This window comes from Leucopleurus acutus (assembly GCF_964270905.1).
Source record: "Leucopleurus acutus genome assembly, chromosome: 3".
In the NCBI taxonomy this organism is placed as follows: domain Eukaryota; kingdom Metazoa; phylum Chordata; class Mammalia; order Artiodactyla; family Delphinidae; genus Leucopleurus; species Leucopleurus acutus.
In genome coordinates, this window is record NC_139145.1 from 108,860,250 (window position 1) to 108,932,338 (window position 72,089).

Below are 72,089 nucleotides of genomic sequence, written 5' to 3' on the forward strand. Positions count from 1 at the left end.
ATTGTACATGCTATGGTCTGACTGTTTGTGTCCCTCATGTGAATTTCAATTCACATGTTGAAATCCTAACCCCCAAAGGTGATAAGGTGATGATGGTATTAGTAGGTGGAGTCTTTGGGAGGTTTGTAAGTTATGAGGGTGGAGCCCTCATAAATGAGATTTGTCCCCGCATTATAGCAGACTGAATGGTCTAAGACACATTTCAGTATGGCTGTGTAATGATTAAATTAATAATGTTTTATATATATATATATATATATGTATATATGTGTGTGTGTGTGTGTGTGTGTGTGTGTGTGTATATATATATATATATATATATATATATATATATCACCCTTAAAACAGCCTTGACCTGTAGGTATCATTCAGTAAAAGCATTGGCATTGCCCATTCTTGCAGAAAGAATACATGGCATTTAAATTTGTGCTAATAATGTAGAAGTACATACAAATGTAATAGTATGGAAAAGTGGGATCTCAAAATGCTACCTACTGGGTGGATGAATTTCTTCAATTTCTTACCTCAGATTTTGGGAAAGAGTAATTACTTTAGAAACAGCTTTTTTTTCTGTCTAAATGCTGCTAAATTTATTACCCACTGTTTGGAAAAAAATGTTTTAGTTCAGATATCAAAGGAGATCTGTAAGATGTTCTCTGCTTTCAAGCCTGGCTCACTAAGATTGGAATGTAGCAACAGTTGGAACTCACAGTTCAATGTGTTTGACAATGGCTTGACATCTAAGTGCACAATTTTTGCTTTAGAAAACTTATATTGGCATAGTAAGCTAAAAAAAAAATGTCTCCTCAGAGCAAGCATACTTGCTTGATAAAAATCTTAATAGATACTATCTACGTTTATACCTATGTTTTGATGAAATTAAATAATGTGTATAATATATAATATCTACACCTGTTTATATGTATATGAAATAGAAAAAGGAAGAGAAGAAAACATCTAAGGGAAACAATTAAAGTTTAAACAAATCAAATAGTTTTATGAAGTCATAATTTATGCTACACAAAACTTTGAAATAAACTTTATTCTAATGTTAAGCTAATATACTATATTTAAATAACCATTTTAACAATAATGCTAGAGTTGGTTTATTAAAGATTGAATTATCTGAACATTTTAGTTATGGCAGTCAGAGTTTTCCATCTTATAGCACTTTCTAGATGATATCTATGTTTAATATTTGTAAAATATAGGTATATAAATGTATACATAAAAGACAGCAAGTAGTTTACAATGGGGTTCAGGAGTCATTATCCTAAGGTCTAAATCTAAATTCTGGTACACAGCTTACTAGCTGTATCACACTTTGGGCATGTTGCTGACCTCTGCAGCCTTTATTCAGATAATTAATTTAAATATATAAGTAACATACTTAAGAGTACCTTATACAGTATAACAATGTGGGTATCTTTCTAAACTCATTAAGTAGGAAAAGGGATTAATACACGTAAGCAACTGCAGGTAACACCTGAGAATTTGACCTATGCATAATATATTCAAATTGACACAAAATATTGGTGAAGATCTCTGAGACCAGCATTAGGTAAAGCCCCGATGAATCAACTACAGCTGTCTTATGAGGAATTCAGAAAGTGTCCTGAGATTAACCTTTCATTAAGATTTATTTCTGAAGAGTATAAAGTTCCAGTTTCTTCCATGTAACCAGCAGCTCTTTGTTTACTAGATTCTGATTATATAATTCATTATAATTTCTGCTCTTTTCTGTTACTTTCCTTCACCTTAATATACAAAATTAACACAAATCAAATCAGTGGACATAAAAATCTAATTTTACTTATATAATATTTGACTGCTGCCATTAATAATTTCCACTGGATCTGCTATAAGTTTATAACATTAAGATAATTATTCTAACTGCGTGAGCAACTTTGTTAGATGATGTCTCTTCTTCTTGCAATTATATGGAAAAGCTCTGTCAGATAATCAAAACAATTAAAATGGTTGATGTAATTCTTGCAGAATAGAAATTAGTCTTTGGAATTTTAAACAAGGATTAATTTATGTTTCAGGATAATTTCAAAAAGGAGTTTTTTATATGACTATGCACAGAGACCAAAAAAAAAAAAAAAAAAACAGAAAGAAAGGCTGTTTTTCTCTGTCTCATCATCAAAGATATAAAGTATCCTAGTTTTCATACACAAAGATGAAACTAGTGACCCATAAGTAAAGTATAAGATTTGAATAATTTTTTTCTGAAGTAGTCGTTTTACAGATGTAATCTCACACTTTAGTTGCTATTTCAGTTAATGATACACAGCAGTGGTGACTTACTGAGGTGAGAAGTCAATTTAAGTGCCCACAGGCACTTAAATGGAACTGAGCTAACTATAAGATCTGTAGCTATAACCTCATTAGTATCCTGCCCTGATCAATTAAATTATCTAAATTCAGGAAACACGTAATTATCAGCATCATCATGTTAACAAAAACAATATTTACTGAATGTTTCCAATGTTCTCTGAGACAGTACACATGTACAAAAAAAAAAAAGTTTAAGCATTTGTCAATCACTCCTACAATTACTTTGTCTGTAAGATGTCTCTAACTCCTTTATCTTAATGTTTTCTTATTTTAGTGTTATTTAGACATGTATAATGGGAAATTGAGTTCTATTTACCTTATAAAAAAGATTTTGTTCTCAATAAATCCATGTACTTTACCACAGATATTCTGTCTTTTCTAACTCTAATCTTTTGGCCAATCCACTGCTATTTTGGTTTTAATAAACACCCATTCAAGTTTTAGTGTAAATGAAAAAAAGATGGTAAAAATACAGGAAACTTTTAGTATTTTAAGTTCAGCAAGATCTCATAGAACCCAAGAGCCTAAAGAGTAGTAGAGCTTGCTGTTCTGGAAGAGCAAAGTCGGAAACACAAGGTGATCTTCTCGCTGACTCAGGAGTCCATCTTTACTACTCTTTTCTAGCATTTCCACTACCTTCTGTGACTGTTTGTTGTCTCTGGTTTTTTTTGTTTGTTTGTTTGTTTTTTTGCGGTACGCGGGCCTCTCACTGTTGTGGCCTCTCCCATTGCGGAACACAGGCTCAGCGGCCATGGCTCACGGGCCCAGCCGCTCCGCGGCATGTGGGATCTTCCCGGACCGGGGCATGAACATATGTCCCCTGCATCGGCAGGCGGACTCTCAACCACTGCACCAACAGGGAAGCCCAAACCAGAGTGTTTTTAAATCAGAGTGTGAAGACTTCATTCTGTTCAAATTTAAAAGTTTCAGCTGAGCTCATAGGTGCCCTGGGGCTTTGCCTTTCTTGTGGTCAGGGAAAAGTTCCCCCAGCCCAAAGCTATGGACTGAATTGCAGAAACCTGAGAGTGGTACTAGCCAAATTTCAGAAGTAGTCTTTTTGACCATGTTAAAAATTTTGACCTTCATCCCAAAATCAGAGGATGGATTTATTTTTCATGCAAAATCATCTTTGTGCTTTGAAAAGGTAATTCTAACTGCAGGGTTGAGAGTGGATTGAGGACAATAGATAGTACATTGAGACCAATAAAGAAGCTATTGCCGAACCTCAGGCAAGTGTTAGTGATCAAATGAGACAGAGTAGCAAAAGCAGAAAGAGAGAAAAATGGGAAAATCTGAAAGATATTTAGAGTCAAGGTCATCCAGGACAAATGGTGGATTGGAATTTGGGATAGGGGCACAGGAGAGGGCAGTGAAGGAGAGGGATGTCTTAGATGTCTGGTTTAGGAGAATAGATGGTACTGTTCTCAGACAGAGATGCTAGAAAAACCATTCTCAGACACAAAGATACCTGAAGAAGAGTTAGGCACTGTAGCTTAAACTTTATTTAAAACTCCTAGAAAGTATCACTTAGCATAGCTCTAGATCCTGGGAAATTACATTATGACTCAAAATTCATTAAGAAGCTTTGAGTTAAATAAGTACTTTAATCACCATATATGTATGAGGAACTAGACTTCGAAAATATGAAGATTGCTATAAAGGGATGTGGTAGGCTGAATAATGGCCCCCCAAAGATAGCTATATCATAATGCCTGAAACCTGTGACCCTTACTTTTACTGACAAATAGACACTTTGCAGATGTGATAAATTAAGTATCTTCAGATGGGGAGATTATCCTGGATTAGCCTAGTAGACCTAAATACAATCACATGTCCTGGATTAGCTATCCTGGATTAGCCTAGTAGACCTAAATACAATCACATGTCCTGGATTAGCTATCCTGGATTAACCTAGTAGACCTAAATATAATCACATGTCCTGGATTAGGCTATCCTGGATTAGCCTAGTAGACCTAAATACAATCACATGTCTGTTTATAAGAGAGAGGCAGAGAAAGATTTGACAGATGGAAGAGAAGGCAATGTGACAACAGAGGCTGAAATTTGAGAGATGGGACCACAAGCCAAGGAATGTGGTAGCCACCAGAAGCTAGTTGAGGTAAGGGAGGGATTCTCCCCTAAAGCTTCCAGTAGTACTGCCCTACTGACACCTTGATTTTGGCCCAGTGATGCTGACTTTCGACTTCAGAATGGCGACATAACAAATTCCCCTTGTTTTAAGCCACCATTTGTGGTAATTTGTTATAGCAGCCATAGGAAACTGATAAAAGGGGCTTTCTGGAAATTGCTTTTATACTTAAAATATATACTTTTGACATTAATATCTTCTGATAGAGCATTTAAAATGTTTTATTCAAGCTAGGATATTCTGTATCACTGAAGGATATCTGCAGTTATTGTGTACTATATAGCCAAGAAAAAAGGAAAATTGGTGTCTGCTTTTCAGATAGAATTTAGTCTCAGAAAATTGCAGCTATGTATTTGAAGAATTTACAGGCCTAACTGCAATATTAGTATGATGTTGAAATTCAGATAGTGTATTTCTAGGTAAAATGAATTGAATGAATATTTTTAATGTTTTTCTAATTAATGCAAGTGTTATTGAAATTTACTTTCATAATATAACACATACTCAGTTTTGGAAACCACTTGAATAACTAATTGCACTCTTCTGTTAGCATTACCAGCATAGACCCAGCTCCAGAACACCAAACACAGAAACATTGCTCTTAGAACTATAATTCAAAACTTCTGCTTTACTGTTTTGCATTTAAGTAGAGCAGTATTAGAAACATGTTTTCAATTATTTTTGGACTCATCACCTAGAGAGAGTCAAATAAATTATGAATATAAAGTAGCATAAAATGGTGGCTAGAATCCTCTAGGTAACTTAGTTTGTAGGTAACAAGTGAATCAAAAAGACTGTAATAAATTTTCAGGTATAGATAAACAATAGACAAAAATGAAAAATATATTCATATGCAGATGAGTGAAGATAAGCAAATAGCTATTCTTGCTAAACTAATCTGTATGTTTATAGACACATTTTTTTAAGGGAATTATGTCAGCATGAATTCTGTATAAGAAGCAACTAATCACAGAGAACAATTTCAGAAGACATGTTGTTCCATAGGGTAAGTCCCAAGAGATGTTTATAACCTGATAAATGTTTTTAAACTAATGGAAGCATTGATGCAAATTAAATCAAATGTAAAATTTGAGCAGGGATTTCTTACCTTGTATAGTCAATCATTTTTTCCTAGGTTAATAATTAAGTAGAGATCATATTTCTTTCTTAATATTACATTAGTGATTGTATTTCACTCTTATTGTACCCCAAAGATATTAGAAATGGCTCTGTAGGTATGCACAAAGTGAAACATTTAATGCTGTTTAACAGTCACAGACATATGTAAAACTAATATTTCATGAAATTGCTTCCCATAATTCTGAGATGGAGTAATGCTCTGTGTTATCAGATATCCATGTGTTTAAAACTTTGGCTACTTGGTTCCAAAGTGACAGTCTCCTCATTCAAAATATGTGTCTTTTCAGGAGGAAATTTGAGATAAATGAATTGAGAATTGTGTATACATAATATACATATTGGAACTTAGGGTATTTCCTAATTCTTTCTTCGTCTTTTCTTGTTGTGTTTTACTAGATTTTTGTTAGTTTACAATTTGTTCATTACTTTTTCAATTAATTTCAGTAAATAATCCTCAAATGATGCATCTAAAATGGGTGCAGAAAAAGAGAAAGAACTGTTGAAGAAATGAAAATTATAAGTAAGTAAATTTCAACAATTTGAGAATCTTAAAGAAGGGTGTTTGGGAATTATGTGTATTATTCTCACAACCTTTTTGTGATTCTGAACTTATGTCAAAATAAAAATTTAAAGGTAAAAAGTCCCTTTGTTTAAAGAGATTAGCAACCTCTTCCAACCTTTCTGCATATTGTTACTTCTGCCACCACCACTACCAAAACTTCAGCACATGCTTAACCACTCTGACTTTTTGTTTTCTCCCTTTTGGAGAAAACCTATGAACTTTCCTTACTGCCCTGACAGCTCAGCTATACAATATCAGCATGTTTTTAATATTTTTTTTTCATTTTAACACCTTTATTGGAGTATAATTGCTTTACAATGGTATGTTAGTTTCAGCTTCACAACAAAATGAATCAGTTATATATATACATATGTTCCCATATCTCTTCCAGCTTGCATCTGCCTCCCTCCTACCCTCCCTATCCCACCCCTCCAGGCGGTCACAAAGCACCGAGCTGATCTCCCTGTGCTATGCGGCTGCTTCCCACTAGCTATCTACCTTACATTTGGTAGTGTATATATGTCCATGCCTCCCTCTCGCTTTGTCACAGCATATCCTTCCCCCTCCCCATATCCTCAAGTCCATTCTCTAGTAGGTCTGTGTCTTTATTCCCGTCTTACCCCTAGGTTCTTCATGACCTATTTTGTCTGATATGAGAATTGCTACTCCAGCTTTCTTTTGGTTTCCATTTGCATGAAATAACTTTTTCCATCCCCTTACTTTCGGTCTGTATGTGTCTCTAGGTCTGAAGTGGGTCTCTTGTAGACAGCAAATATATGCATCTTGTTTTTGTATCCATTCAGCCAATCTGTGTCTTTTGGTGGGAGCATTTAGTCATTTACATTTACGGTATTATTTAAGGTAATTATCGATATGTGTGTTCCCATTCCCATTTTCTTAATTGTTTTGGGTTCGTTATTGTAGGTCTTTTCCTTCTTTTGTGTTTCTTGCCTAGAGAAGTTCCTTTAGCAGTTGTTGTAGAGCTGGTTTGGTGGTGCTGAACTCTCTCAGCTTTTGCTTGTCTGTAAAGGTTTTAATTTCTCCATCAAATCTGAATGAGATCCTTGCTGGGTAGAGTAATCTTGGTTGCAGGTTTTTCTCCTTCAACACTTTCAATATGTCCTGCCACTCCCTTCTGGCTTGCAGAGTTTCTGCTGAAAGATCAGCTGTTAACCTTATGGGGATTCCCTTGTGTGTTATTTGTTGTTTTTCCCTTGCTGCTTTTAATATGCTTTCTTTGTATTTAATTTTTGACAGTTTGATTAATATGTGTCTTGGCGTGTTTCTCCTTGGATTTATCCTGTATGGGACTCTCTGTGCTTCCTGGACTTGATTAACTATTTCCTTTCCCATATTAGGGAAGTTTTCAACTATAATCTCTTCAAATATTTTCTCAGTCCCTTTCTTTTTCTCTTCTTCTTCTGGAACCCCAATAATTCGAATGTTGGTGCGTTTAATGTTGTCCCAGAGGTCTGAGACTGTCCTCAGTTCTTTTCATTCTTTTTTCTTTATTCTGCTCTGCAGTAGTTATTTCCACTATTTTATCTTCCAGGTCACTTATCCGTTCTTCTGCCTCAGTTATTCTACTATTGAGCCCATCTAGAGTATTTTTCATTTCATTTATTGTGTTGTTCATCATTGTTTGTTTCATCTTTAGTTCTTCTAGGTCCTTGTTAACTGTTTCTTGCATTTTGTCTATTGTATTTCAAAGATTTTGGATCATCTTTACTATCATTATTCTGAATTCTTTTTCAGGTAGACTGCCTATTTCCTCTTCATTTGTTAGGTCTGGTGGGTTTTTATCTTGCTCCCTCATCTGCTGTGTGTTTTTCTATCTTCTCATTTTGCTTATCTTACTGTGTTTGGGGTCTTCTTTTTGCAGGCTGAACGTTTGTAGTTCCTGTTGTTTTTTGTGTCTGTCTCCAGTGGCTAACGTTGGTTCAGTGGGTTGTGTAGGCTTCCTGGTGGAGGGGACTAGTGCCTGTGTTCTGATGGATAAGCCTGGATCTTGTCTTTCCGTTGGGCAGGTCCACGTCTGGTGGTGTGTTTTGGGGTGTCTGTGGACTTATTATGATTTTGGGCAGCCTCTCTGCTAATGGGTGGGGTTGTGTTCCTGTCTTGCTAGTTGTTTGGCCTAGGATGTCCAGCACTGTAGCTTGCTGGTCGTTGAGTGAAGCTGGGTGCTGGTGTTGAGATGGAGATCTCTGGGAGATTTTTGCCGTTTGATATTATGTGCAGCTGGGAGGCCTCTTGTGGACCAGTGTCCTGAATTTGGCTCTCCCACCTCAGAGGCACAGCACTAACTCCTGGCTGCAGCACCAAGAGCCTTTCATCCACACAGCTCCTTAATTTGAGATGATTCGTTGTCTATTCATGTATTCCACAGATGCAGGGTACATCGAGTTGATTGTGGAGCTTTAATCCACTGCTCCTGAGGCTTCTGGGAGAGATTTCCCTTTCTCTTGTTTGTTCTCACAGCTCCCAGGGGCTCAGCTTTGGATTGGACCCCGTCTCTGCGTGTAGGTCGCCGGAGGGCATCTGTTTTTCGCTCAGACAGGACGGGGTTAAAGGAACCGCTGATTCAGGGGCTCTGACTCACTCAGGCCGGGGGGAGGGAGGGTCACGGAGTGCGGGGTGGGCCTGCGGCGGCAGAGGCCGTCGTGACGTTGCCAGCCTGAGGCACCGTGCGTTCTCCCGGGGGAGTTTTCCCTGTATCCCAGGACCCTGGCAGTGGTGGGCTGCACAGGCTCCCTGGAAGCGGGGTGTGAATAGTGACCTGTGTTTGCCCACAGGCTTCTTGGTGGCAGTAGCAGCGGCCTTAGCGTCTCATGTCTGTCTCTGGGGTCCGCACTTTTAGCCGCGGCTCGTGCCCGTCTCTGGAGCTCCCTTAAGCAGCGTTCTTAATCCCCTCTCCTTGTGCACCAGGAAACAAAGAGGGAAGAAAAAGTCTCTTGCCTCTTCGGCAGGTCCAGACTTTTCCCCGGACTTCCTCCCGGGTAGCCGTGGTGCACTAACCCCCTGCAGGCTGTGTTCACGCCGCCAACCCCAGTCCTCTCCCGGCGGGTGAGCAGACAAGCCTCTCGGCTGGTGAGTGCCAGTCGGCCCCGATCCTCTGCGCTGGAATCTCTCCGCTTTGCCCTCCGCACCCCTGTTGCTGTGCTCTCCTCCGTGGCTCCGAAGCTCCCCCACTCCGCCACCCGCAGTCTCCGCCCGTGAAGGGGCTTCCTAGTGTGTGGACACTTTTCCTCCTTCACAGCTCCCTCCTGCTGGTGCAGGACCCATCCCTATCCTTTTGTCTCTGTTTATTTTTTTTCTTTTGCCCCAACCAGGTACGTGGGGGGTTCCTTGCCTTTTGGGAGGTCTGAGGTCTTCTGCCAGCATTCAGTAGGTGCTCCGTAGGAGTTGTTCCACGCGTAGATGTATTTCTGGTGTATCTGTGGGGCTGTTTTTAATATTTTATGGAGAATGTCTTACGGTGTTGTAGCTAGAGTGTTTTCAGCTTATCTCAATTCCTGTAGTACCAAAAGTGGAGGGCATCTTATGTTTTTTAATGGATGTATTATCCTCTCAAAGTAACTTCCAAGATACTTATTTTATTCACTTGAGTGATTTGGTCTTTCCTTCAGTGAGTATATTATTTGTTGGTAAGTTCTTCTGTTTCAAATGTTTGGTTCCCATATATCATGCTGTTTCACTTATTTTTCACTTTAAATCATTGGTAATTCTAAGTTTTCTCTTCATATTTTCAATTAGGGGATACTTTGAATAGCACTGGCAATGGCAGAGTTATCTGGGTCACGGACATTAAACAGTATTTTTCTGTGTTATATCTCCAGTGAATCAGTGCCTAGTACATAGCAGGTACTATGTAAAGAATAAATAAATGAGAGAGTAAATAAAATGAATACATAAAATTAATAGAATGAATAAATAAAATATGAATGTAGACTCTAGAATCATCAACAGTAATCCTTATGCAAACATAAAATGCAATAATTAAAACTTTTCTATCTTGTTTAGTATATAAAACTGGGAATGTAAGATTCTTGAGACAGAATTCACAATGAAGAGTCAGTCCTGGTAAATTTGGAATATCAAATAATGAAGAAAATCATTGGATGAGAGGTTTTACAATTAAAATATTAGATATAAAAACAATAAGACAGAGCAGTTCATGAAGACAAATAGGATACATTATAGCTCAGAATTGTCTTTCTTGAGAATTTTTGGTTGTCACCTTTATGGAAACCTAGTTGATTTGAAATGATATTTGCATGACAATTAGTTCAATGTATGAGTAAAGCATGGGGTCAAAATTTTTTACCATTATATTTATTACCTACCTAAATAATTGTTCTGTCCATGGTACCTCTACAATGAATTTCTCAGTTACTCAGTTTGAGTTTGTTTCTTTTCCTTGCAATCAGTGAAGTCTTCATCAAGATAGAACTCTTCTTTGCTCAGAGAAAGGAGACTCCTTTCATCAATCAGTAATGCCCTTGGAAGTTAAGTTCACGGGGCTTTGTGCATATACTGGCCCTCTCCAATTTGGTAGATACCAAAATTTGAGGTGAAAAAGGACAGAATACCAAAATATTACCTTTTCTTGAAAATCCCCTCATTAAAAAAGAAAAATTATATATGTTTATTTGTTTCCTCATGAAATTTGTATCCAAATACTTCTTGTTACATTTTATTATCTTTCATTTACTTTTTTGGCCCCACCACTGCATTATCAGCAACTCAAAGACCATAGGGCCGTTCAGTTAAATTTGAATCTATAGTATGCAGTACAGTCCTTGGTATATTGTAAGAAATCAAGCATAATTTGATAATGAATGAAATTATTTGGTGATGCAGAATTAAAATGAGCCACATTTGTTCAATAAAAATTAAGTGTCTCCTCTTTGTAATGCATATTGTCAGGTGCTAGAGGTGGTGTTCTGATCAACACAATCTTATAGGCAACATTTTAGTAAAGGAGACAGATATATATCTAAGTGCACCACTTATTATTTAATTACAATTATAAGAAAGTTCTATGAACAAGAATTAAAGGTGCCATGAGAAAGTAAACAAAATAATATGTAGTTGTGCAGGTCACTGCATCTTTGAAGAAGCAATCTCTCAGATCTGACACATGGTAGGAATTACCTAAAAATGTATGGAGAAGAACCTTTGGACATAAGGAACAGCATTTGCTAAAGCCCTAGGACAGGAAGCATTTCAGCATGTCCTGGAAATGAAGGATGATTTGTATGGTGGAGAGCGGGTAAGAGAATGGCACAGAAGGAAACGTGAGTCAGTTAGATTAGCTTTTGTGGAGCTGACTTAAAGAAATGGACTGATTGTAAAAAGATTTAGGAGATAAAAATCAAATGGCTGCAGTAAATAAATTGGAAGCAGACAAAGGTAGATGTGAGGTGATCAGTTCAGAAGTCAATGCAATGGTCCAGGCAAGAAAAATGATAATTTGATCTCAAGTTATGCCAAATAGGTGGAAAGAAGTAGATGGATTTAAGAAATATTTAGAGGTAAAATGACCTTTAGAGAAAATTGGTTTTTAGGGTCATAAAACAAACAGAGGGGAAAGGAAAGGAACTAGGTCTGTCCAAAGGAAAAACAGATTTCAGAAATACACTAGATATAGTTCATTTTACATGGTCAACCTAACAATAATTTCCAGTGGATTTAAAGATAAATAATTGCCACTCTTATCCATCTTTATATGACTGACTTCCACATCTTTATTGGAAAAAAAAAAGAATGTGGAAGCCACCAATTCAATTGAGATTCCTTATGAATGTTAAGTACCATTGTGCTGTTTTTTCAAGCTCTTTTAAGGTAGATAAAATCTTAATGTGACCGTTATCATGTATGTTCCTGGTTCATCAGATGAAAATCAACCCTGTTTCCTTGTCCTGGGTATACAGAAAGACTACAGTTTGCAGCCTTTGTTCTTCTTGCTCAGGGCCATGTCATTCAGGACTGGCTGGTGGAACGTGGGTAAAATTATGCACCTCTCATAAAACATCCTAAGCCAACCTCTACACACTCTTTTCATTTATCTGTTGGCCAGTTGATGCAGAAGATACCTGGGACTTACGTAAGGATGAGAGACCCACAAAATTAAGTAGGCTGGGTCCCTGTTTAACTACAGAATAGGATTTTTCAGTAGAGCCTCCAAACTCACATGGGACTGTGATAAATAAATCACATTAACTTGAGCCACTGAAACTTTGGGAGTGTCTAATATAGACACTGATGAACATAATATACAATGCTACCTTTTTTGTTTTATTTATTTAACAACAACAACAAATATATATGCCAAGGAATTCTACTAAGCACTTTGTGAATATTAAATCATTAACCTTATGAAATAAGTAATATTATTTCCATTATACAAGAGAGGAAACAAAATACAAGTTCACACAGCTAGTAAGTAGCAGAGCCAATAATCACGTTCGTCACTCTGACTCTGACTACAGAGTTTCTGCTGTTAGTTTCACACTGTACTACCTGAATTTAAATGAGTGTTCTTTTAAAAAAATACTCATTTATGGGAGCTACACTTTGTGGTTTTCCATACCCTTGAGTATTTTAGGAGTTTCATATCAAGGCTAATTTATTGAGAGACCAGAAAATCCATTTGGCCTAAGTCTCATATTCAAGAAGAACCTCAAATGTAATGTGGTTACATTTAAGTCATTGTATTTTGTATGTTTATGTTTAACTACATGTTAGTTAAATATAAAATATTAAAATTTTTGTAACTTTGTTTTCACACTTCATTTTCTTTCAAATTACCAGGGACCATTAATAATTGGAAGTGGTCCAGGCAGGCTCTTAGTCTCTAAGGGCCCTGTTTGGCACACTCACTGATAAGTATCTAAAAAAGATTAATTTTATATTCTCTGGAGTTCTAAGTGAACTCAGCACAAGGTCTCATTGAGTATGGAAAAGGTCGCAGAACCTTAAGAGTTATGGGAACATTCCATGGCACCACCAGGTAAGCCTCCAATGCAGCTGCAGTAGGCAAAGATAAATGGCACAAAGGGGCTGAAAAAAGGTAATCCCTTGTCTTGAAATAAACTTCAAAAACTTTTAATTTTCATCTAATTCTGGGAGAAAAAACATGGTTCAGTCTTTTCTATATTCCATAAGAAATTATTATGCCACATCTAATTAGAAGTTATGTTATTGGCAAGGGAATTGTTTGACTAAGGCACCTGTGCCACCTCTGACTCACTTTGAAAAGAGTCATGGGATCTGTAACGCTTACTTGGCTCTACTGAAAAAAAAGGAAAGCTCTGTAGCTAATGAAATGTCAAAAATGTAACATCTCTAAGGGTTTGGCTCATCCCTTCAGAGTGCACCAGAGAGTCAGCACCAGGCTTAAACTTAAGTCCCTACACAAGCTGAGAGCTTTGAGTTGTGAAGAATATTTGGGTTTCTGTCTCTATTTTTCTGTAAGTCATTGTTTCCTGCTTTCCTAAACTAAAATTATTTCTCCCTTTAAGGAATAATTGCATTCATGGGACTTAAGATTTAAGTGGCATGATTCATATATATTGTGCTGTCATTTTACCTATTTACGTATGTAATATGCATATGTGACTTTTATCAGATAGCTAATATGGTCCTTAGTGGCACTAGTGAAATTGTATGTGCTTGTGTTTATTTTTGCCTGTCATAATTTATTAACTTTAATTATCTAAATCCCTCTTCCATACACAGAACTAATTCAATTTAAACTCTGTTTATGGTTTTATTGGTCTTCTAAAGAGATCTAATCAGGGAGAATAATCAATTGAGTAAGCATCTTTTGAAAAGATGTCTTGAGTTGTGTAGGGGAAGAAAAAATATTTCCTCTACCCGTCTTAGGTTTCAGCTGGGGATCTGTAACAAAAGACAGATTAACAAAAGAAAAGCATTCAATTTTATTTCTTATAAGTTTTATGAGGCCTGGGAGTCTCCCAAAGGATTGGCAAAACCTAAGTGCTATATATGAAGCTGAACAAAGAGAAGCAATTGTGGAAAAGTAGAATATATGTAGAGATGAAAGGAAGATAAAAGTCATTTTAATAATGTATGTACAGAATTCCCTCAGCCTGGACTCCCTGTCTCTGGTAATAAGAATATTTCTTTCCTTCTGGTACAGGGAGGACATATTTCACATGGGAGTTTTATTTCCTGCTCTCAAGAAGAAAAAGGGGGGTCAGAGTGCTTTTCTTTTACCTGCTGCTTTTCAAGTGCCTTTAAATCAAAATAATTTTCATGCCAGAGTGATGTATTTTGGGGTGACATATTCTGCCACCCTTCAGTGGAATAATAAAAGAGATCAAGGAATTGAAGTTGGATGGTCAAGATTTTAGTTCCAGATCATTTTTACTAATATTTGAATGAAATTTTTGAGACTCAATTTCCCCATGTGTTAAACCAAGATAAGAATTACTAGTGAAAGTATTATAATAATGTAAATAAAGTAATAACTTTTGTGGAAACACTTAAAACACTAAAGTTTAATGCAAATGTTAGACTTTTTATTTTTAAAATAAATAATGAAAAGGATAATGTAGACAATCATGGTAAAATGAAAGTCATTATTATTATGAAGCATGTCCCATTTTGGCATTTTTGTAACAAAGCATATTAATTGTATGTGCTCTCACTAAGTAACTATTGAAGGTACATAACAATACAGTTAGGATTTTCAGTGTCTTTTCTAAAATTTCACTCATTAGTCTTTACTAATCTAAGGAAAACATTATAAGTATAAATGAAGATTGAAGAAAATATGCATGATACTTTAATTTTAAACATTAGAAATTTTAAATAAGAAAGGAAAACAATTTTGTTGAACATTATTTTATTATATGTATCATCCACTTAGAAATGTAAATTCATTATTGAACAAGACAACTTTATATTGGGTGTTAATATTTGGCTCAAAAAACATCTATTAAATAATGAATTTATTTGTTATATATTTCTTTATAACAGAAAAACTTTACTGAATTCCTTTGGTATTCATTATATTTGTATTTTTTCCAAACAGTTTTAGCTCAGTATTCCACACTAATTATCTATTGCAATTCGGATGGAGCATACCTCAAACTAGCATAAAACTCAATGTTTTGGAAAAGGTGACCAAAGTATTTTTCTTTTGAAAAAAAATAATTTTTCAAAAGATAAACACTCTGCTATCTATATATGGCCAAGTTTTTTTTTAAGGAAAAATATAACCTCAAGTAAAGTTAACAGAAGAAAAGAGGCCACAATAGTATAATTTAAGTTATTAAGATAGTTAAAAATTTTGAGATTACGCAAACTGCCAAATAACGGCATAAGGGCCTACTACTTTTATATTTTCCTATCCCACTGAGTAATCCAATATGTGTTTTAAAATTTCTATGTCTATGATTTTTTGACACATTTGAAATGTTATTTATGGTATAGTTTAAAAATTGGCATGCATTGTTTATGTTTATTTTGGCTTTCACACTTTTGAATGAGATTTACTGTATTCTTTCCAAAAGAATGCTTTTTAATTTCCTAATGAAAAAGAAATATAATTATTACAAACTTTATTTTTCCAAAAGTTATAACTCATATAATACTACTGAATAACATACTATTTTCATGTAGACAAAATTGATCCTGAAAATACATGCTGCCTTCAGAGTTTCTAAAAAATAGGCATAGAATATTAGTCTGAAAAGATTAACTTTTTAGTGATCAAATATATTTATTTGCTTTTTCTTCTATAAGTACCTTTGGAATTTAGACTCATACATTCAAGTATTAAGCTGTTTTTTTTTTTTTTCCACAGACCTATGGATCATAGTTAACTTTTGAGTGAGTTACATGTAACAATGACTGTGGAGTCAAATAATAATTGGGGAAAATTCTCCAGCAGTTCATAAAATTATATCTGTGTCTTACTTGCAAGCACTGAGGGGTGGCAGGTTAAATAGGTTAAGATCTTTCTAGAGTGGCATCAAAAGTTGTTTAAATTGCAATTACAGTTTATAGTGCAGCTGTTAAAATCCACCAAACCAAACTTCCAAAATGACATTTTCCATTTATCTAAGGAAATTTGCCAAATGTTTAATTTATAGGCATCTCACCTGGGCCCTTTTCCAAACATACACCTTTGAATGAATTATCTCATCTTTAGCTTTTACACACAAAACTGAATGTCTGTAGGTGACCTGTAATGTCAGTGAAGTTAAATCTGCTTCATATTGGTGGTGCTTTCAGACATGTAACTTGCATTTAAATAAGATAAAATAGTTACTAACTCTCCTGAAAAGAGATTTCTTAAAGGATTTCTTTTTTAATGTCTGTTACAGATAAATATTATGAATTCAGTTTCTGAAATCTATGTGTAACATTGGAGGAAAACATGGAAATGGCAACATCAGTGCACTTATCTGACCCTTGTAAATGTCAAGTGACAAATGAAGAAAATACATTAGGGTGTACTTGATAATTTTTGTTTAGCCATATGTATATTAATTATATTTTCAACCTCCTAGAACATTATGTACTTAATTTTTTCATTGAATCAAATAGTTACAATATTAGCCAAACAGGAGAATACTATTTGAAAATCGATTTTGCTATGTATGGCCTGTCTTGCTATCAGAATGGACTAGCTCTAAATTTCAGCAAGCAAATCAGACAAGGGTAAAAAATGTAGGTAACTGAATTAGTCACTTTTCTTCTGTCGGTCAGGAAAAGGTGATAAATACCTGGAAGAATTCCAAGGCTTCCCCTAAGTAAAATGGCCTTCTCTGTATCATCCTAAATGTTCAAACAGAGCTCTATTCTCTTACTAGCTGAACTGCCAGAATATTTGAATGATAAAACCTTAAGTATAGAATCTAAAAATAAATAGAACTATCCCAGACTGTAAATCCAAGCTTTTGTAGAACATAACATATAAATGAGAACATTGAGCATTGTGTAGTTTGTAGTCATTAAAAATGAAGATTCAGAGGATCTCAAGTTAAATATAGACCCCACCACATAGAAGCTGTGAGACCTTGGAAAAACTAATGTATTGAGGCCTGAGTTTCCTCATCTAAAAAATGAGAATGATAATTGTACCTGCCTGTTAAAGTGTTTGGTAGGATAATACCAAATATTGAAGAACATGTGCTCAGCACAGAGCCTGGCAAATTGCAAGTACTCTGTAAATGATACCCATTATTATAGGTAAATTAGAATTAATATAATCAACGAATATTTCATTAGGTCCAAGGTCAAGTGTCTAAAGGTCTAGAAGTTGTTGTCCTTGGAAGAAAATAAGAGAAATACATATGGGATATAAGTAAATACGGGGAAGGAAATAGAGAATCATGGTAGAAACTAGACAAGCCAATTGTACTACCTCTAGTGAATTAATTTGCTAGTGTGGGAGATGGGACTCACCCCAGGTCTCTCTGCTCCTGACCTGACCTATACTCTTTACAGCTATGCTATATAGCCTCTCATTAACAAAATTTCAGACATGTATTTGGATATACTGTTGTTGCAGAAATAAGAACATGTATCATTAGACTGAAAAGGAAGTCTCATCTGAGCAACTGAGAAGGAGAAGTTGGGAAAAACCATTTCAGTGGGTCACTCTCTGAGGCAATGAAGCCTTAGTCGTTGAAAGCCTGTTTGAACTTTGCATAACATGAACTTGATTTGTATCCCAGCTCTAAAACCATTCTTCTTGTGTAACATTGTTCTGGGACTTTCACCTCTCTAAATGTTGGTTATCTTTTTTAAAAAAATGAAAATAGTAAGGTAGCTTTTAGTACAGAATAAAATAATTTCTTTAAAACATTCAGCACAGGGCTTCCCTGGTGGCGCAGTGGTTGAGAGTCCACCTGCCGATGCAGGGGACATGGGTTCGTGCCCCAGTCTGGGAAGATCCCACAAGCTGCGGAGCGGCTGGGCCCATGAGCCATGGCCGCTGAGCCTGCGCGTCTGTGCTCTGCAACAGGAGAGGCCACAACAGTGAAAGGCCTGCGTACCGCAAAAACAAAAACAAAAACAAAAAAGAAACATTCAGCACAGATTCTAATAAACAATGATGCGGGTATATCATTGTTATTGTTATGTTGTTTAAATAACAAAGGTAGCCCATGACCTGAAAGATGAAACACACATTGTTAAAGATGAAGAACAAAATTAATACCTTTGTGAGCATAGATGTAATTTCCAGAGACAAATTAAGCTTTGGATATAAAATTAGCAACCAAAGGTCCTGAGTCCTGGGGTCAGATAGGCCAGGATTTCAATTCTAGTCTGCCACTTAAGTACTCTGTGAGCTTGTCCAAGTTAATTACTCTCTTTAAGCTTCAATTTCTACATCTATAAATGATATTGGTAATAGCAATGTAGAGTTATCTGATTCAGTATTGATTTAGATTATATTATAATTGATAACAATCCAGTCTACATGTCCTTCACAGATGTTCAAGTTTAATTCCTTTAGTTTATAAAAACAGATTTATTCCCTATTAGATTATAAAAATGCCAAGTAGTAGTAATTGCTAACTAAAAGTATGTTTCTATGGTAAGCACTTAATATATGTTAGCTATTCTAAAAGCTATACATTGAGAAAGTTGTGCTTCTACTAATTTGATATATGAAGACTTAAAATAATTCTGTTATGGAAGTTGTTTTCATGCCAATCAAATAGCTAATAAGTTTATTATTCGTTTTTTTGTTGTTTTATTTTAGTCAGTGCAAAGAAAATAAAATCTTGCTTATTTGACTTTTTAAAATCTCAGACCACATTATCTTTTACAAAAGGAAATATATAGAGTACAACTTCAAATACTAGGAGGATTTTAGTACTATATATAGAGGAAAAATACCAAAATTATTATACACTGGAGCACTCTGGTAATATTCCTTCCAGCTTTAGTCAAGACATTGTTTGGTGCTAGAGTACTAAAGGTGATTTATTATAGATATCAATTTTATTTTTGGATATGGCCTTTATTGAAATTTTCTCTAGTATTTCTCCCTTTAGAGAAATTCACAGTCCTCTCAAGAAAGCTGTAAGGAAATTGCTATTTGTCATGTAAAATACTTACATTATTTCATTCTGTTGTCTGTGAAAAAGCTCTGTATACAACCTGAGATTTAACTCTGAATTTTTACAGCAGTAGAAGCCTTAGAAGTGAAATAGAAATGAAAATATAGTATTTCCAATTATAATAGAAAAAAATAAAGATCCAAGCCCAAAACACAGAGGCCTTTTATAGCCACATGCAAATGGACGGGAAAAGAGAAAGAATATATTCAGCCCCCAAACAGAAGGTAAGGATAAGGAAGTATTATGGCTTTCAACTCTCATTTGTGTTGCTTCTACCTCAAAGCATCATCACATACCATAAGTTCATGTTCTGCAATCGTAATGATGCAGTTTCAAATATAATGGTAAAGGAAAGTGAGCCATATGAAAAAGCAGCAGGGAATTGTTGTGCCAAAATCTAACTTCTTTTAGAAGAAGGATTTAATAGGAATCTCACTGTGCATGAAAACAAGTTATGCAGATGTAGGTACATTGACATTTCAGTCATTTCAGCTCTTTGTAGCTTGGGCATGGATATCTCACATGTGAATTGAGTTTTTAGAGCTTCTTGCCTAGCCACATGTTGGGATATGATTAAACTGAGTCCAAGTACTGAATCAGGCAAACAAAGACTCAAATGCATTTAGACAAGTTTTTACTTATTTCGTCATGTATGTGGTCTAAATATAGGCAGGAAGACTATTATACATGTACCTTTGGCATTGTATTATAAAGTATTTTAAAAGGAGAAACTCAGAGGAAAAGAAAACGGTGTTCACCTTTTTCATTTTTGCTGGGATATGAGTTAAGCTTGGCTCTCACATCACTTTAATTCAGAACAAACTAGAATGTGTTCTAGGACATTTTTAAATCAACTTTACTGAGATACAATAAATTGCAAGTAAGTTTTTCATTAATGGATATTTGATTTGTTTCTAACTTTGAGCTATTTTGTTTACAGCAGCTATGTTCATTCATGAACTTATCTTTGCATTAACAGAAGTTTTTATTATCTTTGGTAAATACTTAAGTGAATGGCTAAAGTTAGGTATATGTTTAAGATTTTAAGGTGCTGCTAAGTAAACTTTTTAAATTATTATACCATTTTACATTGTCATCACCAGGGTATGAGATTTACAGTTGCTCCAAATCCTCATCAACACTTTGTACTGTCAGACTCTTCACTTTCCTCCATTATCATGGGTGTGTAATGGTACCTCATTGTGCTTTTAATCTGCATTTCTCTGATATCTAGTGATATCTAACATTTTATCAGGGGCTTATTGGACAACTATATATATATATAAGAATATATATATATATATATTCTTTTGTGAAGTATCTTAAATATTTTGCCCATTTTCAAATGTGGTTGATTGTTTTCTTACTGTTGAGCTACAAGAAGACTTTCTATATTCTAGAAGCAAGTCCTTTGTCAGATTTAGCATTTCAGATATTTTCTCCAGTTCTGTGGCTTGCCTTTTCATTTTCATAATTGTCATTCAAAGAGTAAACATTGTTAATTTGAACAATGTCCAATTTCTCAAACTCTGGGGTCATTTTAAAATAGTTGAAAATCATTTTCCTTAAAGCTGTCTAAATCAGTATATAGGTATTCTGGTTTCTCATTCAAATGTGAGTTTATCCCGCTCTCTTCTTCCAGCCATTTTCCACCTTGTTAGCCATCCTTTACCTTACTGAGCCAAGAGAACACAGGCCTCTGTCAGCTGCCAACACTCAAAGGACTCATGAATTCACATACCTCCCATGAAAGCAATAAAGGAAGAGAAAGTAAACATCATATTCCATTTCTTTAGGCTCTTTTCCCATTTGATCAGGCCCCCAAATTTTTGAGTTTGTACAAATAAGCAGAACCAGGATCAGTTTTAAGCAGAACAGGGAGAGGATGTTAAAACCATACTAAGTGTGTTGATCTGAAGCCAGTAAAACTAAGTAAATGCAAAAAAAGCAAGCAAGAATAAATAGCATAATATAGTACAATAAAGAGAAAGAGTATCAAATGTCCACATTTAGGGGGAGGAAAATTTTGCATGGTTTCCCATAACATATCTCAATCTGGAAAGGTATAAATATACATGATAAATTGGATCATGAATTGCATTTATAAAATATAACAAGTAACAAGAAAGTCCAAGTGGACTAACAAATTCACTGTAAAAAATAATGGAATAATTGTCATACTGGTGATAATATTCTAACTTGATGCAATTAAATGAACTACACAAAAAGTATTGGCAGCTACAAATAAAAACTTTAATTTTTTGCAAAATGAAAAAGAAGAAAATTAAAAGAAACAACTGTCATCAAATATTTTAACCTCAAATATGAGGTTAACATCTATAATGACATAGGTGTATTTGCATAAGTATGACCTGACAAAACATACCATAAACATATAATGTAATTAAATACGCAGTAATAATCAAGGAAATTAAAACAAAGCAGTCTTAGAATATAGCTCTTCTTTAAAATAATATATTAAAAATTATGTAGTATACAATGTTTATGAGATGAAGCCAGCATATTTAAACACAGGAGGTATTGTAAATATTTGTAGCTATTTTTGAGAATAGTCTGGCAGTATGTATGAAGGAAAATCATATTTCTATTTTTTGATATTGAAATTGATTTGAAATAATTTACCTAAAGAGCAAAAGGAACTAAAGCTTTTAAAAATACACATGTATAATAATTAAACAATCTCTAATGATAAATATCTAAAAACCTAGCAAAAAAAATGAAACAATGGGGGAAGGCCATTAGCTGGAGCCTGCGGTACGCTGCTTCAGTGAGGGGCTCAACCGCGGTCAACCGGCTTGTTGCTTTCCTGGTTGTCACTCCCCCGGGCCGGCCCGACAAAACACGCCAGTAGCGCGACACCAATTCTTCTCGGGCTCGTAGACGCTGCCCTGAAAAGCATCACCCTTTATACCAGAAAGCTGGCGGGCACTATGGGGAAAAACAAAACAAGAAGTGGAGGAGGTGCTAGAAGAAGAATATGTGGTGGAAAAAGTTCTCGACTGTTGGGTGGTAAAAGGCAAAGTGGAGTACCTCCTAAAGTGGACGGGGTTCTCAGATGAGGACGACACATGGGAGCCAGAAGAAAACCTGGACTGCCCCGACCTCATTGCCGAATTGCTGCAGTCAGAAAACAACACACGAGACATAAATCAGAGGGAGGCAAGCGCAAAGCTGATCCTGATTTGGAAGATAAGGGGGAGGAGAGCAAACCAAAGAAGAAGAAAGAAGAGTCAGAAAAGCCACTAGGCTTTGCCCAGGGTTTGGAACCGGAGGAGATTATTGGAGCTACAGACTCCAGTGGAGAACTTGTGTTCCTGATGAAATGGAAAACCTGATGAGGCTGACCTGGTCCCTGCCAAGGAAGCCAATGTCAAGTGCCCACAGGTTGTCATAACCTTCTATGAGGAAAGGCTGACGTGGCATTCCTACCCCTCAGAGGATGATGACAAAACAGATGACAAGAATTAACTCCCCTGAGTACCAATCTCTGTCACATCTGAATGTGGGCTTCAAGTGGGGAAAGAAGGAGTTCTACTTGTCTTGACACCATAAAGGTGGCTTGAAAAGATGTCCATTGACATCTTCTGTGCCCTACAGCAGCCCAAGTGCTTTAAAGCTGTTCCTTGCTGTATAGTTTGCACACCCATCCTAGTGGAGGGGAAGGAGGGTCAGTGTTTCAAGGCAACCCATTCTGAATTTTGCTGAGAAAAGCAAAGGGCCTTCTATGAAGGACAAAACTTGCAGAATGGGATGTGGGAGAGCAAAAAATACTGTAGATCTTCAAAGAGTATCTCCACAGCCCACAGCCTTCTTCCCAATAGTGTTAACTCTGCATTTTTACAGCGTAGCATGTATGTAGTGGTTGGCTATTATTGGTGTATTATTTGGGGTGGGAGGGATGGAGTGGGAAAGAAGGGAGATGGGTTAGGATCAATTTTGTTAAAATTTGGGGCCTGATGGCAGAAATGGTGAAACAAAGGAAAGAACAACTAATGATTCGGTTCTGTGTTCAGAATATTTTATCCTTTCAAAGAATGTCATTGGCAACCTAAATGAGAACTGTGAGAGACTGTTTAAAAGTTGTGAATGCCTGAAACTTAGAAGCCAAGGTGTTCCCTGACTGAGCTTAATGCTGTTTCTGAAAAAGGACCAAGCCAGTTAAGAAGTTACCAAAGCTGCTATTTGGGGGATGGAAACTGGTTGAGGAGGAACAGTTTTATTGGAGTGTATACACAGGCAGATCATCCTGTCTTAGAGGTGCTAATTATTGAAATTGACAAGAAGACCCTTTCTTTTCCAATTATGAAGTTATAAATATGAGCTTCTCCACCCAAGCCACTGGCTGAAGTATTTGAGGAAGGGCAGATGGTGGTATAGGAGATGAGAGAGTAGGGAAAGACAAGGGTCAGTGCTCTTCAGGTGGAAAACTCTTGGAGCCTCTGTGTTTTGAACTTTGAAACCATTGGTGGCAGGGTTCAGTCACTGACAGTACAAGTTCACTGAATCACTTCAAGAGTTGAATGATTTCAGAAGCCCTGGTCTCAGGAGAAGATTAAATTTTCATACTGGGGCAGTGGTTCACTTTAAAACAAAACAAATTTTTTTAATCCTAAGAATTAACTAAAACCCAAAACACTGTCTTGAATCATCAGATCCATCATTTCTTGACATCGTCTAGACCTGCATCTAGAACTCCACTGTAAAATCTTTTTAGGCATGTGTTAGATTTCTGTGAAAACTTTTGTTTAAATGTTAAACTTCATACCAACAGTGTCAGTTTTTGTCTTAATAAAACTGTAGATTTATTTTTAAAAAATGAAACAATGACTATAGTAATGTTATGGCTATTTAAATTTTGAAATGCCAATCTAATAAAAATATTATGTAAGCCTTTCAAATAATAACCATTAAGACTGTATCAGTGGAAAATAACTAATATTACAGAAATTTACTATTTATAAAATGATTTCATTTACTGCATATGACCCTCAAGCAACCATATAGTCAATGACAATATAGTTTAGTATAATAGTCAAGGGTAATATAGTATAGTAGATAAGAGCTTGACCCTCAAAATAGGCAGTATTCAAACCCCAACTTACAAACTTTGTAAACTTGGTCACATTATTCATCCTCTCTGGGATTACTGGCTTTCTAATCTGTAATGAGGATAATAATTAGACCTACCCTGTGGATTTCCTTAAAAGATTTAGATAAAGCATTAATGATATTATAAGAAACTTTTATTATTCCATTGTTCCAATAATAAAACTGGCCTTTGGAAAAACATGTATTATCTAATATAATTTATTAAGTAAGTGTTTGCATCAGAATTTGAATACAGGCATCCAGATAACACAACTGTCACAAGTATGATATGTTATTCTCATCTGTCCATAGTTATATATTTTGCTACCTCAGCAAAAGAATGTAATCTCCTGAAAAAAATTGAGTCAAATGCATGTTTTATTTCTTCCAACTTCTCCAGCCCTCAACAGTCTATATTAATGGTGTTCCTTAGGTGAGGAATTCCCTTCACACCAGTTCTAACAAGATGATTGAGACAGTTTAAAGTGTCCCAGTGTGAACTTCTTCAACTTACTTCATTTCTGCCTAAAAATCTCTTTGTTTATTCACCTTCCTTCATTATTTCTTGTAAGAATAAATCTGTCACCATTTTATTGGTAATTTATTTCTATGATTCAAAACTGAGAACATTATCATTCCTCCAGTCATCTGATAGGCTGTTCCAATTATATGCCTTGTGATATAATTAGGATGGGGGATATAAAATTTCAACTACATAAAATATAGATGCATGCAGAAAAAAAAAGCTGCAATGTAATAAATAGAAATCAAGTGATTGCTATTTTAGGGTTATGGAATAATATGCCAACTTTTAATATCAATCTTCTTTTTAATGTTATACTACTTCAAAAGAAAAAAAATTAAAGAAGCACGGGAGAAGAAAAAAAGGCTGGTAAGGGACTCATAATAAATCATTCCTCCTAAATCCCTATGTACAACATTGTACTACAAAACATATTTTTTGGCCCGATGAAAATCATAGAGTTTGATATACAATTTACTTTAATTTTATCCTGGTATGTGCCCTATAAGTTTTGTCCACCTTTTTTTCCCCACATAATTTTCTAAATTAGTGGACATTTTTATACATAAAAGTTTGTAGAATGTTCTAAATGTATAGTTTCTTTTTATCACTATTGCAAAATTGCTACAGTACAATATAAAAGTAATTGTTGCAGGATAATTTCAAATGATTAACTTCTCTATTAGTCCAAAAATGAATTTTGTAATAATCATCACATTTCCTTACTTATTTTAAGGTAGTTCTAATGGTCAGTTTTATGTGTCAACTTGGTTAGGCTATAATCCCCAGTTAATCAACCTAGGTATCACACTAATCTAGATATCACAGCTAATCTAGATATTGCTGTGAAGGCATTTTGTAGATGTAATTAACATCTACAATTAGTTGACTTTAAGAAATTATCCTTGATAAACTGGGTGGGCCTGATCCAATCAGCTGAAAGGCCTTAAGAGCAGAACTGAGGTTTCCCCAAGGAAGAAGAAATCCCACCTGTGAACTATATCAGTGTCAGTGTCAGACATTTTTCAGTCTTACCTTTCTGACAGCCTGCTATAAAGATTTCAGACTTGCCTAGCTAAAGCCCCCCTACATATGTATCCACCTGATTATTAAAATCCTTTGATGAGCATTTATATAGGATACAAATACTTTCACCTTCTTTGCCCATCCAGACAGGTCTATCCACATATCTCTTTCCAGATCACCTCGTCACCAGTTTTCCAATGATGTTCCTTCCAAGTCCCTGACTATCCAGCCAAATCATTGGCCATAGCTCATGGATCAATATAGACTTATGGTTCTGGCTGTCCCCTTATAGGCAAAATGAACAACCAAGTACACTACTCAAAGTTCAGCCCACTGGAAGGATTTCCCATCACTGTTGTCTTCAGTGATGATCCAGATGAGGGCTATAGGACTGCAGCTGTCCACTTTCAGATGGTGTCTTCATATTAACCGGATCTAAATTTTGTTTTCTTCAGTCAACTTGTTGTAAAGAACTTATAAGACCATGGGTACTAGCTGGACAGACAAGATAATATAGCAAAATAGGGGCCATAGGCATTTGAACCACTATCTCATGTAACTTACATGTGCCTTCATGGTCTGCTTGAGTCCAATGTTATAAATATACTTCCATTTGATAATGGACAACTGATGGGCACACTCAGTTTAATAACTTAGCACATCAGACAACATCCAGTTTGTGATGGAAAGTTCACATTGCATGGTAACTTGGTGGCCCAGAGTTAAGCATCCAGCATCTACTGAAGCCCAATAGCAATCCAAGAACTGTTTCTCAAAAAAGAATAGGTATTGACAGAGGATGGCAGGGCTTTCCTCCAAAATCCTAAGGGTCTGAACTATGATTCATTTATAGAGGCCAGCCAGAGGCACCAAACAACATCTTATTTGCCACTGACACTTCAAGCATCACTGAATCTTCTGGATCATATGGCGTCAAGTGGTAGAATATCTGGAAACAGCATCCTGGACCTGTTGCAGAAACTTCTCTTATTCCAGGTCCCACTGAAAACTACCAGCTTTTTGGGTCACTCAAGAAATGGGCCAGTGAAGCATACCCAAATAAGAAATATGTTGTCTCCAAATTCAAAAGGGTCCATGAGGTATCATACCCCTCTTTTTATTTGTAGGATAAACACAGCCACTTATCCTTCACTTTCAAAAGAATATATTGACATGCCTCACACCACAGGACATCTAGAAATTTCACTGAGGTGGAAAGCCACTGAATTTTTGTCAAATTTGTTTCTAAATGTCTGACATGGAATTATCTTACCAACATGTTTGGAGTAGCTACTTCTTATCTTTCCAGCCTCTTTCACCACCTTCTCCTGTGATTGTCCAATGGGCTTATGAGCAAAGTGGCCATGGTAACAGAGATAGAGGAAATGCATGGGTGGGCTCAGTGACATTGAGTTTCACTCACCAAGCCAACCTGGCAACAGTCACTGCTAAGTGACCTGTCTGCCAGCAGCAGAGACCAGCACTGAGTTCCAAAAATGGCACCATTCCTGGGGTAATCAACCAGTTACCTAGTGGTTGGTTGATTACATTGGGTCACTTTCAGCAGGATGGGACAGTGCTTTGTTCTTACTGGAATAAACACTCTGCACACAGATTTGCCTTCCCTGCATACAGTACTTCTGTCAAAACTACTGTCCATGGACCTACAGAAAGCCTCATCCACCATCATGTTATTCTACAAAGCTTTGCAGTAATCAAGAAACTCACTTCACAGCAAATGAAGTGTGGCAATGGACAAAATGGTGTCCACATGGGCAGCCATACTTCATTTAAAGCAAAATATAGTCAAAGAAGGAGTTGATGGTGGAGGATAGTTTACTGCTCATTGACTAATAATTCCGGAGTTATTAGCAGGAGAATTTGGGAGGAAGGGAACTATAGTAACTCAGGACAGAGGAACAGAGTTACATACATTGTGAAGAACAGAGTGTGAGAAAACATGAATGATCCTAGAGGCTTGCTTATTGAGTGGAGAGGAAGAAATCAGGAATGAAAAGTAGGATATATTTAGTTTTGATAGTGTATTGAAGAGAGACCCTTAATTCTAATGGAATTTACCTGTTTTTGCAATGGTTCACACCCTTGACTGCAGCCTAAAATCTACCAATACTGAATAGAAGCCCTATCCCCAAACTTATTTAATTATTCAAGTATTTGCTTCAGCAAAAGATGTGATATAATTTAAACCCCCCCCCATGTGGTTCTAATGCACAGTTAGTGTTGACTACTAGTCATTAACTACTGAGACAGTATCTTGAAATGAGTCCCAATGATAACAGATTGGGATTTATGTTTCTCCTGGTCATCTGGTCAGTAGCCATCTGGTATAGGAAGAGTATAGAATGGAAAGCAGTACAGGAAGTTAAGCACAATCCCTGTGTTTCTTCACCTAAGGGAAGAATGAAGATTCTGTAATTCTAAGCAAGTTCAGTACATGTGTAAGATAAATAGGCAAAGAAACTGTTTATAATTGAGTTTTCTCACTTGAATGTCCCCAGGGTTGGTGTGTTCAACAACCTTGCAATAACTGTAGGCTTGTGCTCCCTTCTGAGACCTAATCATTTGTGTGGTAGGTCTTTGGTGGAAGTTGCATCAGGGAAAGAAGCTGAGTCTTAATAGAATTAGCCTGATGAGATTTTTAGTGTTCTCTTCAGGTTTTGAGATCACCAAATTAAATTAGAACATAATCTAGATCACATTAGAGAACATATATTTGGGAATGGAAAAAATAATTGCAAGATATTAGGATTCAAGGGAGTGCTTAGTGATATTTATGATAGCACTAAGTGATTAGTGATATTTATGGTGCCAAAGTAAAGTATCACTATAGACAGGTGTAATTAGATTTCTGTTGTTCTTAACAGTTAAGTGACATTAATGATCTAGCAATATATTATCTCCAAAAAGTAAGGTTGTAACCTCCAGACACTTGGAAAAAAAAACATTACCTAGAATAAAATCATTTACAATGAGGCAAGTTTACAGAAGAAGAAAAAAAAAAAACTCTTTTGCAGATTATTTAGTGCTTTAAGAAGGACATGGATTCTCACATACATATATGGAATGTCTAGCCATAAATTTAGTCTGAGGAGTAAGTGTGGAATATATAACTATACATATTGATTTATCTCAAGGAAATAGGTTTCCATGATTTAACAAAATATAATTGTATAGTAAAATTAAATAAGTAAAAGAAAAAAGATGAAGTTTTTTTTTCTCAGCTTAACAGCTTAATTTTTTTTAAGAAACACGAGCTAAAGTTCAAAATAATTGGTAACAATTTTATGAATCCTAAAATGAACTCTTCTTAATGATTAATGTCTTATTAAAGGAAGCCCATCCAACTGGAACTTTTAAAATAAAATAGTAATAACAACAAAAATAACAATATCAGATCAAGAACTTTTCAGAAATAAACCTAAGTGACAAGATTCAGTTGGGCTGTACTGATTACATTCATATTAACTATTTAACTATTAACTATTTACCTTCATATTTAACTATTTAACATGAACTCAGGAAGGCACATTCCAGTCACTAATTCTGTCATCTTTGTTCATCATTTCTCTTGTTCTAGCCCATCTCTACCATTTGGGTCTTCCCTCAGGTATCAAATGTTACTTGGAGGACTTTTACGCTGTATTTCTAAATCATTAAACCAGAATAATATCAGTTATTTTCTTATAACTAGTTCTTATTTTTTATATAATTGAATTTTTAAAGCAGATAAAAACATACAACCTTAATATAATCTTTACAAAGTAAAAACAAATACATGTGATTATCTATTTCACCCCTTTGTATCACCCCATCCTGTTCCCCATAAGTAACTATTTCAGTTGTTCTTAATTTTAGTCTTTACATTACTAAATAGCATAGGTGTACTTGGATTCATCAATTTTAGGCATTACTTATTTGTTATGGTAGATAATGACTTAGCCTTTTTTCATATCACTTGTCACTCTACCACTTTCCAATATCATTATATCACAAGTGGGGTTAAACTAATGTATTAATAATAAAATACTAATATTTTATTATTATTAATGACTAATATTGCATAACCATGTAGTATATTAGTAATACCTTTTCCTTTTGATACCAACTTTTTATTTTTCTACATTTCTTTTATATAAATAAATACTAGAAATCTATACAAATAAACAAAAGCATCAACTAAAAATGATCCAAAAACTAATAACAGATGCTTCATAAGAGTGGATGTTCAAGAGACTAATAAGCATATGAAAAGGTGTAAACATCATTAACTATCATGAAAAAGCAAACTAATACTAAAATGAAATAATACTGCACAACCTTTAGAATGGATAGGATTTAAAATAATTACAATATCAAATGCTGACAAGGGTGTGGAGTAACTGGTAGGTTGCTGGTGAGTGTGTAAATTATTAAAATAACATTGGGAAACTATGTGTCAATTTCAATACAACTGAATATATAGCTAACCATGATGTAAAAATTTCACTTTTAGGTATATTCCCAGGAGAATTGAGTTCATATGTCCACCCCCCAAAAAACATATATAGGAAAGTAAATTACAGCTTTACTCATAATAGCCATTTATAGAAAGCAATCTAAATATTTCACAATGGTAGAATGTATAAATGCATCATGGTTTATTCACACAGTAGAATACTACACAGCTTAGACACAGCAAGGGGTGTGTGTGTGAATCTAACAAACATAACAATGAATGAAAGAAACCAGATGTCCCCCCAAAAGTAGACACTGCATGAGTCTATTAATTTGGAGTCAAAAAACAGACAAAACTGGGTTATTCAAATATTTGTTATCTTAGTTGAGGTGATAATTCCACAGTCTATATATATATTTGTCAAATCTAATCAAATTGTATAATTTAAATATATGCAGTTTAGTGCAATTAATTTAAACCTCAATAAGTTTAAAATGCATAAAAAATAAATACAGGCAAAAGGTAATAAAAGTCAAAATAATGATTATTTTTTCAGGAGGATTGAATAAGAAAGAACCCAAGGAAGCTTTCTATAGTGTTGATACTGTCCCATATATTTATCTGGCATGTATGGTGTGTATGTGTGTTTCATTTACAGGATGAATTTTAAAGGATGAGGCAACACAAGTTTCTAAGAGTTGATAACATGATGTGAGGGAAACATAAATCAAGAAGAGCTCCTGAGGTTTTCCCCTGAATTAGTGGATGAATTGTGGTATTATTTACTGAAGCAGAGAGTAATGGATCAGGTGTAGGTATATGAGTAGGAGTGATGGAGGGAGGGACAGATATGTTTTCTTCTTATCTTTAATTTTTTGGAATATATTATTTTGAGAAGCCTACCAAACATCGAAGTGGATAAGGTTAATAAAAGGTTAATATATGAATCTGGAGTTTAGCAGAAAGATTAAAACTTGAGATAAATATTCAGGAGTCAAACTCATATAGATGATATTTAAAGCTTTTGCAATATATGAGCTCACTTAGGGAGTTTTTGTTCAATGATTGAATACTGTGGCACTCCAGTAGTTGAAATTCAGAAAGTATAGTAGGATTTTTCATTCAACCAAGAAGTTATGGCTGAAGATATGAGGGAAAAATAAGGATATGATATTTTGGAATCCAAAGATAGATTGTTTAAAGAAGAAGAAAATCCAGTAATTTCAATTTGATACATGTGCAATTAAGGTATGCTAAACTATTGTAATAGAAACAATGTCAAATCTAGGTGGTTTTATGTACTAAAAGTTTATTTCTAGTTCATATGTATCCTGTTTTTATTAGGTAGAAAGGGGAAGGGTACCCTACCTCACTTGACATTAAGGGCCCAAAGCTAAAAGGGCTCCGTCTTCTTCAAATTTATCTTCCAAGATCACCCTGGCCATCCATAATCAGCTGGCATATAAGAGGAAAGAGGGAAGATCAGACATGGGAGATTTTGCAGGCCAAACCTAGAAGTGGTGCTTATCACTTCTATCTACATACCTCTCATCAGAATCTTGTTATGTGGCTGCAGACAACTGCAAGAAAAGCTGGAAAACACAGGCTAGCCTGAGTATGTGTGGCAAATAAATTGGTATGATGAGAGGCCATCTAGCTTCTGCAACACATATCAGAACTCTCTCAGACTTACTTTTCATTTACCAAAAGCAACTTTTTTTCTTCTTTGTATTTCCTATGTTCTCCTATTACATTTCATATAATATTTTTCAGTGCAATTACATATCTGCCTGTAACAGATGCATTTCAGGCCTTTATCTTCATGGATCCAAGCAAACAAATCAGCATAGAATAGAGAAATTTCTGATGACATTTTAATGATGATCGAAGTTACTACACAATTTGGCTAAGCACACCTGTTGAGATCTTGTAGTTGAGCCTTAGCCAACCATTCTAATAAGAAATGCTGTGTCCAGTTTCATTTGATTTTGTTACAGACACACACACACAGAGGGAATGAATTTGCTAGTAGAGATTCTTTGAAAGAGACAACAAACACTTTGAAAAGAGAAAGGATAGTGTCTAAACATTTAGACCCCTGACTTTGCAATAGGCCTACTCTAATTAATTTTAGACCTAAAAGGGGCAATTCCTGGGGTTCTGTTATGGCTAATATGGAGGGAAATCCAAATAAAAGTAGAATCCAGTTTCCATGAAAGCATAAGGCCAGAAAGAACACTGCACTTAGGACCAGTGTAATAAAGTCTATACTTCTCCAATTACTGGTCCAGCGAACTGAGAAGATGCATTTAACCTCTCCATGAAGTCAGATAATGACATCTACTTCACAGGGCTGTTGTTAAATATTAAATGTAGTGATGCAAATAAAATGATTTTCAAATTAAAAAGAATGAAGTTCAAAAAAGTATCATTTCTTCCTTTCTTGAATATTTTCAATAGCAGTTTCTTTTTCATGACCAGATATACATACTTGTATTTGTGTAATTGCTCATATAAACTCTATCACCCCCTTTACCTTGGTTTATACCATAAAACTGAGTAATAATGCATGTGCCTAATTCCATTTACCTCTCCAAGAGATGGAAAATGTAAATATTGTGGTGGCTTCCTGTCAAAAAAAGGCAGTTTATTCTTGCTACTGAGACCTTACTTGCTTGTAGTGGATTGCTAACATGATTCTGGTCCTCACAAATTAGAATATTTGATTTTTATAATCTCTAAATTACTGACAGAGTAGCAGAAAAAATACTGTTAGTATTTATTATATAATTTAAGTTCTATAATTGAAATCATTAGAGAATGTTATTTAGAACTTAATGCAATATATATTTTAATAGACTTGTGGTTCATTAATAAAAGTAATATATTTTAAATTTATGAGTTTACTTATATGAACATATGGCCTTTGGACTTAGTTATCTTGGAGCACAAAATGCTAATGACACACGCATGTATATAACATATATATGTATAAACACATATGTTTATATATACATAAAATATATGTATAATCAATATATAATAGTGAAATAAACACATGATTTATTGATCAAATACCAAGCCATAATATTTAAATGTTGCACAAATGAAATCAAACTTCACCTCATAAGGAAATAGCAAAAGAAATTAAACATCGAATGTAACACAAAGGGAAAAAATAGACATACAGGGACTACGAATAGTTTCTTAGACACTTGAACAATCTGTGCATGTTTTCTGGTTGCTGAAATGTGGCTCTTTTATAAACTTGGTTCTTTATAGTCACTGTCACAGGGAAGCACACGTTAAGAACAGTAGTGGAGTAGTTCCAAGGGTCTTTAGGATTGTCTGAATTGCCACTCAATGTTGTTATCTCTTGGCTTGAAGAGAAAAATTATGGATAGAACTCGTACTGAAGTCTGTAAACAATAAATAAAAGCTGTTGAGTAGAAATAAGATTATGGATAGAGGCTAGCAGAAATTGAAATAATTTTGTAGAATAAGTTTTGAAGTAAAATAATTTTGTTACTTCTGTATTCTATCAATAAACAATACAGCATAGAACATTAAATTATAGTGGTATAGTTACTCTGTTACATTTTCGACTTATTTAAAGACAGACTAATGGCAGAAGTAAAATCACCCCGCAGGTTACAGCCACATATACTGTTCCTTTGCTTTCTATTTATTTCTATCACAGAGTTGTTCTATAACCTAGAAATTTCTCCTCACAGCTTGGGTGAAACCTAGGCTTGATGAAACATTTTACAGTTCACCAGTGTTTTTTATCCAGGCACTGTTTTCTTTAAGACTTTTGAAATACTGCCAATTGTTAAATCATTTTTATAGCACGTGCAGACTGAACATATACTACAAGTTTCTGAAAGTCCCATAAAAAATTAAAGTCATTTAGTAACCCCAATAATTGTGCACTGACCTTTAGAATACAATAAACCTGTATTTAGCTTGTCCATTAAAAAAAAAAAAAGAAATAATCCTTCCTACAGACCCATGCTCAGTAGCAGTAATGATGAAGTACCTATGGTAGTTCTGAAGAAAACAAAAAATAGGAATTAGGAAAAGATTCAGTTTTTCCAGAAGGGAAACACTAAAATGATATGCCAATAAGGTATACGTGTTGGAGGGGAGGGAATATGTTAAAGTAGTAAGAAAACCCTTTATTTAAATGGTGCACAATTCAGGTACACCTAGCCTTGGGAGGAAAGCAAATAAATTTTGAAATCTAAGATGCACCACACACAGTTATGAATTCTTACTATTCTACAAAGATTCAAAATATTATGTGTATTATGCTACTGTAACAAATTACCATAAACTTAGTGACTTAAAACTTTACCGCAAATTTATTATCTCACTCTTCTGGTGGTCAGAAGTCTGAAAATCAAAGTGTCCACAGGACTGCGTTCCTTCTGGAGGTTCAAGAGAAAATCCATTTCCTTGCCTTTTCCAGCTTGTAAAGGCCACTCACATTCCTTGGCTTGTGGCCCCTTCCTCTACCTTCAAAGCCAGCACTATAGCATCTTCTCTCCTCTCCAAGTTTTATTTCCATCTTCACATCTTCTTGTCTGACTGTGACTTGCCAACCTCCCTCTTATAAGAACCCATGTATCAATAATTGTGTTGGACCCATCTGGATAATCCAGGATAATCTCATCATCACAAAATCCTTAATTTAATCACATCTGTACAATCCTATAAAGTAACATATTCACAGGTTCCAAGAATTAGGACATGGACATTTTAGAGGGGCCATTATTCAATCTACCACACTAATTTTAATTTAAGAGAATGTGCTTTCTTTACTTTCCAGCATGTATTTCCTACCATAATTTTAAACTTTAGATCTGATACTGAAGCCTGTGAAGTCTGGGGTCTACAGTGAGCTGCAGCTCAGTCTATTTAATTTGTTTAATTTAATGAAAGAACTCTTCAAACAACAACAAAAAAACCTTTTTTGCTGCTCTTAAAAGCTGTGTTATCTTCAGATCAGGATCATGCAATTTATTTACTACTAAAGAAAAACAATTTCAACTTGCAAAATCAATTTTCTTCAAATATATGTTATCTAAATATGAACTGAACCTTAACCTGCACATTTGGCTTCTGCTGCCATTAGTTTTTCTCTTCCTCTCACTTTATTATGTACAAAACCCCTTCAACCAATTTTCACAAGAGTTCTTGTCGCACCAAGTATTTCAGATATTAAGTTTCTGAAAGGACCCATCACCCACCTTAAGGCATAAGTTACTCAGTACTTCCCAAAATCTTTTATTTTCATTCTTTTCTCACTTGCCACGTGGTGCCTTCTCAGAAGCAGCACAAACCTCTCCCCTGGCCTCCTGCACAGCAGTTTAGAGGCTATTATTTCATCAAATCTAGCAGAGGTTATCAAAGTTTTTTTTTTTCATTCTAAACAATTAGACATGTTGAATACACTTTTCCCTACCACATGTCACATAATATATTCAATTTATTTAGTAATGCAAAGAGCAGATGAGAAAAACATAAATCACTGCCTGTTTCTTCAATTTGTAGACTTTGAATGTAATGCCAAAAGTAGTAAATGCTAGTAGGGCCTTTACTCTTTGTGACCAAGGATGTCTCAGAGAGAATTCAAAGCCTTAGTGTTGATAATTATTCTGAGTGATTTACAGAGGGATTTTGAAATTATTTGTTGTTGGAGAGCTCCACAGGTAGGAACTTTCATCTATGAAAAGAATTGGAAGAAATGGATCATCATGTAATGTTTTCTACATGATTAAATATTTATGGTTTTAATCACAACAAAGAAATTGGAGAATTCTTTAATGTATTCAGTGACATGTGTTAAGAACTTTCTTTAGCTTATAGAATTACTGAAATAAGGAAAATAAATGTTTCTTTAATTTTCAAAAATTATATTACAGTCATTTTATTTGACAAATATTAAATGTTTGTTACAAATGTCCTTGAGAATGAATGTCTCTAAATACAAGGAAATGTCTTTGTTTCCTTCCTTTCATTTAATTTTGTTATTCAATACCTGAATTGTACTAATATTGGCAAAACTAATATAAAACAATTTATTTGTTCCAATTCTCAAGGACTAAGTAATTAAACACTTCCATAATTTTGAAGCATCTAAATTATCAATTTACTGTGGCAGGTGTGATGGTTAAGTTATGCAAAATTATCCACAGCCCACGTCTCCCTTGTCTTTCTTTACTATAACATTGTAAAACGTTAAAACATTAACTTTCCCCTAATCTTGCAGCTGGCGTAGCCAAGGATCCAGTTCTAAAAGATGAACCATAAGCAGAAATTGCTTGGTGGGGCTCCAAGAACTCACTTTAAAGGTGGGTGGAATCAGCTGGAACACTTCCCCCTTAATTCCCCCTCCCATTTAACTTTCCTACTTCTTCTTGCCTGGATTAGAGATGTGATCCCTGGAAGTGAGTGGCTAGCTTCAGACCATAAAAATTAAGGGTCACATGCCAAAGGTAGCAGAGTAGGAAAAGGAAAGGACCTGGATCCTAAGAATTTAATCCACTACGCTAACATTGGGTCTTCTACATCTTTCCTCTTTTTGTGTGAGATAAATAAATCCATTATTTATTTAAGTTGATTTTAAGTTTTATTTTCCTTGCATTAGAATGGAATCTTGTTAGTTTTTATTTATTCTTTTATGGCATTCTTTCCAATTTCCATATGTGTGTATGCATGTGTACACACACCTGCATATTTATATAAAAATATGTAATTGCTAGAGAAAAATAAGAAATAAAAAAGATTTTTTTCATTCATAATATTTTCGTGATAACTTTCTAAAGAGAAAAGTCATAGGCAAATAGTATATATAAAATCATGGAAAGAAATATGTTCATTCAAACTGAAGTTGCCTGTAAGGATAACATCCCTAAGTGTTTTCCTATCCTCACTTCTGTGAGCCCTGAGTTACTTCATCCAAAACCCTAGTGCTTTAAAGAAATTGGAAACACTGCCCTGGATTAAGGTCATTGCTCTGAGTATGACTACATTTCTGACTTTGAGTTCAGTACCCACAGGACATACAGAAGTGAGAGTAGAGTTCAAAATTTAATAAATGATATAAACTTTAATTTCATCTGCACTTGCATGTAGAACTCAACTTATAGTCTCATAGCCATTTACATTTATTCAGACCATTTAGTAAGAAATGTCTAGAAAGTACACTTTATGATTCAGCTACAGTGATTATTACTAAGGCAATTGGCTTCTGTATTTGAACCCAAACAGCATCCCGAAACATAGTGTGCCTTATATTACTAGGTATTTTAAGATCCTCAACTATTACTATTTCTTGAAGAACTTCTTTCTTAGTAAACTTAAAAAAGAACACTTTAATTCTACTACATAAAATTTTGCCAGTTCCAATGTCACTCTTTATTATGGGGGGTTCTTCTGCTATGCGTTGGAAACCCTGCTAAATATTTCACTTGCAATTTGTTTTAATTCTTAAAATTACCTAAATGATGCTTACATACATATTTTAAGCAACTTGCTCAATTCCTCATGACTAAGAAGGGGCTAATCCAGGATTTTAGTGGGATCTGACTCCAGAGGCAGCTTTCTGAACTCTGCACTGTAACAGTCCTGTGTTGCAAAAATTGCTTTCCACCTTCCTTAGGAATTCACGCATTTTACCATCACTGTATTTCACAGGGTCTGTGCTCTACTTTTTCAATGATTCAATAAAAACAGTTTCAGTGCTTTAAAGAAATATTGAACTCTTCTTCTCTCAAACTTCTCCATCCAATTTGAAGTTTTACAGAAGAGGGTGCCTTCAATAACTTTCTCTTTGACGTAACCTATTCTTCACTGCTGTTCTGATGCTAAAAGAGGCATGTCAAGTAATGTCTACCCACTAAAATCATTTGTGACAACAGAGAGGCATGCATTAAAATAAATTAAAGTAGGATAGCCATAGTAATTTTAAAACTTTCTCCTAACATGCTTTTTAAGGTTTAAACTTTGGCATTTTATAACAATACAGTTGTTCTTTCAGAAATGTTGTCAGTTTTTGCTGCTCTCCTGGTTTCATCTTATCTGCAAATGAAGTTATTGACAGGTTTTAGATAAAGTTTCTTGAAATATTTCATATTTTGAAACAGTTGGCAGTGATTATGCTGAGGCTACAGAAAGCAAATGCAAAGGACTTGGAATTCAGAGACACTTATTCATCATTCAAGAAATCAGGATCCATGTTTTCTTCTAAGTTTTTGTGTTTTGGAGGAAAATAACTATGTATTCTGGTAGTTTTTAAATAACTTAAGTGTAGGCTAAACTAAAAATAGCCATTTAGGTGTATATATATTTTTGAAAATTTCGAGTGTATCACTGATGCATAAGATACACACACATACACGTCGTGTACCTACACATATATATGTGTGAATATATGTGTGTGTACAAATGCACACCCACAAACACACATACAAAGTACTTTACAAGACAATTCTGCACACCTTGCATCCGTCTCCAATCCATAGAACAAGTCATCCATTGTCTATTAACCCCACCCATCTTGACTTCCAGTAAAATCGTATTTACTGCTTAAAATATATGCTAGAAATCTAAATCCTTAACTAATTTTAAACAACCATCTCACATATATTGGTGTAAAAATAATCTCCACACACTATAAGGCACTACAATAAAGTAGCTTTAAGCAGAGATTCTAAAGAGAAGCCACCTGAGTTTAAACTGCATGTTTATTGTTTACTAATTGTATGACATTTGACAAGTTCCTTAAACTCACCTGTCTCAGTTTTTCATCTGTAAAACAGAAACATAATATACTTCTTTTTTAAGGTTATAATCTGGATGATGTGTTCATTACTTTCACTCACAACCTGTTATTCAGAATTTAATCACACAGGCACAGCTTACCACAAGCATTGTCTAAGAAATGTGCTTTTTATCTGGAGTCCTATGTGCCTATCTAAAAATCAGGGCTAAATGGTACTAAGTGATAACCATCAGTCTATTCTCCAAACAATAGCAGAGAATGGTTCTTTCAAACTGTTAGTCAGATCTTGCCATTCTTCTATTCCAAACTGTAATAGCTCCCATTTTGCCAAATAAAAGCCAAAACTCAGCACGGTATCACATTATCTGATATTAAGACTTACTATTTAAGCTGATAAATGTTTAAAAATTGGGTCTCTGGGAAAAATGTGTGTATATATACTTATACTAATTTATTAGAAAGTTTGCTAATATAAGAAATGTGAAACAATCTATAAATAATAATAAAATATGCAATTTTATTTATTAAAAATTCTCTTACACTTATAACTTTAGATTGAATTGTTATTTCTTCCAAAATCCGCTAATCATTCTTTTACCAACAGTAGTATCTCAAAGTCAGGTTTTGTGTAAATGTTTAATTACTGTTTAATTCCACTCACATCATTGACAAACAAGCATAATTCTGACGTGAATACTGGTTGATATTTTTGTTTATGTTTAGAGTAAAACAAAAGTGAAACAATGACAACATGTCCATGTTGGAAGTTCTCTCATTGGTCAATGACATAAGTGATTTCTTTGTAAATCAGTTGATAGTTTTTGAATACGGGAAGAAAATATCCTCAACTTTTTGTGCTATTAACAATATAACAGCTATAAACAAAACATCATTTTAAGTTTTATCTTCATTACTTAATTTTCCTCATCACTTTTTTAAAGCAAGTGACAATAATCAATTAACAAACCAACCACTGATTTATAGCTCTTGACAATTTCTATGTTGTACACACTCCCACCATGACTAATTTCATGACACCAACATGACATCTCTGAATTTAAGTTTGAGAAGAGGTATGCAGTAACACACCATTATACAGTGTTTTCACCATTCCAATATGAGAGATGTAAGTAACTCCAAGATCAGATATAATAGTAAAATGTAGTTAAATAATTAGGAAGTGATGAGTTTTAAATATTTTCTTTGATTTTAATATGGTTTATTATAAGAATATATAATTTTTTCTTAATGGGAAAGTAGAAATGGTCACAAAATTTCCAAGTCACCCCATTTTCCTTTTGCACTGGAGCTTGATCATTCTTTATATAAAGAGAAGGGGTGACAACTCATTATTAAAAATCCTTACTGGAAAATATGCAAAATAAATTTTATATTTCTAAAAACTGCCTCTCAGGAGTCCATTAGATTTGATGACTAATTTGATGATCATTTTACCCTTCCCAGCATCAAATAAATATACTGTAAAAAATGAAAGCAAATATAAGTAGCTGAAATTTCAAATCTATTTCTCAAAACAAGATCAAACTCATAGATGAACAGGTATTCAATTTTAAAAGATGATATTTCTCACATTAGCTTTATTGGCCTATAATTCTTGTAAGTCAGAATGAAGTACTCTTATTTTTAGCATTAAGCAGAGTCTCACATTTTTCACTCTTCTGCCTCATAAACTCCAGCAGATTGGATTATAAATACTAAAGTAGTGGGATCCACTGGCAAATTTCGAAGTCTCTACCCACTTTTGGATTTCTGACTATTGCTATTTGCTACTCCTGTCATTTCATATCACAGGCAGCAGGCAAAGTCTTCCAGCAGTCACAAACACACACTTTTCTCTGTCTTTTCCCCAGTGGTACAGATCAAATACAAGGGTTATACAAATATCACGATTAATCATAAAACACAAGGACTAGATAGAAATGTAGGTACTTCATTGCAGGAAGATTCTGAAATTAGAAAAGACCCAGTCATTGGAATTTTGCACGTTATTCTTTTGGTGATAGGATTTGTTTTTTTGTTTTGTTTTAAACAGGAGTTGGAGAATGGAAGGGAACTAGACTTTTGCAAATCAGTGAGATCAGTGCTAGTGTGCTGGAGGGAATGAAGAGTTATGTTGTTCATTCTCTCTGATTGAAACTATTTATGAGACTGTGAGAAAGCCATCAATACCCTCAATCTCAGTTACTTTATTAGTTTAAAAAAAAGGTTTGGAATTAGATGTTCTATACTATTTAAGCTCTATAATTTTATTAAAATATTTTTATGTTATAAAATAGGTAGTGATATGATTGGAAATAACAAGAAGTCTCTTGCCTTCAAAAAGAGTGTCGGCAGTCCAGTCCCATTGTAAACTAAGTGAACCTAATGCAAGATTATACTATGGCGATATTTTTGTAACAAGACAATTTTGTAATTTTCCCTTAGAAAACTTTGATCAAACAGACTTTGTTTTTGTGATGTTCCTCATCTTGTTTTCAATGGTGTCTTCCCAGATGACACTCTGCTTTTGTTGCATTTTAAAAGTCTTGCACTCAGCTAATAATTAGTCATTCTATTTTTTCGGAAAATGAGTTCTCCGAACAATAACTTGCATATACTTAGCATGTAATTATTAATAAATTATGTGTTGTTTCTTAATATGGAAATATCACCACTGACAGATAAGAAATCCCAGGATCAGAAACATCAGGAGAATACACATGCTTATAATAGCTTCTGAAGGTCAAAGCTGGAAATGAACTCAAGGTCTTATAACAACTACAGTTGATGTTTCTCTTCCTTCTGTAGCATGCTGCCTCCAGATTCAAAGTGCCTTTGATCACTTTGATACAGAGCAGGATGGATCCATGAACCGTATTACAAATGCAGGGTCTCTACAATGCTAAGTGGCAAATGAGCCTCACTGATTTTTATAATGAAGCTTTGGGAAAATACAAGATGGCAATTACAACTGCTCAAAAATTCCTAAAAGACAAGATAAAACAAAGTACTGGATCTAAGTTTAGGAATACAATCATCCATTTCATTTTAATGGGATTGATTACCTAGTATAAACCAAAAATAAAAACCCTGTCTAGTTTATAGATATAACTTGTATAATTCTGGGTGATCCCTCAGAAATCCTTAATGCTTGAGTCATATAAAAAAAGTTAGAAAGAAATAGAAAAAGGATTATTGGAAATTCTAAAGGTAAAAAAATGAATACATTTAGCCCCAATGTCAGTGTGCTCTGGTAACGGGGTTTGGAAAGAGCCATTAGTTTAGACCTAGTTATTTTCAACTCTTTCCACATCTGATAATTTAGAATATACATGTATGCATATAGGTATGTGTTTGTGTGTAGGTACAGGTGTATATCTTCCTATGCCACCTTTTTAAGTTAAACTAATCATTAATCTGGATGGAGAAAAGATTCAGAATAAAAGAAAATATATTTTAAAAATTATTTTCCTATCAATATATTTGTTTTTGTTCATTACACATTTGTCAGATAGTTACTGTGTGCTGGGGATTATGCTATTTATTTGGCTACAGTGGAGAGATAGATAAGGTTTCTTCCCTCATAGGCTGTTAGTTTTGTATGGGAGACAGATATTAATGAAATAATCACATTTAAATGTAAAATTACAAGGAGGGGGTAAAGTTATATAAAAACAGAATGTATCATGCACTTAAATAAAAATTAATTCATAAAGATCATGCTGTTTGCTCACATATGTAGCATTAGTGCAGTGTTGAAATTCTTAAGTAGTGGTATATTATTATGATTCTTATAAAACAATTATAGAAGAATACTCAAATTTTTCCTTTAATGTACACTATAAAAGACAGAGAAAAGATACACCAGACTGTCTAATGATGCTAAGTAAAGCATGCCTTCTACTAGGACTACCTTATGATATATGAAAGGATTCTTAAACTTAGCTTGAACATTTTTAAGGTGTTTTGATTGTGGCTTAAATTTTCTTTTCACCTTGGCCTGAAATAATATAGCAAATGAAACCCAGAAACATGTATCAATACATGACTGAAGACAAAGATGTTACAGTTACCTAGGAAAATAAATTGACTCATAGTGGTTAGGCTTTTTAATAACTATTTTAGTCAGATCTTGAAATATCTTTAATAGCTTCATTTAAGCATAACCAGAAATGGTCTTTGGATTAATGATGTTCCTGATGTTGCTTGATGTTTCTTACTCCTTGAATTAATGAGATGGAACAAAGTGCTGGAGTCAGCAACAGAAGTAAATATTGTACATCAATTCAAGAGGAAACAAGTTTTCTTATAATGAAGAAATGCAGCAAAGTTGTTGTAACTATCTTTTGTTATTGTTTTTTCTGGAGGCTTAGAAAATAGGATAATCATATTTTAGCTTGTATTACATTTCTTAATAAGTTTACCATATGGGCTTGGCTTGTTTAATCAGACATTTTTAGCTACTAAGAAATTATAACTGAAAGTCTAATTGTATATACATATAGATACGGATGTAAGAAGCTCCCTTACATTTTGGATACTATTAAAATTTATATTTTCTTTATCTTTTGCTTTCTGAGGCTTCAAGGTGATTTGTCTACATGTGGATTCTTTTTTATTTAACGACTTGGGATTCACCAAGATTCCTGAATTGAAAGAATATTTAATATTTAATATTTAATATTTAATATTTTTCATTCCTTATGTCTCTCCTCTACTTTCTGCAGTATCTTCTATGGCTCTCAATCTCTCTTGTGTAATTTCCATGTCTATCTTACTCTGCTGCTGGATAGGTTCTTCAGGATCTATTTTCCAGTTTTTAAATTATTATTAGAACTATGTCTAAACTTAAAATTATATCATCATTTCCATTTCTTGAAGTTTATTTTTTCCAACTTTACCTTTTTTTTCTGAAGTTTCTTCCTTTTGACCTTTATTCATCTTGGAAATCCCCCCTTTTATTTAAGTTCCTAAAGTTTCTTTAATGTGAAATATATACACATTTTTAAAAGTGCATAAAATATAAATGTAAAGATCAATAAGTTATTACAGAGTGAGCACTCGTATAATTTTTACTGAGGTCACAAGATAGTATATTTCTAGCAGTCCTTTCCTCATATCCTTTTCAAATTAAGACTCTTCCCTACCATGCAAAGGTGATTACTATCTTGAATTTTATAAGCAACTCCTTCCTTATTTGCTATGTTTTTACTCTTAAACATACAACCACAATGAATATAAATCATATTGCTGGTTTTTAAAACTATGTAAGTGAAATCCTTCAAGTTCATTTCTTTCACTTAAAAAGTTTATTTGTGACATTCGACCAACTTGTGCTTAGTGATAATCTTTTCATTTTCATTAAATTATAGTAATATGGTGAGAATATAACATTTTGTTTATACATTCTATTCTTGTTGGACATTAGATTGTTTCCTTTTGGAGGCTAGTACAAAAAATAAATTATGAACATTTCTGTTATGCCAATTAGAAAATATATAACAATTATTTTTTGTTAAATTCCAGGAGTACAATAATTTGCTCATAGAATATATGGAACTTCAACTTTACTAGATGATGCTGAACTGTTTTCCAAATTAGCTATACTACTTTTCACTTCCATCAGCAGTGCACCTGTATGTCCAGTGTGCTACATTGTCACTAACCCTTTGTGCTATCAATATTTTTTAAGTATAGCCATCTGTGTTGTAAATTCTTATTTTGGTTTCAATTTATATTTTTTTAGATTATGAAAAATATGAGCAGCTTTTCATGTAATTACTATACATTGAGCATCCTCTTCCTCAAAGTGCTATAGACACTGGGTATCTTTGTTAAAGCGAATACTCAAAGTTCATTCCCATTTTTTTCATTTGTGATTTATAAGATTTTTAAAAAATATTCTTTATTAGTTACATGTTTTACATATATTTTCTTTCACTCTCTGGCTTGCTTTTGTCTCTCTTAATTGTGTTTTTGATGAAATGAATTCTTAGTTTTCATGTCGTCAAAATAAGCTACCTTTTCTTTTATAGTAATACTATTCCTCTCATTATTTAAGAATTCTTTATCTTCTGTAGTTAATGATGATATTTTCCTGTTTTATCTTCTAGGGACTTTATTATTTAACCTTTCATAAATGTCTGCAGTGTAACTAAAATTGAAGTTTGGGTATGCTGTGTGTTAGAAGTCTCATTTTTTTCCATATGAATATCCAGTTTTCCTAACACCATTAATTAAAAGGATGGATCCTCTCTCTCTGTCCTGCAGTGCTGACTTTGTTACAAATCAATTCTCATACACCAATGGGTCAGATTCTCCTCTCACTGGTTAACTGCAGTATGCTAAGCTTTCTTCTGTTTTCTAGCAAGTTTTAATGTCCAGTAGAACAAATCTTCTTACCTAGTTCTTCAAAACAGTCTTGACTATGATTGACCCTTTTTATTTCCCTATAAATTTTAGAATTGATTTTTAAATCTCCTTAATAAAACCTGTTGGGAGTTTTATTTATATCATATTAAATGAACAGATGAGGGTGGAGAATTGATATCTTTACAGTTCTATATCTATCTACTTATTTAGGTTTTCTTTCTTTCATTAATGTTTTATATTTTTTTGCATAGAAGTCTTGCACACATTTTGTTAGACTTAATTTTACAAATTAGATTAGATATTTGATATTATTCGATGTTATTATAAATTGTACTTTGTTTAAAATTGTATTTTCTAATATTTTTTATTGGTGCATGGTGACACAAATAACTTGGGCATATTGAATTTTTTTCTGGAGAAACTTGTTAATCTCATTTATTTCAGTAATTATCAGATTCTTTTGATTTTTATATATACAATCATGTCATCTGCAAATAATAAATTCTTGTATTTCTGTCTTTCTAATCCTTCAACCATTTATTTTTCTTGCCTTCTGTACTAATTAAAAATATCTGTTCGGTGTTGAATAAAGGTATTGAAAGAGAGCAAGATTGTCTTTCTTTTCAATTCCAAAGAAAAAGTTTTTAAGATTTTATCATTAACTATAACAGTTTATCATTAAATATTAAATGTAACAGTATCATTAAATATAACAGTAGATATCTTTATTGAGATTAACAGTCTCTTGTATTCCTTATTTTACAGAGTTTTTTAAAATAATGAATATGTTTATTTTATCAAATGTTTTCCTGAATCTATTAAAATATCAGCTATAACTTCTACTATATTCAATCAATGTGGTGAATTATGTTAAATGATTTTCTAATGTCATGCTGACCTTACTCGACTGAAATAAATCCAACTTGTTTATTATGAATTTAACTTTACATTTTTTTCTGGATTTTGTATCTTAATATTTTAAGATCTGTGGATTTGTATTTGTTAATGATATTGGTATATAATTGTTTTCTTTCTTGAAATGTTCTCTTCCAATATTGACATCAGGCTTTTACTAGACACATTTTTAAAATTCCTCTTATTTTCAGGAAGAGTTTGGTAAAATTTGTAATTTGTTAAAAACAAATTTTTGCTTGCATTTGCTAGTGAACCCATCTGAGCTGATAGATATAAGGATGAGATGGCTTTATTGATAACTGATGTGATTTTTTAAATAGTTCTAGGCCCATGAAGATTTGCTATTCCTTCTTGTGCCAATTTCCATAAAATACAGTGTCTTTGATTTTGCCCATATCATGTATATTTTCTAATGTATTGACTTAAAACTGTTGATATGTTCCTATACCTAAAACCAAATCCTGTGGAATCCATAGTAATACTCCCCTTCTCATTCCTAAATCTGGTTATTTGTGCCTTCTCTCTTTTATCTTGATCACTCTTTTCTTTCTGTTGTACATTTATTTTCTACTTCATTAATTTCTGCTTTTCATTATTTTCTTTCTCTTACATTCCTTGCATATTACTTTCACAATTTTTCTTAAGATAACCCATTTATTTTTATCCTTTATTCTTTCCTTCAATATCCAGCTAGAGCTATATATTGTTCAGGATGGCTTTAGTTTACCTCAGTGGTTTGATTTGTAGTATTTTTCATTATCGTTCAACTCAAAGCATTTTCTAATTGCCACCGTGACTTCTTTTTTGACCCATATGTTGTTTAAAGTATACTTATTTATTTCTAAACATATGGGAAACTTGTTTATGGGTTAATGACAATGCATTTAGAGAATATACTCTGTATAAATTTAGCCTTTTAAATTTTGCTGAAATATGCTAGCATATGATCATTTCTGTAAAAAGCCCATATGTGCTTTAAAAGCATGTGCATTTTGCTCTTGGGCAGAGAAATCTATATACGTAAATTAATATATGTCATAATATATGCAGATTAATATGTAATAATATATTCAAATTAATATAATATATGTAAGTTAAGGAATTTATTAATGTTGCTCTTCAAAGTTTATACCTTATTCCTGAATATATCTACTAAAAATGTATATACATTTTAAATTGTATTATATTTCTCTGGATTTAATTCTTTATCAAGATTAAGTGTTCACTTTTATATGTGATTTATTTTTGTTAATTTTTTGAATTTTATTTTGATAAAAATATAGCTTTATCGGCTTTCTTTTGGTTAGTATTTATGAGTATACTGTTTTCCACCCTTCTATATTTTCTGTAATCTTGTGTTTTTTTTCTTATAAGTAGTATATTGTTTGATTTCATTTTTATATACAGTCTACAATCTTTGTGTTTTCATTGGATTCTTTACTCCATCTGTATTTAATTATTATCATATATTTAAATTAAAACTACCATCTGGTTGAGTGCTTATGCATACATCATTGAATATGTTGTTTATGATAGATTGCTTTTTTTTTTAACAAATTTGGAAACTTCTTGTTATAGATCGTATTGTGTTCCACCAAAATTTGTATGTGGAATCTCTAACCTCCAATGTGACTATATTTGGCTACAGGGCCTTTGGGAGGTAATTAAGGCTAAAGTAGGTCATGAGGGTATATCTCTAATCCAATAGGTCTGAAGTCCTTAAAGAAGAGGGAGAGAACCCAAGAATGCACCAGCACAGATAAAAGGCCATGTGAGGACAGGTGACAAGATGGCCATCTGCAAGTCAAGGAAAGAGACCTCAGGAGAAACTAACCCTGATGGCACTTTGATCTTCAACTTCTAGCATCCAAAACTGTGAGAACTTTTTTGTTGTTTAACCTACCCAGTCTATGGTATTTTGTTATGGCAGCCCTCACAGACACAGTTCTCATCCATTATCTCTTCAGTAGGCCTGCCACATTATCTTTCCCTCTCTTTCTTCTCTTTTCAAGTCTTCCAATTGTACGTAGGGTGGATTGTCCCACAGTATTCTCTATGTCTATCTTAACATGTATTTAATATTTTTAAAGTTTTATTCCCTTCAGTCTTCATTCAGTATATTTTCTACTGAATTATCTTCTAGCTTACTAATTTCCTTTCCAGCTGTGGCTAATCTTCCATTACAGCATTTGCTTAGTTCTACTTTTTCTTTACTTCTATAATTTTCATTTGATTATTTTTTAATATTTCCAGATGTCTGATTAAATTATCAATATACCTTTTATCTCCTTGAATTAAATAGGATAAATCGTCATTGTAAGATCTATGTGTGATAATGCATATCATTTGTAGTCTCATTACATCATTTCAATTGTTTATTATTTCTATTGTTTTCAGATATTTTACCTTTCAAATGTGACATGATTGGCTATATAGAAAATTCTAAAGAATAAACAACCAAAAAAAAAAAATCTCCTGGAAGTAATAAGTGATTATAGGAGTATAGCAAAGTCACAGGATAGATCAATATACAAAGGTCAATTGATTTTCTATTAGAAGAGATAAATTGGAATATAAAAACTAAAAGTAACACAATTATAATATACCAAAAATGAAATACTTCTGTATAAGTCTAACAATATATGTACAAAATTTATATGTGTAAGCTACAAAACTTTGATGAAAGAAATTAAAGAAGACCCAAATAAATGGAGTGATATTCTGTTTTAGTGAAGAGAAGACTCAATACTGTTGGTTTTTTTCTGAACTGATCTACAGATTACTGCAATTCCAATCAAAATGTCAGCATAGGATTTTATAGATGTAGACAATACTACCAGATTTCATGACATAATATAAAGCTACAGTAATCCTGACCATATGGTGTTGGCAAAATAATATACACATAGGTCAATGAAACAGAAAAGAGAGCCCAGAAAAGGAAAAAGAAAAATGATACATAATTCTTTTAAAGGTTGTGTCCTGCCCCCTTCCTTTCTGTTTCACTACTACTCAGACAGCTTACTTAACCTTTTTGAGGCTCAATTTCTTCATCTATAAGATGGAAATTAGAATTACTCTTGTGAAAATTAAATGAGTTGCTATAGGGGAAGGAGCTTCAACATGGCAGAAGAGTAAGATGTGGAGATCACCTTCCTCCCCACAAATACATCAGAAGTACATCTACATGTGGAACAACTCCTACAGAACACCTACTGAACGCTGGCAGAAGACCTCAGACCTCCCCAAAGGCAAGAAACTCCCCACGTTCCTGCGTAGAGCAAAAGAAAAAAGAAAAAACAAAGGAATAGGGACGGGACCTGCACCAGTGGGAGGGAGCTGTGAAGGAGGAAAGGTTTTCACACACTAGGAAGACCCTTTGCAGGTGGAGACTGCGGGTGGAGGAGGGGAGAAGCTTCGGAGCCACAGACGAGAGCGCAGCAACAGAGGTGCAGGGGGCAAAGCGGAGAGATTCCTGCACAGAGGATCAGTGCCGACCAGCACTCACCAGCCCGAGAGGCTTGTCTGCTCACCCACTGGAATGGGTGGGGGCTGGGAACTGAGGCTCAGGCTTCAGAGATCAGATCCCAGGGAGAGGACTGGGGTTGGCTGCGTGAACACAGCCTGAAGTGGTCTAGTGCACCCCAGCTAGCCGGGAGGGAGTTCGGGAAAAAGTCTGGAGCTGCCGAAGAGGCAAGAGACTTTTTCTTGCCTCTTTGTTTCCTGGTGTGCGAGGAGATGGGGTTAAGAGCACCGCTTAAAGGAGCTCCAGAGATGGGCGCGAGTGGTGGCTAACACTGCAGACCCCAGAGACAGGCATGAGATGCTAAGGCTACTGCTGCAGCCACCAAGAAGCCTGCGTGCAAGCACAGGCCACTATCCACAACTCCCCTCCCGGGAGCCTGTGCAGCCCGCCACTGCCAGGGTCCCGTGATCCAGGGACAGCTTCCCCAGGAGAACACAAGGCGGACATCAGGCTGGTCCAACGTCACAGTGGCCTCTGCCTCTGCAGGCTCACCCCGCGCACTCCGTCCCCCTCCAACCCCCTAGCCTGAGTGGGCCAAAGCCCCTGAATCAGCTGCTCCTTTAACCCCGCGCTGTCTGAGCGAAGAACAGATGCCCTCAGGCGACCTACACACAGAGGCAGGGCCAAATCCAAAGCTGAACCCCAGGAGCTGTGCGAACAAAGAAGAGAAAGGGAAATTTCTTCCAGCAGCCTCAGGAGCAGCGGATTAAATCTCCACAATCAACTTGTACCCTGCATCTGTGGAATACCTGAATAGACAACGAATCATTCCAAATTGAGGAGATGGACTTTGGAAGCAACTATATATATATATCTTTTTTTTCCCCTTTTTCTCTTTTTGCGAGTGTGTATGTGTATGCTTCTGTATGTGATTTTGTCTGTATAGCTTTGCTTTTACCATTTTTCCTAGGGTTCTTTCTGTACTTTTTTTTCTGTTGTTGTTGTTTTTAGTATAGTCTTTAGCACTTGTTACCATTGGTGGATTTGTTTTTTGTTGTGGTTGCTCTCTTCTTTCTTTCTTTTTTTCTTTATTACTGAAAAAAAATTTTAATAATTATTTTTCATTTTTATTTTAATAACTTTTATTTTATTTTATCTTCTTTCTTTCCTTTCTTTTTTTTCTACATTTTACTCTGAGCCGTTTGGATGACAGGCTCTTGGTGATCCAGCCAGGCATCAGGGCTGTGCCTCTGAGGTGGGAGAGCCAAGTTTAGGACATTGGTCTACAAGAGAACTCCCAGCTCCATGTAATATCAAAAGGCGAAAATCTCGCAGAGATCTCCAACTCAACTCCAAGACCCAGCTCCACTCAACGATCAGCAAGCTACAGTGCTGGACACCCTATGCCAAACAACTAGCAAGACAGGAACACAACCCCACCCATTAGCAAAAGGGCTGCCTAAAATCATAATAAGGCCACAGACACCCCAAAACACAACACTGGATGTTGTCCTGTCCACCAGAAAGACAAGTCTAGCTTCATCCACCAGAACACAAGCACCAGTCCCCTCCACCACGAAGCCTATACAACACACGGAACAAACCATAGCCACTGGGGGCAGACCCCAAAAACAATGGGAAGTACGAACGTGTAGCCTACGAAAAGGAGACCCCAAACACAGTAAGTTAAGCAAAATGAGAAGACAGAGAAACACACAGCAGATGAAGGAGCAACGAAAAATCCCACCAGACCAAACAAATGAAGAGCAAATAGGTAGTCTACCTGAAAAAGAATTCAGAATAATGATAGTAAAGATGATCCAAAATCTTGTAAAGAGAATGGAGAAAATAAAAGAAACTTTTAACAAGGAACTAGAAGAAGTAAAGAGCAAACAAACAATGATGAACAACACAATAAATGAAATTAAAAATTCTCCAGAAGGGATCAATAGTAGAATAACTGAGGCAGAAGAATAGAAAAGTGACCTGGAAGAAAAACTAGTGGAAATGAGTACTGCAGAGCAGAATAAAGAAAAAAGAATGCAAAGAATTGAGGACAGTCTCAGAGACCTCTGGGACAACATTAAATGCACCAACATTCGAATTATAGGGGTCCCAGAAGAAGAAGAGAAAAAGAAAGGGACTGAGAAAATATTTGATGAACTTATAGTTGAAAACTATATGGTTGAAAACTATATGGTTTTCAACTATATAGTTGAAAACTATATGGGAAAGGAAATAGTTAATCAAGTCCAGGAAACACAGAGAGTCCCATACAGGTAAATCCAGGGAGAAACACACCAAGGGACATATTAATCAAACTATCAAAATTTAAATACAAAGAAAAAATATTAAAAGCAGCAAGGGAAAAACAACAAATAACATACAAGTGAATCCAGATAAGGATAACACTGGTCACTCAGCAGAAACTATGCAAGCCAGAAGGGAGTGGCAGGACATATTTAAAGTGATGAAGGGAAAACCCTACAACAAAGATTACTCTACCCAGCAAGGATCTCATTCATATTTGATGGAGAAATTAAAACCTTAACAGACAAGCAAAAGCAAAGAGAATACAACACCACCAAACCACCTTTACAAGAAATGCTAAAGGAACTTCTCTAGGCAGGAAACACAAGAGAAGAAAAAGACCTAGAAAAACAAACCCAAAACAATTAAGAAAATGGTAATAGGAACATACATATTGATAATTACCTTAAATGTAAATGGATTAAATGCTCCAACCAAAAGACATAGACTGGCTGAATGGATACAAAAACAAGACCCGTATATATGCTGCCTACAAGAAACCCACTTCAGACCTAGGGACAGATACAGACTAAAAGTGAATGGAAGGAAAAAGATATTCCATGCAAATGGAAATCAAAGAAAGCTGGAGTAGCAATTCTCATATCAGACAAAATAGACTTTTAAACAAAGACTATTACAAGAGACAGAGAAGGACACTACATAACGATCAAGGGGTCAATCCAAGAAGAAGATATAACAATTGTAAATATTTATGCACCCAACATAGGAGCTCGTCAATACATAAGGCAAATACTAACAGCCATAAAAGGGGAAATTGACAGTAACACAATCATAATAGGGGAATTTAACACCTGACTTTAACCAATGGACAGATCATCCAAACTGAAAATAAATAAGGAAACACAAGCTTTAAGTGATACATTAAACAAGATGGACTTAATTGACATTTATAAGACATTCCATCCAGAAACAACAGAATACACTTTCTTCTCAAGTGCTCATGGAACATTCTCCAGGATAGATCATATCTTGGGTCACAAATCCAGCCTTGGTAAATTTAAGAAAATAGAAATCACATTAAGTATCTTTTCTGACCACAATGCTATGAGACTAGATATCAATTACATGAAAAAATCTGTAAAACGTACAAACACATGGAGGCTAAACAATACACTACTTAATAACCAAGAGATAACTGAAGAAATCAAAGAGGAAATAAAAAAATACCTAGAAACAAATGACAATGAAAACACGACTACCCAAAACCTATGGGATGCAGCAAAAGCAGTTCTAAGGGGGAAGTTTATAGCAATACTATTCTACCTTAACAAACAAAAAACATCTCAAATAAACAACCTAACCTTACACTAAAGCAATTAGAGAAAGAAGAAAAAAACCCCAAAGTTAGCAGAAGGAAAGAAATCATAACGATCAGATCAGAAATAAATGAAAAAGAAATGAAGAAAACGATAGCAAAGATCAATAAAACTAAAAGCTAGTTCTTTGAGAAGATAAACAAATTTGATACACCATTAGCCAGACACATCAAGCAAAATAGGGAGAAGACTCAAATAAATAGAATTAGAAATGAAAAAGGAGAAGTAACAACTGACACTGCAGAAATACAAGGGATCATGAGAGATTACTTCAGGCAAGTATATGTCAACAAAATGGACAACGTGGAAGAAATGGACAAACTCTTAGAAATGCAAAACCTTTAGAGCCTGAAGCAGGAAGAAATAGAAAATATGAACAGACCAATCACAAGCAATGAAATTGAAACTGTGATTAAAAATCTTCCAACAAACAAAAGCCCAGGACCAGATGGCTTCACAGGTGAATTCCATCAAAAATTTATAAAAAGCTAACACATATTTTTCTCAATCTCTTCCAAAATATAGCAGAGGGAGGAATACTCTCAAACTCATTCTGTTAGGCCCCCATCACCATTATACCAAAACCAAAGATGTCACAAAGAAAGAAAAGTACAGGCCAATAACTCTAATGAACATAGATGCAATAATCCTCAACAAAATACTAGCAAACAATCCAACAGCACATTAAAAGGATCATACACCATGATCAAGTGGGATTTATCCCAGGAATGCAAGGATTCCTTAATATACGCAACTCTATCAATGTGAAACACCATATTAACAAATTGAAGGAGAAAAACCATATGATCAAATCAAGAGATGCAGAGAAAGCTTTTGACAAAATTCAACACCCATTTATGATAAAAGCCCTCCAGAAAGTAGGTATAGAGGGAACTTACGTCAACATAATAAAGGCCATATATGACAAACCCACAGCCAACATTGTCCTCAATGGTGAAAAACTGAAACCATTTCCTCTAAGATCAGGAAAAACACAAGGTTGCTCACCTCACCACTATTATTCAACATAATTTTGGAAATTTTAGCCACAGCAATCAGAGGAGAAAAAGAAATAAATGTAATCCAAATTGGAAAAGAAGAAGTAAAACTGTCACTGTTTGCAGATGACATGATATTATACATAGAGAATCCTAAAGACACTTTCAGAAAACTACTAGAGCTAATCAATGAATTTGATAAAGTAGCAGGATACAAAATTAATGCACAAAAATCTCTTGCATTCCTTTACACTAATGATGAAAAATCTGAAAGTGAAATTAAGAAAAGACTCCCATTTATCATTGCAACAAAAAGAATAAAATATCTAGGAAAAAACCTACCTAAGGAGGGAAAAGACCTCTATGCAAAAATTATGACACTGATAAAATAAATTAAAGATGATACAAATAGATGGAGAAATATACCATGTTCTTGGATTGGAGAATCAACATTGTGAAAATGACTCTACTACCCAAAGCTATCTACAGATTCAATGCAATCCCTATCAAACTACCAATGGAATTTTTCACAGAAATAAAACAAAAAATTTCATAATCTGTATGGAAATACATAAGAACCCGAATAGCCAAAGCAATCTTGAGAAAGAAAAATGGAGCTGGAGGAATTAGGCACCCGGACTTCAGACTATACTACAAAATTACAGTAATCAAGACAGTATGGTACTGGCACAAAACCAGAAATATAGATCAATGGAACATGACAGAAAGCCCAGAGGTAAACCCACACACATATGGTCACATTTTTTATAAAGGTGGCAAGAATATACAATGGAGAAAAGACAGCATCTTCAATAAGTGATGCTGGGAAAACTGGACAGCTACATGTAAAAGAATGAAATTAGAACTCTCCCTAACACCATACACAAAAATAAACTCAAAATGGATTAAAGACCAAAATGTAAGGCCAGACACTATAAAAATCTTAGAGGAAAACATAGTTGGAACACTCTCTGGCACAAATCACAGCAAGATCCTTTTTGACCCACCTCCTAGAGAAATGGAAATAAAAATAAAAATAAACAAATGGGCCCTAATGAAACTTAAAATCTTTTGCACAGCAATGGAAACCATAAACAAGATGAAAAGACAACTCTCAGAATGGGAGAAAATATTTGAAAATGAAGCACTGACAAAGGATTAATCTCCAGTATTTACAAGCAGCTCATGGAGCTCAATATCAAAAAAACAAACACCCAATCCAAAAAAGAGCAGAAGACCTAAATAGACATTTCTCCAAAGAAGATATACAGATTGCCAACAAACACATGAAAGAATGCTAAACATCATTAATCATTAGAGAAATCCAAATCAAAACTATAATGAGATATCATCTCACACCTGTCAGTATGGCCATCATCACAAAATCTACAAAGAATAAATCCTGGAGAGTGTGTGGAGAGAAAGGTACCCTCTTGCACTGTTGCTGGGAATGTAAATTGTTACAGCCACTATGGGGAATAGTATGGAGTTTCCTTAAAAAACTAAAAATAAAGCTACCATATGGCCCAGAAATCCCACTACTAGGCATATACCCTGAGAAACCCATAATTCAAAAAGTCATGTACCACAATGTTCATTGCAGCTCTATTTATAGTAGCCAGGACATGGAAGCAACCTAAGTGTCCATCAACAGATGAATGAATAAAGAAGATGTGGCACATATATACAATAGAATATTACTCAGCCATAAAAAGAAATGAAATTGAGTTATTTTTAGTGAGGCGGTTGGACCTAGAGACTGTCATACATAGTGAAGTAAGTCTGAAAGAGAAGAACAAATACCATATGCTAACACATATATATGGAATCATACATAGTGAAGTAAGTCTGAAAGAGAAGAACAAATACCATATGCTAACACATATATATGGAATCATACATAGTGAAGTAAGTCTGAAAGAGAAGAACAAATACCATATGCTAACACATATATATGGAATCTAAAAAAAAAAAAATTTCATGAAGAACACAGTGGCAAGATGGGAATAAAGACGCAGACATACTAGAGAATGGACTTGAGGATACGGGGAGGGGGAAGGGTAAGCTAGCACAAAGAGAGTGGGATGGACATATATACACTACCACATGTAAAATAGATAGCTGGTGGGAAGCAGCCGCATAGCACAGGGAGACCAGCTCAGTGCTTTGTGACCACCTAGAGGGGTGGCATAGGGAGGGTGGGAGGGAGGGAGATGCAAGAGAGAAGAGATATGGGGATTTATGTATATGTATAACTGATTCACTTTGTTATAAAGCAGAAACTAATACACCATTGTAAAGCAATTATACTCCAATAAAGATGTTAAAAAAGAAAAGAAAAATGATACATAGTTAACTAATTTATCACAATGGAGAAAAATCAATTTATTAGAAAGGGTAATTTTTCAACAAGTGGTTGTAGAAAAAATTCAATGTCTATATTAAAAAACCTAGATACCGCGTTCACTCTTTTATAAAAATTAAATCAAGCTCTCTAGAATTGAATCATAGATCTCAATGGAAAATGAAAAAACTATAAAATTTTAACTCCTAGAAGAAAACATGGGAAAACTAGGTGACCTTGGGTTTAGTGTAGAATTTTTAGATATAACACCAAAAGCCTGACCCGTGAAAGAAAAATATAAGTTGTACTTTATTAATATAAAAACATATGTTCCACGAAATACACTGTTAGGAAAATCATTATACTAGCTAAATACTGAAAAAAATATTTACAAAATACATGTTACAGGACTTGTATTCATTAAAACCCCTATAACTCAGCAATAGGAAAACAACTCAATTTGAAAACTGGCAACAGACCTGAACAAACACCTTAACAAGAAAATATGTAGATTGCAAATAAACTTATGAAAAGTGGTGCTTAACATCATTTGTAATAATGGAACTGCAAATTAAAACAAAAAATAAAACATTACTATATACCTATTAAAATGGTTAAAAATATGAAAATATCAACAGCTAGTGAAGATGCAGAATAACAGGAATTCTCATTCCTTGCTGGTGGAAATAAAAATGGTACAGCCCCTTTCGAAGACAAATTAGTAGTTTTTTACTAACTGAAGAGTTTTACCATACAGTCCAAGAATTGCACTCCTGGGTATTTATCCAAGTGATTTGAGAAGGTTTCCACACAGAAAACTGTGTGAATGTTTTTAGAAGTTTCTTCACAGTCATCAAAAACTGGAAACAATCAACATGTGCTTCAACAAGATTTTTTAAAACTATGATTCATCCATGTAATTGTATTCTTTCATAAAAATGATTAAGTTATTGAGCCATGAAAATCATGGAAGTATCTTAAGTGCACATTGCTAAGTGAAAGAAGCCAGTCTTCAAATGCTGCATAATATGTCATTCCAGTTACATTCTGAAAAATGCAAAGAATTAGTGACTATAAAAAATTCAATTTTTACTTTTTTAACATATTTATTGGAGTATAATTGCTTTACAATGGTGTGTTAGTTTCTGCTGTATAACAAAGTGAATCAGCTATATGTATACATTTACCCCCATATCCCCTCTCTCTTGGGTCTCCCTACATCCTCCCTAAGCCACCCCTCTAGGTGGTTACAAAGCACTGAGCTGATCTCCCTGTGCTATGCGGCTGCTTCCCACTAGCAATCTATTTTACATTTAGTAGTGTATATATGTCCATGCCCCTTCTCAGTTCATCTGACCTTACACTTACCCCTCCCTGTGTCCTCAAGTCCATTCCCTATGTCTGCATCTTTATTCCTGTCCTGACACTAGGTTCTTGAGAACCATTCCTTTTTTTTTTTTTAGATTCCATGTATATGTGTTAGCATACGGTATTTGGTTTTTTTTTTTTCTGACATACTTCACTCTGTATGACAGATTCTAGTTTCATCCACCTCACTACAAATAATTCAGTTTCGTTTCTTTTTATGGCTGAGTAATATTCCATTGTATATATGTGCCACATCTTCTTTATCCATTCATCCGTTAATGGACACTTAGGTTGCTTCCATGTCCTAGCCATTGTAAATACAGCTTCAATGAATATTGTGGTAGACAAATGTTTTTGAATTATGGTTTTCTCAGGGTATATGCCCAGTACTGGGATTGCTGGATCATATGGTAGTTCTATTTTTAGTTTTTTTTTTTTTTTTTCGGTACGTGGGCCTTTCACTGTTGTGGCCTCTCCCATTGTGGAGCACAGGCTCCGGACACACAGGCTCAGCGGCCATGGCTCATGGGCCTAGCTGCTCTGCAGCATGTGGGATCTTCCCGGACCGGGGCACGAACCCGCGTCCCCTGCATCGGCAGGCAGACTCTCAACCACTGTGCCACCAGGGAAGCCCTATTTTTAGTTTTTTAAGGAACCTCCATACTGTTCTCCATAGGGGCTATATCAATTTACATTCGCACCAACAGTGCAAAGCGTCCCTTTTCTCCACACACTCTCCAGCATTTATTGTTTGTAGATTTTTTGATGATGGCCATTCTGACCAGTGTGATGGCCATTCTGATCATTGTTGTTTTGACTTGAATTTCTGTAATGATTAGTGATGTTGAGCATCCTTTCATGTATTTGCTAGCCATCTGTATATCTTCTTTGGAGAAATGTCAATTTAGGTCTTCTGCCCATTTTGGATTGGATTGTTTGTTGTTTTCATGCTGACCTGCATGAGATGCTTGTACATTTTGGAGATTAATCCTTTGTCAGTTGTTTCCTCTGCAAATATTTTCTCCCATTCTGAGGGTTGTCTTTTCATTTTTTTATCGTTTCCTTTGCTGTGCAAAAGCTTTTAAGTTTCATTAGGTCTTCTTTGTTTACTTTTATTTCCTTTACGCTAGGAGGTAGGTCAAAATGATCTTGCTGTGATTTATGTCATAGTGTGTTCTGCCTGTATTTGCCTCTAAGTATTATATAGTGTCTTGCCTTACATTTAGGTCTTTAATCCACTTTGAGTTTATTTTTGTGTATGGTGTTAGGGAGTGTTCTAATTTCATTCTTTTACATGTAGCTGTCCAGATTTCCCAGCACCACTTATTGAAGATGCTGTTTTTTCTCCATTGTATATGCTTGCCTCGTTTTTCAAAGATAAAGTAACCATATGTGTGTGGGTATATCTTTGGGTTTTCTATCCTGTTCCCTTGATCTATATTTCTGTTTTTGTACCAGTACCATACTGTCTTGATTATTGTAAATTTGTAGTATAGTCTGAAGACAGGAGCCTGTTTCCTCCAGATCCACTTTTATTTCTCAAGATTGCTTTCGCTATTCACGGTCTTTTGTGTTTCCATATAAATTTTGAAAATTTTTCTTCTAGTTCTGTGAAAAAAAACCCATAGGTAGTTTGATAGGGAATGCACTGAATCTGTAGATTGCTTTGGGTAGAATAATCATTTTCACAGTGTTAATTCTTCCAATCCAGTAACATGTTATATCTCTCCATTTGTTTGTATCATCTCTGATTTCTTTTGTCAGTGTCTTACAGTTTTTTGCATACAAGTCTTTTGTCTCCTCAGGTAGGTTTTTTTCCCTAGGTATTTTATTCTTTTTGTTGCAGTGGTAAATGGGAGTGCTACCTTAATTTCTCTTATGGATTTTTTATCAGTAGTGTATAGGAATGCAAGAGATTTCTGTGCATTGATTTTGTATCCTGCCTCTTTACCAAATTCATTGATTAGCTCTAGTAGTTTTCTGAAAGTGTCTTTAGGATTCTCTGTGTATAGTATCATGTCATCTGCAAACAGTGACAGTTTTACTTCTTTTCCAATTTGGATTCCTTTTATTTCTTTTTCCTCCCTGATTGCAGTGGCTAAAACTTCCAAAACTATGTTGAATAATAGTGGTGAGAGTGGAAAACCTTGTCTTGTTCCTCATCTTAGAGGCAATGGGTTCAGTTTTTCACTATTGAGAATGATGTTGGCTGTGGGCTTGTCATATATGGCCTTTATTATGTTGAGGTAAGTTCCTTCTATGCCTACTTTCTGGAGGGTTTTTATCAAAAATAGGTGTTGAATTTTGTCGAAAGCTTTCTCTGCATCTATTGAGATGATTGTATGTTTTTCTCCTTCAATTTGTTAATATGGTGTATCACATTGATCAATATGCATATATTGAAGAATCCTTGCATTCCTGGGATAAACCCTACTTGATCATGTTGTATGATCCTTTTAATGTGTTGTTGAATTCTGTTTGCTAGTATTGTGTTGAAGATTTTTGCATCTATGTTCATAAGATATATTGGCCTTAGCTTTCTTTTTTTTGCGACATCTTTGTCTGGTTTTGGTATCAGTGTGATGTTGGCCTCATAGATAGTGTTTGGGAATGTTCCTCCCTTGCTGTATTTTGGAAGAGTTTGAGAAGGATAGGTGTTAGCTCTTCTCTAAATGTTTGATAGAATTCTCCTATGAAGCCATCTGATCCTGGGCTTTTGTTTGTTGGAAGATTTTTAATCACAGTTTCAATTTCAGTGCTTGTGATTCGTCTGTTTATAGTTTCTATTTCTTCCTGGTTCAGTCTTGGAAGGTTGTGCTTTTCTAAGAATTAGTCCATTTCTTCCAGGTTGTCCATTTTATTGGCATCATATAGTTGCTTATAGTAATCTCTCATGATTCTTTGTATTTCTGCAGTGGCAGTTGTTACTTCTCCGTTTTTGTTTCTAATTCTATTGATTTGAGTCTTCTCCCTTTTTTTCTTGATGAGTCTGGCTAATGGTTTATTAGTTTTTTTTATCTTCTCAAAGAACCAGCTTTTAGTTTTATTGATCTTCACTATTGTTATCATCATTTCTTTTTCATTTATTTCTGATCTGATCTTTATGATTTATTTCTTTCTGCTCACTTTGGGGTTTTTTTGTTCTTCTTTCTCTAATGGCTTTAGGTTTAAGGTCAGGTTGTTTATTTGATATTTTTCTTGTTTCTTTTTTTTGGGGGCGGGGGTATGCGGGCCTCTCGCTGTTGTGGCCTCTCCCATTGTGGAGCACAGGCTCCGGACGTGCAGGCTCAGCAGCCATGGCTCACAGGCCCAGCTGCTCCACGGCATGTGGGATCTTCCCAGACCGGGACACAAACCCAAGTCCCCTGCATTGGCAGGCGGACTCTCAACCACTGCGCCACCAGGGAAGCCCTTTCTTATTTCTTGAAGTAGGATTGTATTGCTATAATCTTCCCTCTTAGAAATGCTTTTGCTGCATTCCATAGGTATTGGATCGTTGTGTTTTCATTCTCATTTGTTTCTAGGTATTTTTTGATTTCCTCTTTGATTTCTTCGTGATCTCTTAGTTATTTAGTTGTGTATTGTTTAGCCTCCATGTGTTTCTATGTTTTACAAATTTTTTCCCCTGGAATTGATATCTAGTCTTATAGCATTGTGGTAAGAAAAGATACTTGATTCAATTTCAATATTCTTAAATTCACCAAGACTTGATATGTGACCCAAGATATGCTCTATCCTGGAGAATGTTCCATGAGCACTTGAGAAGATAGTGTATTCTGTTGTTTTGGGATGGAATGTCCTATAAATATCAATTTAAGTCCATCTTGTTTTATATATCATTTAAAGCTTGTGTTTCTTTATTTTCCTTTTGGATGATCTGTCCATAGGTGAAAGTGGGATGTTCAAGTCCTCTACTATGAATGTGTTATGTTACTGTCGATTTCCCCTTTTATGGCTGTTAGCATTTGTCTTATATATTGAAGTGCTTCTATGTTGGGTGCATAAATATTTACAATTGTTATATCTTCTTCTTGATTTGATCCTTTGATCATTATGTAGTGTCCTTCTTTGTCTCTTATAATACTCTTTATTTTAAAGTCTATTTTGTCTGATATGAGAATCGCAGCTCCAGCTTTCTTTTGATTTCCGTTTGCATGGAGTATCTTTTTCCATCCCCTCACTTTCAGTCTGTATGAGTCGCCAGATCTGAATTGGGTCTCTTGTAGACAACATATATATGGGTCTTCTTTTTGTATCCATTCAGCCAGTCTATGTCTTTTGGTTGGAGAATTTAAGGTAGTTATCGATATGTATGTTTCTATTACCATTTTCTTAACTGTTTGGGTTTTTTTATTACAAGTCTTTTCCTTCTCCTGTGTTTCTTGCCTAGTTTCTTTAGCATTTGTTATAAAGCTGTTTTTTTGGTGCTGAATTCTCTTAGCTTTTGATTGTCTATAAAGTTTTAAATTTCTCTGTCAAATCTGAATGAGATCCTTGCTGGGTAGAGTAATCTTGCCTGTAAGTTTTGCCCTTTCATCACTTTAAATATGTCCTGCCACTCCCTTCTGGATTGCATAGTTTCTGCTGAGTGATCAGTTATCCTTATCTGGATTCCCTTGTATGTTATTTGTTTTTCCCCTGGTGCTTTTAATATTTTTCCTTTGTATTTAGTTTTTGATAGTTTGATTAATATGTGTCTTGGTGTGTTTCTCCTTGGATTTATCCTATATAGAACTCTCTGTGCTTCCTAGACTTGATTGACTATTTCCTTTCCCATGTTAGGGATGTTTTCAACTATAATCTCTTGAGATATTTTCTCAGTCCCTTTCTTTCTCTCTTCTTCTTCTGGGTCCCCTATAATTTGAATGTTGGTACATTTAATGTTGTCCCAGAGGTCTCTGAGACTGTCCTCAATTCTTTGCATTCTTTTTTCTTTATTCTGCCCTGCAGTAGTCATTTCCACTATTTTTTCTTCCAGGTCACTTTTCCATTCTTCTGCCTCACTAATTCTGCTATTGATTCCTTCTAGGGAATTTTTAATTTCATTTATTGTGTTGTTCATCATTGTTTGTTTGCTCTTTACTTCTTCTAGGTCCTTGTTAAACGTTTCTTTTATTTTCTCCATTCTGTTTACAAGATTTTGGATCATCTTTCCTATCATTACTCTAAATTCTTTTTCAAGTAGACTGCCTATTTCCTGTTCATTTTTCTGTTCTGGTGGGTTTTTACTTTGCTCCTTCATCTGCTGTGTGTTTCTCTGTCTTCTCATTTTGCTTAACTTACTGTGTTTGGGGTCTCCTTTTCCTAGGCTGCATGTTCATAGTTCCCATTGTTTTTGGTGTCTGCTCCCAGTGGGTAAGGTTGGTTCAGTGTTGTGTAGGCTTCCTGGTGGAGGGGACTGGTGCCTGTGTTCTGGTGGATGAGGCTGGATCTTGTCTTCTTGTCAGCAGGATTGCTTTCGGTGGTTTGTTTTGGGCTGTCTGTGACCTTAGTATGACTTTAGGCAGCCTCTCTGCTAATGGGTTGTGTTGTGTTCCTGTCCTGCCTGTTGTTTTGCATGGGGTGTCCAGCACTGGAGCTTGCTGGTCCTTGAGTTGAGCCAGGTCTTAGTGTTGCGATGGAGATCTCTTGGAGAGCTCTCACCGATTGATATTATGTGGGGCTGGGAGGTCTCTGGTGGACCAATGTCCTGAGCTTGGTTCTCCCTCCTCAGAGGCTTAGGCAGACATCCAGCTGGAGCTCCAAGACCCTGTTAGCCACACAGTTCAGAAGAAAAGGGTGAAAAAAATACAAAGAAAATAAATGAAATAAAATAAAGTAAAATTAAAAAATTATTAAAATAAAAAATATTATTAAAAGTTAAAAAATTAAAATGTAATTAAAAAAGAAGAGAGCAACCAAAGCAATAAAAAAATCCACCAATGATAACAAGTGCTAAAATTATACTAAAAAAGGCAAAAAACCCAGACAGACAGAATCCCAGGACAAATGGTAAAAGCAACCCTTTACAGAAAAAAAATCACACAAAGAAGGGTACACATATACACTCACAAAAAGAGAAAAAGGATATATATATATATATATATATATACACATATATATATGTATATATATATATAAAAGAAAATAAAAAGGAGGGGAGCAACCAAATCAATAACCAAATCTACCAATGATAATAAGCTCCAAATGCTAAACAAAGATGAACATAAAACCAGAAACAGTTAGATGCAGAAAGCAAACTAAGTTTAGAGTTGCTCCCAAAGTCCACCACCTTAATTTGGGGATGATTCATTGTCTATCCAGGTATTCCACAGATGGAAGGTACATCAAGTTGATTGTGAAGATTTAATCCTCTGCTCCTGAGGCTTCTGGGAGAAATTTCCCTTTCTCTTCTTTGTTTGCACAGCTCCCAGGGGCTCAGCTTTGCATTTGGCCCCCCCTGTGCATGTAGGTTGCCCTCTGATGTCTGTTCTTCACCCAGACAGGAGGAGGTTAAAGGAGCAGCTGATTTGGGGACTCTGGCTCACTCAGGCCAGGAGGAGGGAGGGGTACGGAATGCGGGGCCAGCCTGCAGCAGCAGAGACTGGTGTGACATTGCAACAGCCTAAGGCATGCCATTTTTTCTCCCGGGGAAGTTGTCCCTGGATCACAGGACCCTGGCACTGATGGGCTACACAGGCTCCCAGGAGGGGAGGTGTGGATAGTGACCTGTGCTTGCACAGAGGCTTCCTGGTGGCTGCAGCAGCAGCCTTAGCGTCTCATGCCCATCTCTGGTGTCCACGCTGAAATTCCCGGCTCGCGCCTGTCTCTGGAGCTCATTTAGGCGGTGCTGTGATTCCCCTCTCCTCGTGCACCCCAAAACAATGTTCTCTTGCCTCTTAGGCAGTTCCATACTTTTTCCCTTATTCTCTCCCAGCTAGCTGTGGTGCTCTACCCATCTTCAGGCTGTGTTCATGCAGCCAACCCCATTCCTCTCCTTGGGAACTGACCTCCAAAGCCCGAGCCTCAGCTCCCAGCCCCCATCTGCCCCGGTGGGTGAGCAGAAAAGCCTCTCAGGCTGGTGAGTGCTGGTCGGCACCAATCCTCTGTGCGGGAATCTCTCTGCTTTGCCCCCTGAAACCCTATTGCTGCACTCTCCTCTGTGGTTCTGAAGCTTCCCCCCTGCCCGCCATCCCCATCTCCACCAGTGAAGGGGCTTCCTAGTGTATGGAAAATTCTCCTCTTTCACAGCTCCCTCCCAGAAGTGCAGGTCCCACCCCTATTCTTTTGTGTCTGGTGTTTCTTTTTTTCTTTTGCCCTACTGAGGAGTTTCTTGCCTTTTGGGAAGTCTGAGGTCTTCTGCCAGTGTTCATATGTGTTCTGTAGGAGTTTTTCCATATGTAGGTGTATTTTTGGTATACTTTTCAGGAGGAAGGTGATCTCCACGTCTTACTCCTTCACCATCTTGAAGGTCCCCCTCAGTTTTTGCTCTTTAATGGAGGAAGGTTTAATGGAGGAAGGTTGAATAGTTGAATATATAAGTTTTTAGGGTGGTGAAACTGTTTTGTATGATCTTGTAATACTGGATACAAGACCTTAAGCATAGAACTTTCCATCACAGAACATTAACCTTACTGCATGCAAAAATTATTTTAAATTAATAGTTGAGGTGATTCAAGGGTGGAATACAGAATGTGACAAAATAAATACATTACAAATGAATGAAACAGGCTCACTGAATGGGTGGGGGGAGAGGAAGTTACATAACTTTGGAAGTAAATAGAGTAAGACTAAAGGCAATAGAAACTGTACCTAAGCACTATACCATAGTTGATAAAGTTATTCCCTATTACAGACAGAGTTGTGATACCCCTGTGTATGTATACTGGAAGGAAATGAATGAAAATTGTGGGAGTCAGGTTTCTTTCTCTCAGTGTGCGAGGTTACAAATAAGCAAGGGAGGAGTCATATGGCAATATGGTAGGTAACAGATTAGAGTTGAAGACATTGGTATGAACTCATGTTTAGTTTAATGTAGATATGGAGAAATACATATGGAAATATATAGAGAAATATGTTTTGAAGTGTTTATTGAAATATATTATAGGAATATATGTGTGTACTAATGTGATCCCCTCTGCCAGCTGAAATATCACCCCAGTAGCAGTTAACACACATAGCAACCAGCACTTGATTTCTAATACCATTCTCCAATGAAAGGAATCAGAGCATCTTGGAGAAATGGCTGAGTCTAGGACTGGGGCAAGAAACATAAAAAAATGAGCTTTGAGTATTTTATAATTCCAGAAAGAGAAGAAGAGATTTTTAAAAATTACGTTGTTAGGGGTATGTCAGAGGGACACAGGAGTAAACTGAAAAATCTCCCAGTAGCCATAGCTGGAAGAATTTAGGCAGAAACAAAATTAATAAAGTAGTATTGGATTATAGCCTAAAATATAAAATAAATATTCATGATACCAATATGTTAGTGATTGAATAAACAAATTAGAGAAGAGAAAAATATTTTATGCAGAAGAATTCAAAATAATATATGTAGATATGATGCTTTCAGGAAAATGGAGCACAGCTCCCCATTCCTTAAGTGTGTAGTAGCTTTCTTTCCAAGAGCATCATATGGAAAAAGGAAAAAATGACTAACTTTACAATGGAGAAATAAAACAAACACTACCTCAGCCAGGTGATCAAGGTAAAAGTAATAGTAATAAATTATGTTGATAATATGTATCCTTGATATGATATAATGAGAAGGGCACTTTGTGTCTGTGGTCTTTATCCCCAAAACCCAGAAACCCAGTCTACTCGTAAGACACCAGAAAAATCCTAATTGAAGGATATTCTACAAAATACCTGAGTAGCACCCCTCAAAACTGTCAAGGTCACCAAAAATAGAAAAAAATCTGAGAAACTGTCATAGGCAAGAGTAGCCTAAGGAGACATGAAAACAAAATGTAATGTGGTGTCTTGGATGGAATCCTCTACAAAGAAAGGACATTAGGAAATAACTAAGGAAATCTGAATAAACTGTGAACTTTAGTTAATAATAGTGTATCAATTATGAATCATTAATGGTAACAAATGTACCATACTAATATGTTAATAGGAAGGTAAACTGGATGCAAGCCACATAGGAACGCTCTGTACTATCTTCTTAATTTTTCTATCAACCTAAAATGGTTCTAATTTTTTTTAATTGTTTTTAAAATGTAACTCATAATCTCAAAAGTCAAGATATTATTTATACTATGCAGTGTTAAGAGATCTATTCTGAGTTATATTGAAAAATCAGAGGAAGGCCATATATTTAGACCTCTAGGATCCTTAAAAAGTATTCAGTATTTGTGATAATTATAATGATAGTGCAATTCTATTCTTAGACAAACTTGTGGTATAGGTGTTAGTTTTCTTCTTTTGCAGATGAAGAAATTGGATTGAACTTTTTACAGTGAAGTGACCTGTTGAAAGTCACTGAAGTCTGTCTCTCTCTGAAATCTGATCTATTTAACCACTATGGCATTAATTCTCTGTCATAACTGTGTATCAGAACCATTTTTGGAACATTTCTTAAAAATGTAATGATTTCCTGGACATAAAGCAATTGAGTGAAAAATTTTTGCAGGGTTTATACCTTAACTTAAGATAGTTAAAAACAAAACAAGCCACCCACTCCAAAAATAATAATAATAATAAATAAAGATTCTGATGTACATCAAGGGTTAAGAATTTGAGGCCTGAAAATTAAAGAGTTAGGTAGCTGGCACATGTGTGAGTTGATAGAGTTTCAAATACAGGGGATATCATGTCTAAAAGTGACTGCATGTCATAAAAAAGGAGGAAGCATGGTGTTTCAGAGGTCCACGGTAGTTTAGGGTGTTTTGAGCAGGGGCTGCATTTGGAACTATGATGAAAAATGAAGCTGTAGAAGTCAGGAAAGTTTAAATAGTAAGCTACAGGTGGGTAAGTTAGTATAGGCACACAGAAATAATGCTTTTGAAAGATTGTAACAAAGGAATCATATAATCTAACACACACTTCATAAAGAAGCTTTGGTGAGAGCTCAGAAGAAAACATAGGGAAAAGCTCCTTGACAATTACTCCTTGGCAGTAATTTTTTGGATATGACACCAAAAGGAAAGACAACTAAAGCAAACATCAACAAATGGGACTACGTAAATCTAAAAAGCATCTGCACAGCAAAGGAAACCATCAACAAAATTAAAAGGCAACTTATGAGATGACATAAAATATTTGCACACCATATATCTCATGAGGTAAATATTCAAAATATGTAAGAAACTCATACAACTCAATAGCAAAAACAATCTGATTTTAAAATGAGCAAAATACCTGAAAAGACTTTTTCCAAAGAAGACATGCAATTGGCCAACAAGTACATGAAAAGGTGCTCAGCATCACTGATCATCAGGGAAATGCAAATCAAAGCCACAATGAGATGTTACCTCACCCCTCATAGAGTGGCCACTGTCAAAAAGTCAAGAGATAACGAATGCTGGAGAGGATGTAAACTATTGGCAGGAATGTAAATTGGTGCAGTATGGAGTTTCCTCAAAAACTTAAAAATAGAATTACTATATGTTCCAGCAATCTCACTTCTGGGTATATATTTGAAATAAATCAGTATCTTGAACAGATATCTACAACCCCACGTTCATCACAGCATTATTTGTAATAGCCAAATCATGGAAACAACCTAAGTGGCCATCAACAGATGAATATATAAAGGAAATTTTGTGTGTGTGTATATATATGAATATTCAGCCATATTAAAAAAACGAAATCCTGCCATATGTGACAACATGGATGGACCTTGAGGGCATTACGCTAAATGAAGTAAGTCAGACAGGGAAAGATAGTGTATGATGTTCCTTATACGTGGAATCTAAAAAAATCCAAACTCATTGAAACAGAGAGTAGACTGGTGGTTGCAAGTGTGGGTAAAGGAGTGAGGGAAATGGATAAAGGTGGTTACAGGGTACAAACTTCCAGTTACAAGATGAATAAGTTCTGGGGATGTAATGAACAGCATGGTAACTATAGTTAACAACACTTTTACATATTTGAAAGTTGCTCAGAGAATAGATCTTAAAAGTTCTAACACACACACACAAACATAACTATGTGAGGTGATAGATTGAGCGATGTAACTAACCTTATTGTGGTAACAATTTTGCAATGTATACTGATATCAAATCGTCACGTTGTACATCTTAAACTGACACAGTGTTATATGTCAATTATATCTTAATCAAGTTGGGCAAAAAAGGAACCCTTAGTGATTGTTAGGGATTGAGAGATTGGTTAACAGGTGTTCATTGTAATCTAGTTAAGAGTTGATGAAGCATGAACAGTAAGAATAAACAGGCAGGTATGAATTTGAGAGATATGGAGAAAAGGATTCAATACTATTTGAATCCTAAATGAATATGAGAGATTTTTAAAAGGTAGTTCATTCTAGGATGATTCCCAAGGTTTCCACCGAGAACTCAAATCAAAGCTTTAACTGATATAGGTCCAAATATGAGGGTAAAATTATGAATTTAGTTTTTTGTTTTCTTTTTTGAGGTACGCGGGCCTCTCACTGTTGTGGCCTCTCCCGTTGCGGAGCACAGGTTCCGGACACACAGGCTCAGCGGGCATGGCTCACGGGCCCAGCCGCTCCGCGGCATGTGGGATCCACCCAGACCGGGGCACGAACCCGTGTCCCCTGCATCGGCAGGCGGACTCTCAACCACTGCGCCACCAGGGAAGCCCTGAATTTAGTTTTTCATATGCTGTTTTTTGAAATTCCTGAGGATTTCCCAAGAGTAGATAACCAACAGGTAAGTGGACACAGTGTTTTTCAGGAAGTTCCCTGGCTGGTAATGTAGATGTGGATGTTAAACTAACCAGGGTTCAGTTTCAGATAATATAATCCAATGTTGCTGATTTTTGTAGAAAGAGATTTATTACACGTTATTTTAGATTGCATACCTAACTGGAAAATTGTCTAAAGGAACAGAGTCTGGCTGAACTTCTGGGGGAAAGTGACTCAGCCATAATCAGGAATCTATGGAATCAAGAAACCACTTTTACTGACTACCAAGTGGTCAGTAAGATACTGACTACAAAATCATTCTAGTATGACCACCACTCAAGGCAGCAAAACACATGCTTATTACCCAGTCTGCCTCCTAACTTACTGTGAGAGGCAGAATGATAAACTGGGAAGCTGGGCCTGTTACCTAACATGGTAAAAAGGGCTTTGCAGATTGTAAGTAGGGTATGGACCTTGAGATGGGTAGATTGTCCTGATTATCCAGGTAGGCCCAATTGTTGGAGGAGGTCATCAAGAGGCGGTGACCGTTGGTTGACCTGAGAGCTGGACTCTGGCAATCAGCGGTTCCTCACCCCCCTCCTGTTCTTGGAATGTACATTTTGCCCATCATTTCCACCCTAGGAGCTGTTTAAAGAACATAGACTTGAGAGGGTAAGGTGGTGTTGAGACCACCTGTTACCAAACCAGTTTCATTGCCTGACGTGCATTGAGTTAAAAGGCTGAGACCCTGAGGTTTGCAGCAAATGGAGGGTTTATTCACAAGGCAGCCAAGCGGGGGGATGGGAGAACAATTCTCGAATCTCCCTCCCTGAAGGCAGAGGCTTCGGGTGTTTCTGGGATAAAGAAGCAGGGTGGTCTGAGGTGTGGGGGGCATGAGGAAAAGTGATTGGAAAAAGGTGTGGTAATCACTAATCCTCATTCTGCCCAGGTGTAACTAGGCTGCCTAAGGTTGGCGTTTTCAGCCCCCTGGCATCAAAGGGTCACTGAGTGGTCCTCTCCATGCTCAACCAGCTCAGCTAGAACTAGACAGAGCTGACTTCAAGTCCCTGGAAAACAACTCTGGCAAACAAATTATTGTTTAGGCTACGTGCTGCTTGGAGGACGTGCAGGTCTTAACAGTGACCTTTATTAGTGAAGGCAGGTTATAGGTGAAATGGATTTAATTAATGATAACCCACAGCTTCACTTTTAGACTGAATATGTGACTGTACCCCCTTAAGACCTCTAAATAAACTTTCAAGACTCTAGCAGGAAAATTCGGACATCTCTTCTTCTTGCAGCCATCTAAGACAAACCTCCTATGTAAGTTCCTTTGCTTATTAAAACTGCCACCTCTCAATACGCAGTGACCTGCCTCTTTCTTCGGTCTCTCATCCTCCATGTACAGGGACCAGTTTCAGATTTTAAGAGGGAACTCCCCAGATTGTAAACCGATACCACTCTAATCACATGGGTTGTTTAAAGTAGAGAGAACCCTTTCCAGCTGCAGTGAATGAGAGATTCAGCATGAGAAGGACTCAATACACCTGTTTCTGGCTTTAAGATGGAGGAAGGCAGCCAGAAACCAGAGGAGGGGAAGGTCTCACGAAGCTGTTTCTAGAGGAAAGATTCTCCGGCAGAAATACAGTCCTGCTGACACCTTGATTTTTTTCCACCGAGATCCACGTTGGACTTCCAACCTACAGTGCTCTAAGGTAAGAAAAAAAAAATTGTGGGGCTTTGTGTGTATTTCAAATATGCTTTTAAATTTTTGTAAAGTTTTTAATTGTGGTAAAACATACAAACTGTGAAGTTCACTGTTTTAATTGTATTTAATTGTACAGTTTATCAGTGTTAAGTATATTCACAGTATAATGTGTGACCAGTCTCCAGAAATCTTTTTGTCTTACAAACTGAAATTCTATACCTGTTAAACAACAATTTCCCATTCCCTCACTCCCTCTC

The 72,089-nt window shown here is 35.3% G+C and overlaps 1 pseudogene across 1 annotated transcript; it reads left to right on the top strand.

The window, feature by feature from the left end:
• Positions 1-12,064: 12,064 nt before the first annotated feature.
• On the top strand, positions 12,065-22,789 carry LOC309958938 (chromobox protein homolog 1-like; annotated as a pseudogene). Its single transcript has 2 exons — positions 12,065-12,197; positions 22,202-22,789. The product of its transcript is annotated as a chromobox protein homolog 1-like (transcript).
• Positions 22,790-72,089: the final 49,300 nt, after the last annotated feature.